The 72,089-nt window shown below is 45.8% G+C and overlaps 1 protein-coding gene across 1 annotated transcript; it reads left to right on the top strand.

The window, feature by feature from the left end:
- The first annotated feature begins 20,854 nt into the window (after positions 1-20,854).
- On the top strand, positions 20,855-57,762 carry LOC143974188 (extracellular calcium-sensing receptor-like). Its single transcript, XM_077475333.1, has 6 exons — positions 20,855-21,066; positions 25,780-26,068; positions 42,936-43,766; positions 44,086-44,310; positions 48,716-48,839; positions 56,729-57,762. The coding sequence occupies exons 1-6, from the start codon at positions 20,858-20,860 to the stop codon at positions 57,628-57,630; spliced, it is 2,580 nt and encodes an 859-aa protein (XP_077331459.1). The 5' UTR covers positions 20,855-20,857; the 3' UTR covers positions 57,631-57,762.
- The last annotated feature ends 14,327 nt before the right edge of the window (positions 57,763-72,089 follow it).

Raw genomic sequence — 72,089 nt, 5'->3', positions numbered from 1 at the left:
CTAATCAAGGGTTAACTTTTACAACTTCTGGCAGGAGCAATCCTTACATGAGGGGAGGGGGAGGGGGAGGGGGAGAGAGTTCAGTGCCTTGGCTTCTTATCTTCTTCTTAGAAATACGCAGCACAAAAACATGTAAACGAACAAAGCAATACAAGAGAAAAAACATCAGCACTCCCCACACTATCGAGAGAATCAAAAAGGGTTAAACATGAACAAAGATAAAGTAAACACACACAGAAGAAAGTTAGCCTTGCGATCTTTTTAGATCACTTAACTAAACAGCGCTTAAATAGTCAGGCATTCAACCTCTGACATTCGGTATACCTCAAATCTTTTTGTTATCTGTCCGGACAGCGGCGACGTAATTTTTTACCTTAGACAACGTCCCCAAGTGTCTCTGTCTACGAGCACTGGACCACCTAGAATATTATAGGATCAATACCAATGTCGGCAATTACAACACATTAAACCAGAAGCAAAGAGAAAGAGAAGAAAAGACTCTTAGAAAGAATTAAGAATAATTTAAATTATCTTACCTCTCAAACACCTGGACTGGATCACACAAGGTTCGGAAACAGACAGTGGAATCCAGATCTTTTGCCCCCTCCCCTTTTTCACCAATAACATTGAATGGGGGGACTTTAATCGTTCGGTGAGCTTCAAAGTCCAATACTCACCGAAGTTTTGTCGGGGCAGTCTGATCTGAAAACCAGCGTGTTGCTTCCGGCTCAGAGGACCAAAAATGTTAGGAACTTCCCTTGTGATCAGTGAAAACTCCAGATGTATTTGAGAAGCAAACAATTTATTTCTGATGTGGCCCACAACAGGGAGACATGCTTACAGGACAAGCTGCAGAAAAAAGTCCCAACAAAAGAATATCTCTCTCTCTCCTCATACCCTACAAGAATAACACCTCTATGCTTCTATTGGCTGAGGGAACATAAATAACGTTGTCATGGCACAGGATGGCACTTTATTTGCTATTCATGTTCCCGTACATTCTTAGGCTAACATATTAAGTTAAATCTAATCATCCTACCTACTATGGAGTTAATTAAGACAAAACAATACAACGAGTTAATACAATAATGTGCTCAGAAGTAAGCTTTTTAACAAATCAGTCTCAGGACTATTGTTTTTCTAATAGTCACACAATAAACATTTAAAACTTTTCTAACAGCACCACCATCTATCCCTTCTTCCTGGTCATGGACCTGGCCCGGTGGTGGTGAGACCATCACAGGTGCTGATGGCAGGACGTCCCATTGCTCTTGAGGGGCCGAGGCAGTAGGGAACAGATGTCTTGTAACTAAAACATCTGAGTCAGTTCCATCCAAACTAGGACAGATCTGACTATTTACATTAGGATATACCCGTGCTGTAGTACAAAAGGGGTTAGTACGAGCAAACAGTGTTCTCTTAGCCCTTTTACACACGGTCGGACATTCCGACAACAAAATCCATCGGATTTTGTCCGAAACTGGTGTTGCATACACACGGTCGGACAAAGTTGTCGGAAAATCCAATAGTTTGTAACGTGATGACATTATTTCGTTACGACGGGACTACGTTCAGGCTAGTAGCCAATAGCTTTGGTCTAGGAATTTGATCTGAGCAAGCGTGGCACTTTGTTCGATTGGAATTATTATTATTCAGGATTTATATAGCGTCAACAGTTTGCGCAGCGCTTTACAATATGAGGGCAGACAGTACACTTACAATGCAAATCAATACAGGAGGGATAAGAGGGCCCTGCTTGTTAGAGCTTACAATCTAGAAGGGAGGGTCAAGTTGAAACAAAAGGTAATAACTGTGGGGGATGAGCTGATGGAGAAAATGAAAATACAGTTAGGTGTGGGTGGGGTAGGCTTCTCTGAAGAGAAGTGTTTTCAGGGATCGTCTAAAAGCTAATAAAGTAGGAGATAGGCGGACAGATTGGGTAGAGCATTCCATAGGATTGGAGAGGCTTTGGAAAAGTCCTGGAGGCGAGTATGGGAGGAGGTGATGAGGGAGCTAGAGAGCAGGAGGTCTTGAGAGGAACGAAGAGAACGAGTAGGTTGGTATTTAGAGACTAAGCTAGTGATGTAGCTGGGGGCAGAGTTGTGGATGGCTTTGTACGTAGTTGTTAGTATTTTGAATTAAATTCTTTGGCTGAGCGGAAGCCAGTGGAGGGATTGACAGAGAGGAGTGGCAGACACAGAGCGATTGGTAAGGTGGATGAGTCTGGCAGCGGCATTCATGATGGATTGAAGAGGTGATAGACTATGTAGAGGTAAGCCAATGAGAAGGGAGTTGCAGTAGTCGAGGCGGGAGATGACCAACGAGTGAATTAAGAGCTTTGTTGTGTCATTGGTTAGAAAGGGGCGTATTTTTGAGATGTTGTGGAGGTTGAGGCGGCAGGATTTGGACAGTGATTGGATGTGTTGCTTGAAGGAGAGTTCAGAGTCCAGGACTACACCTAGAACCTTGGCGTGAGGGGATGGGCTTATGGTTGTGCCATAGATTTTGACAGTGAGATCAGGGGAAGGGGCATATGGGGGAGGAAAAATTATAAGTTCAGTTTTGGATAGATTGAGTTTGAGGAAGTGGTGTGACATCCAGACTGATATATCCGATAGTAAATTAGTGATACGTGAGGAGACAGAGGGAGTGAGCTGAGGGGTAGAGAAATAGATTTGGGTGTCGTCAGCATAGAGGTGGTATTGGAAGCCATGGGAGGCTATCAGTTGACCCAGGGAGGAGGTATAGATTGAAAATAGGAGTGGTCCAAGAACAGAACCTTGGGGGACCCCAACAGAGAAAGGAAGAGGAGAGGAGGAAGTGGAATTCTCTACAAACGATCGAACGAGGTCCAATCTGATCATGTTGTCGGAAAATTTTATAGCCCAGCTCTAAAACTTTGTTGGTCGGATATTCTGACGGAAACAGTCCGATGGAGCCCACACACGGTCGGATTATCCGACAACAAGATCCGATCGGACATTTTCCATCAAAATGTCCGACCGTGTGTACAAGGGCTTAGACTCTGGGCTGGGCTGCGTCTTCTTTCTCTTTCCCTTGTTATTATCCTCTGGTGGAGGCATTGTCTTCCATCAAGGAGCAACATTCAACCAATTTAAACCTCCTTCTCTCATATATCTCATATCCCACTGTCAGAACGAGACAGAAGTACAGTTAAATCACACTTGTTTAATAATTAAAGTAAATAAAACAAAAGTAGTCAAAACATAGTCAGAGTTCAGGAACCGGAACAGATAGTAAGACAAGACAACTGTCAGGGAGCCGGAGATGAGGGTAGTAAATCAGCAAGCAGGATCTGGAGCCATAAGGGATGTCAGCCAAGCAAGTCATTTAACAGGAATGTTAGGAGCGTCTCTGTAATGTTGATTAAGGAGAAGGCAGAGATCCTCTGAGTTGGACGGCTTACATAGGCAGGACTGACGAGCAGGATATCATCAACAGCTGAGTAACTGTGAAAAAGTAGGAACTGGCAATTAGCCCACAGCTAAGCGGCCAGCTCAGAGAAGGAAAGGCTGAGCCCAGACCTGACATTACCCCCTCCTCAATGACTCCTCCCCCTCAGAGGACAATCACGGAGGAGGACAGGGGCATGTACGTTAGAGGATGAGACCCAAGAGCGTTCCTCCGTATCATACCCTTTCCAATGCACCAGGTACTGTATGCACCCACAGAACCTACAGGAGTCAACAATGGACTGCACTTCATACTCCTCATGGTTCTCAACCTGTACAGGATGAGGACGTGGCACAGAGGTGGTAAAGCGGTTGAAGACCAAAGATTTTAATAAGGAGACATGAAATACATTTGAAATACGCATATTAGAAGGCAGGTCTAATGCGTAAGCCACTAGGTTAATCCTGCCAAGAATATGGAAAGGCCCAATAAAACGAGATGCGAACCTCAGTGAGGGAACACAAAATCAGAGGTTGCAAGATGACAGCCAGACCCTGTCCCCAACCTGGTAGGAAGGAGCTGGCAGGCGCCTGTGGTCAGCATGGAGTCTGTACCCATCATTAGCATGTTGCAAAGCCTCCTGGACTTGTGCCTAAGTGAAATGAAGATCACGGAGATGCTCCTCTAATGCAGAAATACTCTGCAGAACAAACCAGTCAGGCAACATGGAAGGTTGGAAACCATAATTCGCCATAAACGGGGACAATCGGGAAGCAGAATTCAAGGCACTGTTGTGAGAAAACAGTTGTTATGATGGTCAGAAATATAGCAACATAAGAATTGCTCCAAAGACTGATTAGTTCATTCTGCTGCCCCATTAGGCTGCGGGTAATATGCAGAGGAGAAAGCAAGCTGAACTCCCAAGTGCACAAAAGGCTCGCCAGAACCGGGACACAAACTGACTAAACCTGTCCGGGACAATCACCTTGGGTAGCTCATGTAAGCGAAAGATCTCCCGAGCAAAAATGGAAGCCAGTTCCTTAGAAGTGGGCAACTTCTTTAGTGGAATACAATGACACATCTTTGAGAACTGGTCAACCACCATAAGGATAACTGTGTTGCCCTGGGAGTTGGGTAACTACGCAATGAAATCCATAGACAGGTGGGTGCAGGGCCTCTCTCCATTGGGTATGGGTTTTAGGAGGCCCACTGGAAGGTGCTGTGGAATCTTACTCTGAGCACACCTGGAACAGGCAGCTATGAAGGCGGTTATATCAGCACCTAGACTAAGCCACCAGAATAGTTGGGAAATGGCCCAAAAGAGTTGCTTTTTACCAGGGTGGCCAGCAGCCTTGGGAAAATGGTAAGTCTGGAACACAGCAGTACGGAGACTCTCTGGGACAAAGCAGCGGTCACAAGGTTTCTTAAGAGAAGCATGGGCCTGAGCAGCAAGAATTTTGTCACCCAAAGGAGAAGTGAGACTGGTGTGAACCGTAGCCAGAATACGATCAGGAGGAATCACAGGAACCGGAACCGACTCCAACTTAGAAGTGGAGGAAAATTGTTGTGACAAGGCATCAGCCCTTAAATTCTTAGTACCGGGTAAGAATGAGACAATGTAATTGAAACTTTGACAAAACTGGGAGAGAGGCGTTTAGCCTCAGACAAGAATGTGAGATTCTTATAGTCAGTAAGAATGAGAACCGGCACAGTGGTACCTTTGAGGAGATATCTCCATTCTTTCAGGGTTAAAATGATCGCCAACAGCTCTCTGTTACCAATCTAGTAATTGTACTCCACAGGTGACAATTTTTTTGGAAAAGTAGCCACAAGGATGCAAGGCGCTCTCAGAGATAGAACGTTAAGACAGAAGCGAAGCAAGTATTTTAAAAGGAATGCAGGAGAGCGTCTCTGTGATGTTGACTAAGGCGAAGGCAGAGATCCTCTGAGCTGGACAGCTTAAGTAGGCAGAACTGACAAGCAGGATATTATCAACAGCTGAGTAACTGTGGAGAGATAGGAGCTGGCAATTAACTGACAGCTGAGCGGCCAGCTCAGAGAAGGAAGGGCTGAGCCCAGCCCTGATACCCACCCAGGATCGTTTCCGAAAGATGAAAAAGCAGCCTCGTCACCAAGACACAGACCCTTATGATGATATTCATATGAAACTCACTATTTGACCCTTCCAGGGGAAAAGGATCAAGACTCCCCATAGCCCGCGTCCAGCCTGCCAACTTTGAAACCCATGGGTCCACATAATAACCTGTAGATGACACTCTGCTCACACAATCCCTACAATTTTCTCCATAAACTGGAGGAGCATTTTTACCACTTTGAAAAGTCCATTTCCATTCAAGCTTTAATCACTCTATAAGTATGCAGAGAAGCCACCATTCCAAATGATTTCTTTTCTTGCTACCCCCATGTGCGTGTGTGCTATTTTAGACCCGCTTCTCTCTGGGATTGGCTGTCAAGCCTCCTGTTACAGAGAGATCTGACAATCTGGTCAACCACAAGAGTGCAGTGTCAGAGCACACATTCACTTACAGATATCATACATATATACAAATCTTAAAATGGCTTTAAGCATACAGCATATAATACAAGAAACATACAGCAGTGGGTGCTATCCAGCCATCAGCCGAATGCGGCTTGGTGCCTCTGCCAAGTAAATCTGACTTAATTCAACAAATCTAAATGCAGAGTACCACCTGGGTGTTTTTAAACAAATCTCTGATCTGTGCTAATACAGCCAAACAGATCCAGATCTGTATGAAACGAATCCTGCCCCTAGAACCAACCAATTTCTTCCCTTTTCTTGCAAACTGATCAGAGCTAAGGTGATAGAATGAGCCAAAAAATCATGTACAATTCACTTACATAACCTTGCATTCCAACACTGCCACCAGGCCGGTTGAGGACTTGAACCCAACCACTGGATTGCCCCAATCGGGATCCCAGGAGACACAAATTGACACCCATGCCAGATGAGATCAAAAACATGCTCAGTTTTATGCAATATGAAAGTGGGATGGATTACAATACATTTTAGTTTTTGATTACAGAGAAATAGAATAACAATTCTAGGAAATATGTTTACCTTCAATATGACGTGCAATCTCACAATAGTTTCGATTAGAAAGGTACAAGTCAAAGTGTTCCCATAACAATTCAACCTTACTGATCTATTTGGCCTAAACATTTCTTAGCAAGGAAACACATTCCAAGTCAAACTCAGATAATAGGAACATAATGGAAATTTACAAAATAGAGACAGCCTAGAAACATCATTAACACTTCAGCAATCTCGACTGGGTATCAGGTAGGTCCCCAAAAATCCAAATTAGAGAGTACTCATGCCCCCTGAATCTGGCTAAACAGTTTGGAAATAAGTGGTAGTGAGTATTTGTTCAGTGTGGTGATCTTATTGAGGCCACACTAATCACAGTAATCTATGCATGTCATATATTTTTTTTTTCTACAAAAAGAAACCTACCCTTGCAGGTGAAGCAAACGGACAAATGTAACCCCTTTTGAGGTAGGATTTCATGGCCAGAGTCTCTGGTTCTGACAAAATGAAGACCTGTACTCTGGGAGGAGAGGTTTCTGGTAAGCGGTTAAGAGAACAGTCATCATGGCGAAGGAAAGGAAGTTCCAAGGCAATCCTTTCACAAAAACATAATTGAAATTCACATAACAAGACAGGAGTGGAGAAGTGGAAAGAAGTGGCCATGATCCTAGGATGACAATTTTTCAAGCATGAATGGGACCAAGAGGAGATATCACTTGAGGAGCAGTTGGTATGTGGGTTTTGCAGTTTTAATCAGGGGTAGCCTAAAATGAGTGGAGATGTAGGGGATGCTGATGGTTTCCTAATGTAGTGCCTTGATGGTCAAAGTCAGAGGGGAAGAACTATGAGTGACTAGGCTTGAGGTAGAAAAGATGTAACTGGATAGCCGCACTCCGAATTATTCAACTTTATTTCAAAAATGTAATTAAAATCATAGCATCTAGGCTGGTAAACAGACTAACTGCACAGCCGCTGACATGTTTCACACCGAACACGGTACTTAGTCATAGCTAATGAGCAGAATATACATACAGAGCTATATACACACACACACAAGCAATTAAACAAATGAATAAAATACGTGTATAACAAGATAGCAATTAAGGAAACACCTGTGAACATCCAAAGTCTGAAGATTAACATTTAAATGGATGAAAGGAAAAAGCCTTTTTCACCTAAAACCCCAAAATCAAGCTGACATGTTGAAAGCATACATAATTGTAATAAATGAATGACATGATAAATCTTATCCTTAGGTGGAGAGGTATAGGTGTAACCAGAAAAAAAAAAAAATGACATAAGTAAAAACATTTTTCATTTTGTATGTAAAAAAATTATATATTTTCACACGCATCGGCAGACACACAAAAAAAAAAGAGAAAGAAACAAACTCTCAATGTGTGTGCATGCCGATGCATGGGGCTCATTGAATGTCAAAACCACCAGAGAAAAACACAAAAAATATTCCCTAAAAATATTCCCTAAAAATGACACATCCCAAAAAAGGTTTCATAATAGAAAGATTACAAATATCTCATTATTGGATGTGTCTATTTAGGTCTTCTCCTATGATACAATGCATAGATATAAAAAATAAAAGTAAATATAGGAATAGACCAAATAAGCGATCAATATCGAATGTTCTAAGACCAAAGGCAAATTCAATGCGAATATTATTATACCGACAGATCTGAGGAGCTGATGCAAAAACCCAGTTGGTTGATCACACACCCAACATAATATATCAGCTGTGTGATCATCGAACAAATGACAAACATGTCTAATAGGATATTAATTAACATAAAAAATACTGATATTCATAATCACTGCAGAGACAAATGCTGCAATATGTGCATACAGCCCTATTCAAAAAACAGTCTCAATCGAATAATTGGCCTGTCCTCAATATAAAGCAATTATAATAAATGGAAAATAGTGAATAAACTCTGGCAGAAACATAATAAAATGAGCCCAGACCGACAACCAGTGAAATGGGAGCCATACACATTAGCTTAGTAAATACTGGGCAGTCAATATGTGGAAAATTCACTCATAAAAGAATGAAATGTCCCACTCAAAGTTAAGGCCCATAGGCTGCCTCGTATGGAGATGGAATATCCAATAAACCTCCCTCTTGCCAACAGACTAAACCTATCAACCCCTCTTTTAGATAAAGTGACCCCCTGAATGCGTAAGCCGCTGACATCCTTTTCATGGCAAAGATTCCAATGCTTCGCCACATTAGTGGGGTGGTTTTTGGAAATGTCATAGAGGTGGTCATATAATCTGTCTCTCAGTCTTCGTGTTGTGCGTCCAACGTACTGTATGCAACATTGTTCACACATAACTACGTAAATAACAAATTTAGTGTTACAGTTAATGAAGGCCATGGCTTTAAAATCCTTATTCAGAGACCTAGAAAGGATGGTATTGCCTCGTAAAATGTGGGGGCAGGCTTGAGGACAGAGGGGAATCATCAACAGAATCATCAACAGTAATAAAAGAAAAAGGGACTCTGCAGGGTGGCAAGAGGAATCTGAAGGCGCTCTGCAAGACTTATTTTCATAAAGCTACTGACGGAACCTGTCTATGAAGTCCAGCAAATGATGAGTCAGGGAATCCAGGGTAAGCTGAGCAGGAACAAATAGTTTATTCTGGTTTGGGCCTGATACTGGGTTGTCTAAGGGAGCAGGTCTGTGGCTCCCTAGACTTTTGGTGTTTCTGGCTTGTTGGGGTGTCTAATGGTGAAGTGGCTCAGCCCTTCATAATAGAGACAGAGTTCTTGTGCCTTTCTCCTAGCTTTCTTTGGTATGTACAACTATGTACCTGCTATATCTGCATCAGAGAAAGGGTTCTGACAGGGCCAATGAAAGGGTGCTGTGAGAACACAGGAAATTGGGACACTACTTTCTTAGGGTGCACCTCCTGCAAAGGTCTGTCTACTCTAATAGCAACTCTGACTCTTGAGAGCCATGTCATTCCACCTGGAGTCAGGGGTCCAGTAAGTCCAAGCAATACTAGTCTGCTGCACATCTACCTTGCTGAGTTTAATAGAGGATTCAGCTCTGTGGGTGCAGTAAGGGTTATCATAGAGAACACCCAAGGCTTTAAAAAACTCGTTAGCGCAGGGCTATCCATGGACAAGCTGAAGGCCCAGGACTGGGGTCTCCCTGTAACAGAGAGATGATTATCCATACCAGTTAAGATATAGCAGAGCATGACCTGAGCTGGAAGTACAACTTACAGCTGTGAACAAAGTTAGAAAACACATGGTGCAAAGAAGTGGTCTGGGAGGTTTAATTTAGGCTCTGGGTCAGGTGGAACATATGGGGGAACTGCAACCTGCTCTGTGGTAAATGCAGATATAACCTTGGACTTTTGGTATCTTTCTTCTGTATTGAAAAGGCAGTTAAAGCGGAGGTCCACCCTAAAGTGGACCTTCCGCTCATTGGATTCCTCCCCCCCTCCGGCGCCACAATTGGCACCTTTCAGGGGGGAGGGGGGTGCAGGTACCTGTACAATACAGGTATCTGCACCCACTTCCGGGATAGCTCTCTGCGGAAAGGGGCGTAGATTACGCCCCTTTCCGAAAGTCCCCCGCTGCCTGCTGGGAAACACACAGATCCCAGAGGCAGCGGGTCCATCCTTATTGCGCAGCGCGACTCGCGCATGCGCAGTAGGGATTCCCATACCCAAGATGGCGGCGGCAGCACCCGAGAGACGATCGAGAGATCGGCTTCGGGTGACGACATCGCGGGCGCGCTGGACAGGTAAGTGTCACTATTTTAAAAGTCAGCAGCTGCAGTATTTGTAGCTGCTGGCTTTTTAAAAAAAAATAAAAACGCGGACTCCCGGCGGACTCCCGCTTTAAAAGCTTTTGTTAATAAAATTACACTTTAACTTTGTGAACTGAGGCTTTAATCTCCCTTAGAGCAGAGAGCCGGATTAATATTATTTGAACTTTTCTTTTCTGACTTAGAAAAGAAGTAAATGAAATGAGCACAGTGAATGGCTAAGATATGTAGTTCGAAGTAAGATTTGAGTCTACAATCTTGTGAGATCAGGAGCTTCAATACGCATTAATGAAAAATAAAGTATTACAGAAGAAGCTTTACCCCTGCAGAAGCCGCTTGGGATATTCTTTGGCCCTGACACAGAGAACAACCTCAGCCCTGTTGACACACCAGGTTAAGCAAATGGATACTGCACTGCTACTGGGAGCACACATCTAGATACCCTGCACACAACTAAGCTGCAGTATCAAAAAAGCAAACATCAAACTGGTTAGTGTTAAATGAACCCAATATATTGTCACAAGTTGCAGTAAATAGCAGTATGCACATAAACGAGTAAGTAAAGGATTAGGTCAATCACAGTTCACTAGGCTGTAGCAGCACAGAACTGAGTTCTATGCAGCTAAATTAGAGTAAACCTGGTAATCCACAAAATTAGCAATAAATAATGGCATTAGAAAACAGTAACAGCAATGATCAGTAATACAATAACTCCATTTTAAAGAGTAGGCTATAAGCACTTTAGAATGTACTCTAAATGAATGGCAGCTATGAAATGTTTCTATAAAAAAATAGGCAAGGCTTTTGTGAAGCAGCTATGTGAGTGAGCAGTCTTTAGGCCTAGTTCTCCAGCTAGCGTTGGGGCCCAGCCTTTACAGTGGTGCAAATGAGAACAGTCCCAGTAAAGTCTACTGCTAGTTAGATGGCCAGTCCTTATGTGTTCAGTCTCGACTACTATCAACAGGTTAATGGCAGCAGTGTTCTCTAACCAGTCCCAAAGATACAGCGAGAGGGGTCTCACTGTTCAGGTGTCAGTTCACTTCTGGATCTGCTTGGAGTGACTCAAGTCCTCAGCACACAGCCGATGTACATGCAGGAGTAGCAATGTACACACCTCGGTCTCCTCACAGCAAATACACATTTCCTTGGTGTTCAGCCTGAGAAAGTACAACCCTCTCCCCTTATACTCTGCTTGCATTGGAAATTAAAGTCCAATGGTCCATAGACTACCATAGTAAAGTTTCTTTCTGAACTTCACCTTCACCTATGATTCAGTGCTGCCAACCAGCAAGTCTCCTGAGCTCCCTCTGCTTCTTAGCTTCCCTGGTGGATGGAGATGAAGTAGTATTAACCCATTCAATTTAAGGCCATTGGGAGCACAGAGAGTACTGCAGCCCAGTGTCCTAAATCAGTCTCTGTCTCTAGCCAAGTACCTAGCTACACACGACACATGATTTATGGGCGGCACAGTGGTGTAGTGGGTAGCTCTCTAGCCTAGCAGTAAAAAGGTTTGTATGTCGTGTGGGTTTCCTCCGGGTACTCCGGTTTCCTCACACACTCCAAAGATATGCTGATAGGTTAATTGGCTTCTGTCCAAAAAAAATAATAAAAATTGGCCCTAGTGTATGAATGTGAGTTGGGGACCTTGGGTTGTGGGCTCAATGTGAGTGAGCTATGTATGTGTAGAGCGCTGCGTAAATTGACAGCGCTATATGGGTACCTTAAATAAATAATAATAGATGAGCATCTTAATGAGATGCAATGTATAGCGATAGGGACAATTGTAGACATGCACCCACACTCGCTCAGGTTGAACTGGATGGACTGGTGTCTTTATTCAACCTTACTATGTAACTGTAACATGACAAAATAAGTTAGAAAAAAATATTTACGCTTATAGACGACCTGTTTGAGAGGGGCATTGAAAAAGTCTCAAACATGTAGCGTCCCCATCCTCGGGAAGAGTATCAGAATGTATTTTGGGGTATAACTCTAAGTATACCTATGCTGTGCGTGAAAAATGTCTTATTAAATTGACAACTTTGTGTAAAAAAAACAAATAAATACATTTTCTTTCAACATTTTTGAAACTAGTGTAAATGTCACCCACATGCTCCACACAGAGGAATGTCTTGCTGCTTGAAATAGGTGGTTGGACTTTACCTTCCAGTTCCTCTTCTGTGTTCATTCCTTGGGGATGGGACAAGGCAACTCTGGGTGCTAGTCACACATGTGCTAATCTAGCCTTAAACATATATACAAGCGGACTTGAGACACCCGGGCAGCTATTATGTTTCCCGTTTAAGGACCAAATAAAAAAACTCCCCTCCCCGTTGGGTAATTAGTAAAACGCATTTGGAAGGAATATGCAGGATACTATGCATCTGCATGACACTTTTACTTCTATTTAAACCAGCCTGCAGACATATCCATATTCTAAAGTGATATGTACCCTGATCTTCGAGCATACATCACATTAGATTATTGTATCAATATATCATCAAGTATTTTCACCCCTGATGAAAGTTCTGAGATACCAGCAACTGGAAACGCGTCGGGTGTGGGTGATATAGGAAACGTATCTTAATTATTAATTAATTAAATTTCTGTTTATGTGATTGTTCATTTGTTAATACACCATGGGGACATGTTTTAGTTTAGATGCCCCTCTGGTGGTACTATGTAATTTATGTAATTATTAATAACATTTTGTATATTTCTGTAAATCTTTGTTTGGTGTCGATGGTCATTTAAAATCCCACCCACTTAAGGGGGAATTTTTCTTTGCAAAGTGTAAAAAATGGAGTCTTCAAAATACGCACAATGCCTCTTAAAAATACCCTGTTTACTCCCCAAAATGTGGCTGTGGGTGTTTCTATTGTCCTAGTGCTACAGAACCCCCAAAAATGTGATATAGAGGAAATTAAATACATCATTTATGTCCCTATAAAGCCTAAAGGTGCTGCTTGGATTTTGGGCCTCTCTATGTTGCTAGGCTGTGGAAAAATCTCTCACTCATGTTATCACGTCCCAGGTGCTGGAGGCCAATGGAAATAGGGGTTACTTTGCATCTAAGTTCCAGACTCCCCTGTAGGTGAGAGAGGAGGAGTCGGGCACAAAGTAGCACAGGTCACCTGTGGATTTGCTTGCAGAAAACTTTTGTTGTGAGGAACAGAGTCTGCAGGCAGGTGGCACCTGTGAGGTGTGACAGGATTGTAAAGTCACTGAGATAATAGAGTAGTCAACACAAGCCAAGATTTAAATCAAAATAGCTAGAAGCTTGGTGTCAGAAACCATGAAATCAGGCCAAGACAGAAGTACAGTTAAATCACACTTGTTTAATAATAAAAGTAAAAAGAACATGCATAGTCAAAACATAGACAAAGTTCAGTAACCGGAATGGATAGTCAGCCAAGCCAGAAGTAGAGTATCAATGTAGTGGAACAGCAAGCGGGATCTAGAGCCAGAAAGGATCTCAGCAAAGCAAGTCTTGAACAGGATCGCAGGAGTTTCTATGATGTTGACCAAGGTGAAGACAGAGATCCACTGGGCTGAACGGCTTAAGTAGGCAGGAATGCCGAGCAGGATATCATCAACAGCTGAGTAACTGTGGAGAGATAGTAGCTGGCAATTAGCCGACAGATGAGCTGCCAGCTCTGAGAAGGAAGGGCTGAGCCCATCCCTGACACTTGGCTGGTGACAGAAAGCAATTTAGGACTCTGTGCTTCAGTGCTTTCGATGTCTTCCTATGGACTTCAGCTTAACAATACCTCGCCTGCAACACCCAGGGGAAGTTGACAAACAGAAGGATCTCAAAAGATTTGATGATTGGCAGCATTGAATCATGGGAAATTAAGTTTGGGAAAGAAATTTTACTATGTCAGTCTATGGACCATTGGGCCACACTTCCCAGTGCGAGACGGGTAGAAGAAGATAGAGAGCAGTATTTGCACACTAGAGAGCACTAGAGGCAGAAGTGGGAAGACATATGGGTATGTCCTCCTGGAACCTGAGAGCACCCTCCTGCCCATATTTGTACATTGGCTGGGCGGGGAAGTGGTTACGCTAAACCCCTGATTAATTTAAATTACAACATTTCTTGTCATTAGATATCAAAAAGACAAAGAATATGCTGGCAGAACAAAAGAGGAGATAAATTATCTCATCCATTTTGCCGCTGCCCTTGTCATTGTCTAATCAAAGGCACGTTGTGAGGATATGGCCAAATTTGACTGCTTAATTGCAGAAGAGAAAAGTCAGATCACCAACCTTGCTGTGTCATTGGGTAGGACTTTATAAATTTCAAGAATGGCTAAATGTAGCCTTAACTCAATTCTATCCCTTAATGTAACCATTAACCTAAATCTAAGTTAATTCCTTTTACAATGACAAACACTCCCTAAAAAACGATACCTGTCTACAGTGTGAAAAATAAAATATTGAATCCCTACAATCCTAGCACCAAGCTCTTCTTACTAGATTATTTGTTTGGCAAGCCCAGTTATTCCTAAAATAGGCATTGTCCAATAGGCTGCACCTAGATTTAGGCTATATTCACAACTTTGCTTTAATCAGGCAGTACGTTTTTTTTTATCCATATTTTACATGCATTACCATCATGTATTCCTCTAGAAAAGATGTGTGTTAAAAGCCCCTATGAAAGATAACATATGTGTGATTTTGTAAGATACCACATTAAAATACAGAAGTGTTAATGCAGCCAAAAATGCAACCTTACACATAACTGTGATGACACTATGTTTTTAAAAGAAAATAACTCTATTTAATGTTTACTGATTTGTTCTTGATCAAGGTAATATAATATGCAATTCTGACTTGATAAAGTGATGAATTGCTCTTTTCTGTAAATACATTTCCTATGGAACATATTATTAATATCAGTATTTTGTTGTTCTGCACCTGATGTCGGCCACTGGGATAAGTTATTGCATTCGTGCCATCCGGCCCTTGTGTATTTATAATAATTACAATTTTACCTTGTAGCCAGGGGCTCTGGGAATAATAGCCATGTATGAAATAATTATAGGTCAGTAATTATAACGATTACCTTTAAATGCATGTTTGAAGAACATAGCTGTTAATAATGGAAGTGTTGAAGTATCCCAAGAGGTATTGCAGAAAACCTTAATGGAGCTGAGCCATAAATGTCTTTGTGACCATCCAAAATATAAATATCACTCTGAACAGGGCCCTGGATAACTCACACTTACTATATTGGGGGGTTGTGCTTCCTGTGGGCATGTGTTCCACAAGGCAAGTACTTTGTGTTCATTGTTATTTTAATTTTGTTTCTAATGTCCAGCAATTGTATAATAGATAACAGCAGCAAATGGCATTTATTATAAGGAAATTTTACAACCTGTTATGTTTTCCTCTCCTTATTAATGTCTCTTTTAATAGGCTCTGTCCAGTCTGCAAGTATGTTCTAAGTTTCACTCCTAACTTTTTTTTTTTTTTTTCAAAAACTGAAAATATAACTCTTTGCCAGAACATTGACTATTAACATTCTTGTAAGAACTGAAAACTATTTATGGCCACACTTGGCCATTGGCCTCTACTGAAACATTTACAACTATATGTTCATTGGTGTGCATACTTTACAGGAATCCTGTGTGGAGAGGTATCTATTTAGGCTGTCATTATTCCTCTGACAAGTCCTAATTGTTTGTCTGTCATGCTGATCCAGTGGCTTCCGCACTTTCTAAAAACTCTTGAACACATATGCAGATCCAGATAATGACTACATTGAGATTTTACTTGTTTAAGCCAGGAACAGTCAGAAAACTAGAATGTTCAGAAGGGGGTCAGCAAGGTCAGTACCCCATATTTCTCAGGAAAACAACTTTGGGACAATGGGAATTCTTTACCTTAAAATTCAAGATTTTTATTTTTTTGTTGCAATATCTATTGGGGAGATCTACTTAAGGTAGTTGTAAACACTAACTGAAAGACTTTTTTTGTGAAAGCCCTATATAGTTTTAAAAATGTATTTTTGCTGTTAATACAATACTTGTTTTTAGAGCACAGTAGGTAGAAAGGAGTAGTGGGGTTGCAAATAGAATTTGCCTGAACAAGGACCTTCATGGCAGGATCAGCAAGTATAATTTTAATGGAAGCTGTAGAATTCAAAATATTAATATAATTAATTAACTATAAGTTTTTGTTTTGTTTTGTTTTTTGTGATTGAGTTTACAAGTATCTTAATTTTGGTTATTTCACCAGGACAGGAAACAATGACAGTGAGGGCAATCTCACCAGTACTCGGAAAAAAAAGCACTCTATCCAGAGCTATACAAATTATTAGTTGGGAGTTCAACTGCAACTGTGGAGCTGTCTAGAGTAGAGCACACACAACTAAAAACCAAAGCTTCTGATAAATAATGCAGCCATAGTTTGGGGGGGGGTTAAACTTTAGTAAAGGTTAGACATGTGTACACTGAAATATTTCATTTTGGAATTTTGTTTTCGTCCGAAAAATACATTTATTTAGTTACTCCCGAAATTAGTTTTTATTTATTTTGTTTCATTAAAAAATGCATTCATCCAAAAATCCAAAATAATTAAGGTCGAATCTGTCATTCAAGGCTTATGGTGTCTGTCGAATGTTCTAAGAAGGTTTGACGGAGCAGCTAAACTGTACAACGCTCAAATCATAAATTTCCGGTCGAATGTTCCGCCTACAAGCTATAGTAGAATTCTAATGTTGTATGACACTAGTAATAATTATATTTATTAATTATTATTACTAGTCAACCAACATTAGAATTCTTCTATAGCCTATGGGCGGAGCATTTGACCATAAATGTCCACTCGCTTCATTGAATCTTCCTGTCAAATCTTTTCTCTCTATGTCGAATAATCTTGGACATAGAGTTAGGTTAGTCACTTTTGACTTTTTTTGCTATTGTCTCTATAATGTTGAATCTTTTCTCTCTATGTTGAATCTTTTCAATCTATGTCGAATCTTATCTCTCTATGTAGAATAATCTTGGACTAATAGAGCTAAGGTTAGGCACATTCGACCACAGGTTCGATGGACACAGAACACTATTGTCAACGTCATGTCGAATCTCCTATCTATATCAAACTGTTGTCGCAACGAAAACAAATTCTGCATGTTCGTTATTGTTTTTTAAAACAATAACAAAAATATTCAAAATTCAGACGAAAATGCATTTGGAAGAAAACGAATGCACATGTCTAGTAAAGGTACAGTAATTCTGAAGCACATATTTAACAGAGCAATAGTATATAAATAACAATCAGTAAATTGTACATACTCAATGTACATATCCAGGTTTAGTGATGACTTTGTGTGTAGTTTTATGTTGATTAGGTTGACAAATTGATAAATGCTAATGTGTGAAAGATACAGAATTGTAGCACTACTAATTATAGGCACAGACTAGTGTACTTGCTGACAGTGCATGCCGTAATTACATGATTAGTCTCTGTGCTATTATAACTTGAAGTATATAATGCCAGCACAAAGATGGATCATCAAAATGAAAACATTTATTTGAAAAGATCACATGCATGGCAAAAGGGTTCTGTGTGGCACCGAAACATTGCACCCTTCCGCTGTGACATGATCTTTCCAAAAAAAAAAAAGTTAGGACGTTAAATTTGATGATCTGCAGTGTGCTGGAGATATGTACTTGGTGTCACCAGTTTCGAGCTGGTATCTGCTTCAGCAATTGCTTACTTTACAGCCTTTTCCAGGAATGTGTGCCATTGGAATATTGCACGTTGACTGTACTGTTATAGAAAACTTTTGTTACCATGGCCCTCCAGCCCCTACATCCATTTAGCCCTGCAGCATCCTATGCTAAAAAAAACTAGCCAAAGATGAGTGCAGTAAATCTATGGTTGTTGCTTGGGGTTTCTTTAAATTATAGCTGAAGCTCTGGGCAGACTCCTGTGGAAGTAATGAGCCAATCTCATGAGCATGGGGAAGGGAAATCTGGGAAGTTCTTTTTATGAACAGAGCAACCTTGACATGTCTATAAGTAAGATTCTACTGTTTATTTTTACAGCTATAGAAAGTCACTTGGTGTTTCTAGCCCATTTTTTTCAGTCAGGCACCCTTTAAAAATGATGGACAATCTCGATGCACCCTTTTTAAAATATGGACCATCATGAGGGGTACCCTTTACAAATCATGGCCAATCTTGATGTACTCCATTCTGAAATGTAAAAACGATTTTAATAGTTTTACATGATGTAGCAACATCCACACAAATAGGACACCCATCATTACAGGTGATTTATTCTTCCAAAGCAAATACACTTTTGCAAACTGGTACTGACTAGTATTCCAATATTCCAGTATTCTACCTCAGTTTTTCTCCATCACTCAGCTAATATGACACCAACAGTGATGGAGAGGGGCAGGGGTGGGTTAAACAAGGATGCTATGCAGGCGACTGACATCCTCCATATCAACTGATGCTGCCATTGGCTGTTAGTATACGAGCAGCTAGAATGTTGTAATGGTGTACAATGAAAACGTGTGGCTTTGTGTAACTAAAAGGCAGCCTTCATCCACATGCCAGCTTGTATACAGTTTTTAGGCAATTTTTAGGCATTTTGCCAAGGCACCCCTGAAGAAACCTCAAGGCACCCTGGTTGAAAAGGCTGCTCTAACACACTCTGCTTCGAAACACTCAACCTTTAAACGAATGCTTAACCTCTTATTCTTCCTTGGCACCCAACACTTGAACTCCTAACTTAAACCTTAGCCTTAAAATTAAAGTTAAATCTTAAAATCTTAACCCCCAACATTTAACGTTCACAATAACCCTAACAATAAAATGGTAACCTATCATGAGATAAATATGAAGGTTGACCATTCCTGGCCTCCTGGTCTGGCTGTCATGCTGTCCCATAGGATTTAGTTGAGAATTTTATTTCCCCATGTCAGAAGACAGTTGGAGGGAACACTGATGTACACCATTGAATATGTTTTTCAACCTATTATTTTATCTTACAATGTGAGGGGAAGACATTGCCACCTTTTTTTTCTACAAAATTGACAAGCACAGAAAAATTATTTTGCCATTGTAAACCGAAAGATAGAACACATTGAAGGGTAACTAGTCATTTTAATACTTTTAATATATTTATTTAAAGGAAATCTGCTTAATGTAATGTGTATCCATGTATCCATGAGTGTTAATATTTTAAAATCCCTGTTTCTATGTAAAAATTTTAATTATATAAGGAAATCCATGTGCAATTTTATATAAACCTCAGCTATTTAATATAGCAATGGGGCAGAATAAAACCTGCCCCTGACCATTTCATAATTATGCATCGGCTAAGAGACCCATCTTCAGTGATAAACCTACTGCATGTTTGGGAATATGTCCCAGTTGACTGTCCAGCAGTGGCAGTGCGTCCATAAGGGTGCACGGCCACCGCTCCCTCTCTCCAGCCACCTCTCTATCACCAAGAGATAGATTCATGCATTACATGAATCTATCTATGGCCGCCAATGCCACCCCCCCCCCCCCATTCAGGCACTCATCTCCTTTTCGAGCGCCGGGAGCCAGAATTACAGCGGCAGGGGATTTTTTTGGAAGCACTTGATTAGAGCCATAGGCTCTAATAGGCATCAAAAAAGGTAAACACTCAGCTGTGTTAGAAAAGTGATTGGCTTGTTATCTGATTGTCACTTCATTGACACCTGATTGGCTGAAACAACAGGTGCTGTGATTGGACGCCTATCAGTTGTCCATTCATAGGAGAGGACAGGAGGAGCAGATGGGGAAAGACATCAAGGACATGGAGGAAACCACTCGCCACCATCACCCGCTGCCCCACAGAGACAGGGTAAGAGCTGGTCAGACGGCGGGCGGGGGGGCACAGTGGCAGCATTCGATGGGTACATTGGGAGCATTTGATGGCACAGTGGCAGCATTTGATGGCAAAGTGGGTGCATTTGATGGCACAGTGGGAGAATTTGATGGCACAGTAGGAGCATTTGATGGCACAGTTGCAGCATTTGATGGCACAGTGGGAGCATTTGATGCCACAGTGACTTCATTTGATGGCACAGTGGCAGCGTTTGATAGCACAGCGGGAGCGTTTGATGGCACAGTGGCAAAAGACAAAAGATGTATGCTTCTGAGCACAGACACAAAGGGGGTTATTTACGAAAGGCAAATCCACTTTGCACTACATGTGCACTTGGAAGTGCAGTCGCTGTAGATCTGAGGGGAAGATCTGAAATGAGTGGAAGCTCTGCTGATTTTATAATCCAATCATGTGCAAGCTTAAATACTGTTTGTTGTTTTCCTTGCATGCCCCCCTCGGATCTACAGCGACTGCACTTCCAAGTGCACTTGTAGTGCAAAGTGGATTTGCCTTTCATAAATAACCCCTAAAGTGTCACTCACTTATCTGCAGAACAGCTTATCTCCATAATAAGGAAAGGGGGTGGCATTTTGTCTTTTATTTAATTTATCTAATTTAATTTAATTTAATTTATTTAATTCATATAATTTATTTAATTTTATTATTTAATTTTATCTTGTTTGTTTTTGACAGGTTTATAATGGGACTATGGCTTGGAATTATAGCAATCACTGCTCTTTTGTGTCGTGTGGGGGTCCGGTCTTCTAGCTGTCTCTTATCTTCCTCTTCCATGTTAAATTATACCGAAGAAGGTCACATCTTATTAGGAATGATTGGCCCTGTAAATTCAGTTTCCACTAAGTCTGTCATTACCTTCACTGCTGAGCCGCCTCCTTATACATGTGACTCGTGAGTACCAATAATTCTGCCCTTAGTTCCCCTTATGTGTGAGTGGACAAATGACTGGCTCCCTACCGAAGGCTAGCCATTAGGGATGGGCTGACATTTTGTTGCAAATGTACTGATATTGTACAATGAGCTTATTTGGCTGAAGATTCTTTATTTAGAGTTTGTATTTTTTCAGTAGTTTGTTTTACATTATTTGGTGCTCTTTGGATTTGTGTGTTTTTTTTTTTTTCGTTTTTTTTGTGTGTGAACATCTAAAGGCTCATGTATCACTGTCTAAACATGTTCCAAATGCTGTTACTATGTGCAAGCCTCAAAAAGTAAAACAACAACTTCTTTACCTTCCCTGACTGAGCCAAATCCTCCTTCATTTGTGTCTCACATGCTCCCCTCCCAGACACTGCAGATCACAGTGAGAGGGTTTCAACAACAGAGGCGATGATGTTGATCCAGAAAGCAGTGGGAAGGAAGAGGTGTGGCTAGGTGTTGACAAGCTACAATGTTGTGTTTCAGCATTGACAATGGTGATATTTTTTTAAATTATTTTTCATCTTCTGTTTTCAGATGGTCTGACCGCCTTAATTTTTCAAGTTCATTTTATCACTTTTCTTACTTTCTATCTCATTTTGTAATTTTTCACATTTCATTCATTTAGTTTTAATCACTACACTATTTTTCACACATACTTTTGAATAGAACACTTCACACATACCTGTCAGTACCTGTCAGTAATACCTGAATACCTCCCCCCATGCGCCTGGGATCTTCATCTCCATAACTAAGCTCTGAGGGCAGAGCAAATTGCATTGGGGCATGGCCTGGCTAAAGTTCAGGCTGAGGTTGACACTCTTACATCGATCCCAGGGACTACACAGATGTGGGGCTATGGGGATCCTTTCTTTTTGTACAAGCCCTAGCAGGAGCTGGGACAAGCGCCAGCACTCCCAGTGGCGGTTGCTTAAGAATCCACATACACTCTGCTTCAACAGAGCCCACGCGGCGCACCAAGTTGCATTGAGTCGCAGTGACAATGGTGATAGCCAGGCCATGTGCAACATCTACATCCCATTATAATGCAAGCTGGCACAGCCTGCGTAAGAGAGGCAACTCTGTATGAATTCTGGAGCAGTGCAGCATTGTTGTCGCACCATCACAAATTGCTGCATTAGGTGAACATTACTGTCAGTATCAACAGGTACAGTATTTGTGAAACTACATAGGGGGATTGGAGCGGAATGTCCATTTGCTCCCCATGTTCGGATGCAAGCATGGCCCTTTTAAGTCCTTATCCAACAACTCTGGGTTCCTAAACATGCCCAGGGGAGGTAAGTTTCTTTGCCTACCTTCCCCAGCAGCTCAAAGAAACCACACCTATTGAGGTAGAGGTAGCTGGCCAAGTGATCGGCAGCCATGTGTAAAGCCATCAACTGTCAGAACCTGTGTCAGCAGCTATACCAGAACCTAATATAACATAGCTACTGAGGGGAGCCCCTCCCCAATTGCTACCAGTGTACTGTAGTTCCAGTGGAGTGACAATTCTTCCTCGTGCCTTGGATCCTGCCAGTTGTTCATCTATGTTATCAGAGCTACCCTGGACTGTAATCTAATGCCCCGTACACACGATTGGACTTTCTGACAACAAAACTGTGGATTTTTGTTCGAAGGATGTTGGCTCCAACTTGTCTTGCATACACATGTTCACACAAATGTTGGCCAACAATTATGAGCGTAGTGACGTACAAGATATACGTGATATCTCTATTACAAATGCTAGTAATAGCTCCGGCTCGTACTTGATTCCGAGCATGCGTGGACTTTGCTCCAACGAACTTGTGTACACACGACTGGAAAGACAGACAACAAAAATTTGTTGAGGGAAAATTTGAGAACCTGCTAGCCAGCATTTGTTGGCAGAAAGACAGACAACAAATGTTCGATGGAGCATATACTCGGTCGGACTTTCCGCCAAAAAGCTCACATCCAACATTTGTTGTCGGAAAATACGATCGTGTGTATGGGGCATAAGGGATGCATTTTATGAGGATAAGCACAAGTAACTGTGTTCTAATCCATATAATTCAGGGGGTGGGAAATTCATTTTATCAAGGAACCACATGAGAAACTGGGACTGTTGTGAATGTCTAAACCTAATTCTGTTTAAATATAAATTTTGTGCATGGGAAGGTCCATAAGTACGTAAACATAAAGAAAACAAACACCTGGCACTAAGAATAATAAGTATAACTGCTCTTTTTTAGACAGGTGGTCAGGAGGTAGTAAATATAGGCGGCTGAGCTATGGTTTTACCTCCCCTGGCTGCCCACCCACACTGTAAAATAACAGCCAGATGGGGCTGTTTACATGTCACAGAAGCGATGTTTTGCAGCCATGGAATTTGGAACATGGAAATGCCTCAATCGCGTGTAATGCACACGATTGCAGCCCAGTAGTGTAGCATTATAGGGTCAACTCGGCCATTAAGAAAGTGATAGCATCTCCTCATTGCCTATCAAATGCTCTCTAAAAAGCACTGTAAATAGAAGGAAGGAGCTTGAGATTGGAACAGCAGGGTTTTTTTTACAGAGCCTGACTGGGAGTGCAGAACAGGTGCATGGCTCTTGGGGCTTGCAGAATGCTGGTGCTAACACAGGAAGATTTTGGCCGGGTAGCACTCCTGTCCAATGCTTTTCTGCTGAAACCGAGCCTCCCTGTACCAATCAGCTATTCAGGCTCTCTATTTCCAGTTCTTACATCTCTTCACATGGACATCCAGCATGTCTCCCTGAGCCTTTCCTTGTCCCCAGTGAGGAAGCTGGCAGCGCAGGTATGCTGACTGCGCAGGCATCACAGGTGGGACAGGGACAACCAAAGGACCAGATTTGGCCCTGGGGCCACAATTTGCCCAGGTCTGGTTTAATTGAATTCAAAATTCTCATCTAGACTCTCCATTGGTTATAGAGTCTTATAGAGCCTATGCTTTGCAGTGACATATTACCCTAACTGAGCCACAGAGACATTGATTTGAAGAGTCCATGTAACTCTGCAGTGTATGCATGCTATTTGCCACGTTGACCCTGTTTTGCATTATTTATTCTACTTTGCACCTGTTTAGTCAACTGCAAGTTAAGCCCCATACACACTATCAGATTTTCTGCTGATTTTTGTCTTCAGATCTACCAAAACCATGTAGTGCAAGGGCCTGCCTTATTGCATACACATTGAAACTCCTAAGGTTTGACCTCATATTACCATATTTATCGGCATATAACACACACTTTTTTCCCCTTAAAATCAAGGGAAAATTGTGGGAGCGTGTTATATGCCAATCCCCCGCCGTTGTGAGCCTCTGGGCGGCTTTTGGCCGCCTTCGGCCGTTCTCGCCATCTTTTGCCCGCCTTCGGCCATTCTCAGTGGCCGAGTGGGGCCCGAAAGCCACCGAGAATGGCCGAGAGAGGGTGAAAGCTGCTGAGAACGGCCGAAGGTGGCCGAAAGCTGCCGAGAATGGCCGAAGGCGACCAAAAGCTGCCGAGAACTACCTAACGCTGCCGAGATACACAGGACATCCGGCTCTGTATCTCGGCGGTGCCATTTTTAAAAGGCAAAGCTGCAAATAAAACTGACAAGGATGCAAATGATGGACAAGGCTGCAAATTACACTGACAAGGGTGCAACAATGGACAAGGCTGCATTAAAAAGTTGCATATGACACTGACAAGGCTGCAAATGATGGACAAGCCTGCATGACAAGGCTGCAAATGACACTGACAAGGGTGCAATGATAGACAAGGCTGCAGATGGACACTGATAAGGCTGCATTGATGGGCATTTAAATGTAAGGCCGTGTACACACGGGCGGACTGTATGGCCTACTTAGTCCGTTGAAACACATTTCAGCGGACAGTCCGCTCGTGTGTGGGCTTTAGCGGACTTTTTCAGCGTGCAGTCTGGCGTACTAAGTATTTCGGAATTTCCGTAATTCTGTCCGTCATACTTTGGTTTCAGCGGACAATCCGCTCGTGAGTAGGCTAGTTCGACGGACTAAGAATGGCGCATGCTCAGAAAGGATTTACATGGCGAAAGGTTGCATTGCTGTGTATTGGACTTCCTATTTCTAGTCCCGTCGTACGTCCTGTACACGTCATCGCGCAAGCTTTCGACGGACTGTTTGTGCATCCGTGTGTGGTCAAGTCCGTTCATTCGAAAGTAGGACGGACTGTCCGTCGGATTGTATGACGGACTAAGTAGGCCATACAATCCGCCCGTGTGTACGCGGCCTTAGTTTTTTTCTTAAAATTCCCTCCTAAAAGTTTTTTCCTTAAAATTCCCTCCTAAACTTGGGGTGCGTGTTATATGCCTGCTCGTGTTATACGCCGATAAATACGGTATATGGTTTTGGTAAAGCTGAAGGAAAAAATCTGCAGAAAATCTGATAGTGTGTGGGGCTTGACAGTTATTCCCTATCTGAGCATTTAGACCATTACGCATCAACATTCTTTGTTGGGGGACTAAGAGAAAACTTTACCAATTTACCGTTTTTGGACAGAAGCTAGTTGATAGAAGATTTTGATTGGATGAGGAAATCACATAGTATTTTGTGTGGGAACTGAGCCCAGGGCTCCATCGTTTCCAGACAACCATGCTATACATTGCATTGGGAATGAGTAGTTTTTTGCATTATACTTATTGTATTTCCCTGACACATTTTATTTTCTGCAGGTTCAAGAGAGACCAGTACAAGTCTATTCTTGCTTTGCTTTTTGCAACAAATGAGATTAATCAAAATCATTTTTTGCCGAATATTACCCTGGGATTCTACATGTATGATTCCTGTTTCTCGGAGGCAATTTCTCTTAAGTCAACACTGCAAGTTGTGACGGGAGGTGGGAATCCTGTACCTAACTACAAGTGTGGCCTCCTACGTAGGGTGCCTGCTATTATTGGGGATCCCTTATCTAGCTCTATTGTGTCCATGTCAAGGGTGCTTGGACTGTGGAGGATACCACAGGTGAGCTTTTTTTCTCTGGCTAATGCACTAGACAAGACAATACAAAAGGAAGTAATAAACATAACAAAACACTTATCTAAGATAAAATATTTCAAACAAATTGATTGCTATACCTTTAAGACACATGGATGAAACTGATATAACATGGTTGTAGATTCCTTTTCAGACTCTACTATCATTTTTCAGTATATACATTGTTCCAGAAAGACCTTTCTGCCTGTGCGTTCAATGTTGCTTTATGGTGGTGCTGGGAGGTTAATGGTACGGTCTGCCTTCATCAGGACCATCTGGGGAATCTTAAAGCGGAAGTTCAGCCTAAAACTAAAATCTCTAAATCTATTCGCAGCCACAATATAGGAATAACCTATCTAGCTCTGTAAAGCAAAAGTATACATACCTTTTCTGAAGCCAGCCCGTTCTCCAGCGGGGGAAGCTCTGTGTGGAAGATGGCCAACAACTGATGGGAAATGCCTGGGTAGTGATGTAACTCATTACTATGGGGCTTCCATTGTTGGCTGTTGCTTCTGCTTCTGTGTGGTTGGTCCTACACAGAGAAGCTGCCACTAATAGCTTAGTGTGGGACCAACCCCTGTGGCTTCAGAAAAGGTATATATAGTGATTTTTTTCTCTATAGGGCTAGATAGGTTAGTCTTAGATTGTGGCTGCAAGTAGATTTAGACAGTTTGGTTTTAGCGCTGAACTTCTAATTTAATGTTGAATTTAGAAAAGTTGAACTGTAATCATTGCTTGAGGTACTGTTTGTGAGATCTTTAAATTAGTCGCGTATCATCACAGAGTGGTGTTGTGGATACGATACGAGATAAAACGTGCCATGTCCCGATATTTCAAATCATTAGACAGAACAATTTTGTTGAAAATTGTGGACTTTGTAGGCATAACACACAAGTTTTTTTTTTTTTAAAAAGGCTTTTAACAAAATTTATAAGATACTAAATGCAAAAAACATACAGAGATTTGCATAAAACACAAATTGCCTCAGAGCATAAACATTACACTGTCAATGTAGTCTACTTAAATCATGTATTGGTCAAAGACTCGAATAATTACACTTAGATATAACCAATAATAATTTGAGATAAAAAAACAATAATATAGACAGTGTATCATAGATGACTCAGCTTGAAATTGCCCTACATGTTATGCGTTATACAAATGCTTCATCAGGAGATTTTGGTGTTTTATTCCCTAATACCTGTAGAGTAAGCGTATATATGAGCGGGGGATAGTGGTATAGACCTTGGTATACAACCAAGGACAGGAATAATTGAAGATACTTCTTGATCCTAATTAGGATAGTGATCCAATAATTAGTCAGTTTGTTGAGGTGGTCATTGCTTTTAAATTTACCCGGGGGTTCTCCAAGAGTATTAACCACTTCAATACAGGGCACTTAAACACCTTCCTGCCCAGACCCATTTTGAGCTTTCAGCACTGTCGCACTTTGAATGACAATTGCGCGGTCATGCTACACTGTACCCAAATGAAATTTTTATAATTTTTTTCCCACAACTAGAGCTTTCTTTTGGTGGTATTTGATCACCTCTACGGTTTTTATTTTTTGCGCTACAAATAAAAAAATACCAAAAATGTAGAAAAAAAAATGTTTTTTTTGTTTCAGTTTCAAAACTTTGTAAATAAGTACGTTTTCTCCTTCACCGATGGGCACTGATGGGGCTACACTGATGGGCACTGATAAGGCGGCACTGATGGGCACCAATGATGTGGCACCAATGAAGTGGCACTGATGAGGTGGCATTGATGGACACTGATAGGCGGCACTGATAGGCGGCACTGATGGGCGGCACGGATGGGCGACACGGATGGACACTGATAGGTGGCACAAATTGGCACTGATAGCTGGCACGGATTGGCATGGATGGGCGGCACAGATGGGCATGGATAGGCGGCACAGATGGGCATGGATATGCGGCACAGATGGGCATGGATAGGCGGCACAGATGGGCATGGGTGGGCACTGATAGGCGGCACAGGTGGGCACTGATAGGTGGCACAGGTGGGCACTGATAGGCGGCATAGGTGGGCACTGATAGGCGGCACAGGTGGACACTCATAGGCGGCATTGGTGTTATACTGTACTAATGGGTGCCAATCAGTGCCAAACAATAATGCATGCCAATCAGTGATGCCCATTGTGGGCACTGATTGGCATCCATTATGGGCACTGATTGGCATCCATTGTGCTGACTGGCATCCCTGGTGGTCTAGGGAGGATTACCTTTTGCTGGGTATCCCTGGTGGTCTGGTGGCGTCCCTGGTGGTCCAGTGTGGGCATCCTCGGGGGGGGCTGTGCTGATAATCGATCAGCACAGACCCCCCCTGTCAGAGGAGCAGCCGATCGGCTCTCCTCTACTCGCGTCTGACAGACGCAAGTGAGGAAAAGCCAATCACCGGCTCTTCCTATTTACACTGTGATCAGCCGTGATTGGACACGGCTGATCACGTGGTAAAGAGTCTCCGTCGGAGACTCTTTACCGAGATCGTAGTTGCCGGGTGTCAGACTGACACCCCGCAACAGCGATCGGCGCGATGCGCGCCCCCGGGGGCGCGCAGCGGCTCATAATCCTGATCACGTCATATGACGTCCGATCAGGATTATGAAACCACTTTGCCACCGTCAATTGCCTATAGGGCGGGCGGCAAGTGGTTAAACTACAAGTACAATCAGTCCCAGGATGTTCCCAAAAACGGAAAAAGTTCAATTCTTTTGCTGATAGAAGACCACCGTAGTCTCTAAAATACAGATTTAGCACATTCTCCCACTCGGAGACAGCACCACATCATAAAGGGGCTGCTGTGAGTAAGCGTATATACGCTTACTCTACCCGTATTATGGAATAAAACACCAAAAGCTCCTGAATAAAAAAAAACCTAGAATAAATAGGTAAATATTAATTAGATCAAAAAAAGACGGAGGATTGGCACTACCTGATTTTTCTAAATACTTGCAAGCAGCATCATTAATTAGAATAATAGATTGGCATCATAATGTGGAAAATAAACAATGGGTCAACCTTGAGGAAGATATTGTAGGAACAAAAATAAAATACTTACCATGGATAAAACCTACTTTAAGACCAAAAGAAAAGGAATTACCGATTTTTGTAAAGACCACCTTAAAAACTTGGGATACCATATTGAAAAAAGGAAACCTGTCTACTATGGTAGGACCTATGACCTCATTATTCTCCAATCCAGAATTTATGCCAGCATTAAAAGCCACAAAATATTTAAAATGGAATATATTGGAGCATGAATGGGTAGCACAGATCTTAGTGGATGGGAAAATGCCAACATTTCAAGATTTGGGACCTGAATATAAAAATAAATGGTTACAATATTTTCAATTAAGGACATTTATTGAACCAATTGAGATGGCAATAAGTAGACATACAACTAAATTTGAACAAATAGTTTTGGACAAGGATAAACTGATTAAAAAACTGTCTAAGATATATGATCTATTACTTCCCTCTGGAGATATTAAGGAAATAATAGGAATAAAAAAATGGGAGGAAGAAACAGGGAATTCATTAATGGAGGAAGACTGAGAAAAAACATTCAGGAGAATATATAAATCATCAACAGCAACTAAATATCAAGAAAATAATTATAAGATTGCATTAAGATGGTATAGGAGCCCAGTGGTAATGAATACGATAAATAAAGGGAACACAGAAAAATGCTGGAGATGTAAGGTAGAAAGAGGGACTTTAGAACATATATGGTACAGCTGTTGTAAGGTAAGAATATTTTGGAATAGAATAATGGAAATATATCAGAAAGTGGTTGGAATAGAATTAAACTTAAATATAAACATTGCATTATTCTCCCTCACACCAAACTCAATAAAGCAAAAGGAGATAGAGCTATTACACCATATGACTACAGCAGCAAGGGTTGTAATAGCACGTAAATGGAGAGAAACAAGCAGTCCAATGGTGACAGATTGGACATGTGAAATGAACGAAATATATCATATGGAAAAACAGATAAGAGAAGAAGTATATAGAAGTAATCAAATATCAAGGCTATGGCAAAATTGGGAGGAATTTTCGGTCCTCGAGGAGGATGAAGGATTATCTATAAACGGAGAGGAGAAGTGGAGCTAATGTAGGGGGATGGGGGGGGGGGAGGGGGGTTATGGTTATGTATAGGAATGAGCTTCTGAATGTTTTTGAATGTTGAATATTGGTTAAATGTTAATGCCCTAAAAATTTAATAAGAAGTAATTTTAAACAAGTTTTAAAGTGTAGATTATACAGGGGCAGGTTTACTGTAGGTGCAACATAAAGCTAAATATAATACATTCATTCCATCATGCTAGACACTAGGGATGAGCCGAACACCCCCCGGTTCGGTTCGCACCAGAACTTTCGAACGGACCCCAAATTCGAACGAACTTTAGAACCCCATTGACGTCTATGGGACTCGAACGTTCGAAATTAAAAGTGCTAATTTTAACGGCTAATATGCAAGATACTGTCCTAAAAAGGGTTTGGGGACCTGGCTCCTGCCCCAGGGGACATGGGTCAATGCCTAAAATGTTTTTAAAAATGGCCGCTTTGGCGGGAGCACTGATTTTAATGATGATTAAAGTGAAAAAAAAAGTGAAATATTCCTTTAAATATGGTGCCTGGGGGGTGTCTGTAGTATGCCTGTGAAGTGCAACGTGTTTCCCGTGTTTAGAACAGTCCCTGCACAAAATGACATTAAACAGAAATAACATCATTGAAAACTGCTTGCGGTTTTAATGTTATATCTGGTTCCTGCAATATGGTTGAAAACCATTGAGAAAAATGGCATGGGCCCTCCCTGCCCATTACCAGCCCCTTTGGGTCTTGTACGCATATCAAGGGGAACCAAGGAACCCATATTAAAAAAAGGAAATGCGTGTGGCCCCCAGGCCTTATATACTCAGAACAGCAGTATACAGGCAGTGCAAACAAGACAGGGACTGTGTAGGTTTGTTGTGTTAAGTTGAATCTGTTTGTAATTTTCAACTGGTACATTTTTAAAGTGTAGCTCCAGTCAAAAAAACTATTTTTAAGCTTTTTGGAAAACATAGGGAAGGGTTATCACCCCTGTATAATTTGTTTTGTCGTCCATCTTTTTTCATCTCACTTGCTGTTGTCTCCTTCCGTTTGCAAGTAGGAGATGTTTGTAAGTTGGATGTTTGAAAGTAGGGGCCTGCCCTATATGCTCTGCAGAAATGGCGGAACAAGGTGTTGGTTTTGCCACAACATTGTAAGCCCTCAAAGTGACTCTTGCTGGGCGCTGGAGCGCCCTGCTGTGAACGATTATATCAAGAATTGTAATTACATGCCATTGTTGAACAGTGGTAGAAAAATTGACCTTTGGTGGTTGTGGTGCTGGTGCCACAACACTATAAGTCCTCACAGTTACTCTGGGTGGGCACAGGAACGGGCCCTCCTGTGAAATATTATATCAAGAATTGTAATTACATGTGTCAAGAAGGTCAGCCCAGCCACCTGTCCGCTACGGAAGGTTCGGGCTGCAAAGCCCCTGTCATGAATGTCTGTCGGCGCACGCGGGTGCGCGTTAACGCAGGTGGGTGCACGCGGGTGCGCGCCAACGCAGGTGGGCGCACGCGGGTGCGCGCCAACATAGGTGGGCGCACGCGGGTGCGCAGATGTCCTGGTGGGCGCACGCGGGTGCGCAGATGTCCTGATGGGCGCACGCGGGTGCGCGTTAATGCTATTGGGCGCACGCGGGTGCGCGCTGGTGTTGCTGGGCGCTCGCGGGTCCGCGGATCCGCGGGAGCGCGCACGGGCGCGCGGGAGCGCGCGTGCACGCGGGAGCGCGCGGGAGCGCGCCGTGACGGCCCTTGGCGCCAAAGGGGTTACTTAAGGGGACCTGTTGCCTTGCCTCCTTGCTGTCCAGTCTACAGCGTTCCTGTCGTGACCCCTCTGCTCCTGCTTACTTCCTGCTCGTTCCTGTGACCCGGCTTATCCGGACGACCCCTTGTTTGCTGCCTGCCTCTGACCCCGGCTTGTCTGACGATTCTTCTGCCTGCTGATTCGGTACCTACCTGCCTGCCTGTTCCTGACCCGGCTTGTTCACCACGTTATCCAGTCTGCTGTCCCTCCACGGTGCCAGTCTTCCGGTATCCTGCCTTACCTGCTTACGGGTCTGACGTGAGGAGCCGTACTACAGAACACCTTCCCCGCTGCTCCAGCGTGTGCGTCTTCTGCTGATCTCATCGCTTGCTGGTCGCTGTTCCTGCTGCATCCGCTCCTCTCCTGCACCCGGAGCTTTACACCTGTATCCTGCTTGGCACTTGTGCCCCTTCCGTGCTCTAGAACCTCTGTATCCTCTACCAGGAGTTCCTGAGCCGGAGGAATACGAGTAGCCGCTCCCAGCATCCGTGGGCTCAACCACCAGGTACGTGACAGTACCGGACAGCCATGTTCGAGCCCACGTCGGGAGCTTCCCCGATGGATGAACTTTGCCGCCACCTTGCCGGTCTCACTCAGGCTGTGAAGAACTTACAAGAAGGGTACAACCGTCTGGAGGGTCAAGTTCAGGCTTTGTCGGCATCTTCACCACCTTCATCAGGCTCAGCTCCCCCTCCGTCCGTGGTAATGATGCCACCCGAACCAAGGGTCCCCACGCCTGAGAGGTTCTCAGGGGATCGAAGCAAATTCAGGGCATCCCAGAGACTTTAGAAGCTCTCATTAACCTCTCCATACAGATCGACAGGAGATTAAGAGAACGGAGATCAGAACGCTCTGCCGGTCCTTCCCGTCCAGTTTGGATGCTTCCACGAGTCCCCAGTTACCCTCAGCCAGCTTCCTCTGCTCCGGTGTCTCCTTCCTCCGATTCCTCCGAACCTATGCAACTTGGTCTCCTACGGCCCTCTCTCACGCCGGAAGAACGTCTGCGTAGGAGGACTAATAATCTATGCCTGTACTGCGGGGAACCAGGACACTATGTAAGGACCTGCCCAGCCAAGCTCCGTAAGTGCCAAGCCACTACCCCTGTACCTGTACCCACCTTACCTGATTATGCTTCTCATCTGGCTGTTTCCGCTCTCTTACAGCTTCCAGGAAGGAGTATTCGGGCCACCGCAATTATTGATTCTGGAGCCTGCAGTGGCTTCATGGACTTGACTTTTGCCATCAAGAACCACGTTCCCCTGCGTCCACGGGCGAAAGGACTTTCAGTACACTTGGCCGACGGATCTGTTCTTAAGTCCGGGCCAGTTACCCAGGAAACAAGACCCCTGTTGACTACCATCTTGGAGAACCATCAAGAACTTTTATGCCTGGACATTATTGATTCTCCCTTATTCCCAATCATCCTTGGCTTGCCCTGGTTGAAGGCCCATAACCCTCAAGTGGACTGGTGCACCGGGAAGATTAACTTCTCCTCTCCCTATTGCAACCAGCATTGCTTGATTAAGCCTACCGTTACTCCCCCTTCTTTGTTGTGCCTGGAAGCTGACAAAGAGATTCTCCAATCTGTCCCCGAGACCTACCACGAGTTTTTGGACGTTTTCAACAAGAAAGGTGCCGAAACTCTCCCGCCACATAGACCTTACGATTGTCCGATTGAGCTCCTTCCGGGGGCCGAAATCCCTTTCGGAAGGATTTTTCCTCTAACTGAGCTGGACTTGGGCACCTTGAAGACGTATATTGACGAGAACTTGGAAAGGGGATTCATCCGACCTTCTACCTCCCCCGCGGGAGCCGGAATCTTCTTTGTAGAGAAGAAAGACCACTCTCTGCGCCCCTGTGTCGATTATCGGGAACTGAATAAAATAACTATCAAGAATCGGTACCCTCTACCTCTGGTACCTGAACTATTCCAGAGACTAGGGTCGGCGGCGGTATTTACTAAGCTGGATCTCCGCGGGGCCTATAACTTGATTCGTATCCGAAGAGGCGATGAGTGGAAGACTGCCTTTCGCACCCGGTTCGGGCACTTTGAGTACCTGGTCATGCCCTTTGGGTTATGCAATGCACCTGCTACATTCCAGCACTTCGTGAATGACATTTTCAGGGACTATCTTGACTTGTTTGTTATAATTTACCTTGACGACATCTTGATCTTTTCCTCTTCTCTGTCCGAGCACCGTGAGCACGTCAAGAAGGTGTTAATCAGATTACGTTGTCATAGCCTGTACGCAAAACCAGAAAAATGTGTGTTTGAACAGCAGAGTATTCAGTTTCTGGGCTTGATTATCTCTGTGGAAGGCATTCAAATGGACCCACAAAAGGTTTCCGCCATTCTGGATTGGCCTGCTCCCTCTGATAAGAAGGGCGTTCAACGTTTCGTGGGCTTCGCCAACTTTTACCGGAAATTCATCAGGGGGTTCTCTACCATCATCTCCCCCATCACGAAGCTCACGAAGCAGGGCTATCGGTTCCACTGGACACCCGAAGCTCAGGAGGCTTTTGTGGCCCTCAAGAAGCTGTTCACCTCGGCATCAATCCTGAAGCACCCTGATCCAGCTCTACCCTACATCTTAGAGGTCGACGCTTCTGAAATTGCGGTTGGGGCTGTTCTTTCACAGAGGCAAGGTTCCAAGGCCCTCCTGCATCCGGTGGCATTTTTCTCCCGCAAGCTTTCGGAAGCCGAAAGGAATTATGATGTGGGAGATCGGGAGCTGTTGGCTATCAAATCGGCACTTGAGGAATGGAGGTACCTTCTGGAAGGAGCAGCACACCCCATCCTAATTTTTACAGATCACAAAAATCTCGAGTACCTGAAGGTCGCGAAGAGGCTAAAACCACGTCAGGCCAGGTGGGCACTCTTTTTTACTCGATTTTCTTTTCATATTACCTACAGACCTGGGTCGAAAAATACCAAGCCAGATGCCCTCTCGAGGATGTTTTGCGGACCTGAAGCCTCTTCTCCCCCGGATACTATCCTATCTTCCGGGAATTTCCTTTTACTTCAGGAAGGCCTGTTGGACCAGATTAAACGGGCCTCTCTCCATGCCTCTCCCCCTTCTGGTGTCACTCTGCAGGCAAGAGACAATCTTTTGTGGCATCTGGACAAGATCTTTGTACCCCAGGGGGTACGGGTAGCTGTTCTCAGCGCCTGCCATGACCATAAGTTAGCCGGTCATTTCGGGGTAGTCAAATCACTTGAACTCCTGCAGCGGACCTTTTGGTGGCCACAACTGGCAAAGGACTGCAAGAATTATGTGGAATCCTGCACGGTCTGCTCAAGAAACAAGGGCAGCAGATCCAAGGTCTGGGGTCTGCTGAAACCTCTGCCTGTCCCTGAAAGACCATGGAGGATGATCTCCATGGATTTTATTGTTGAACTGCCTCTTTCTGAAGACCATTCTACCATCTTCGTAGTTGTGGACAGGCTCTCAAAGATGGCGCACTTCCTTCCCATGAAAGGTACCCCCTCCGCTGCTGAGACTGCTAAGATTTTTGTTAGGGAAATTGTGAGGCTTCATGGGATCCCTGCGGACATTGTCTCTGATCGGGGGGTACAGTTTACTTCAAGATTCTGGAGGGCGTTATGTGGTTCCCTGGAGATCAACCTTTCCTTTTCCTCTGCTTATCATCCGCAGACTAATGGCCAGACAGAAAGAACAAATCAAACTTTGGAACAGTACTTACGTTGCTTCTCATCTTTTTCTCAGGATGATTGGGTCTCCCTCTTACCTCTCGCTGAGTTTGCCTACAATAATTCTGTCCACTCCACCACCAAGCAAACCCCTTTCTTTGCAAATTACGGATTTCACCCCCTGTTTCTAACAAATACCGTATATACTCGAGTATAGGCCGACCCGAATATAAGCCGAGGCCCCCAATTTACCCCCAAAAAAACTGGCAAACTTATTGACTCGTGTATAAGCCGAGGGTGAGACATGCCTGTCCATCCCTGTGTGTGTGTCCGTCCATCCCTGTGTGTCCGTCCATCCCTGTGTGTCCGTCCATCCATCCCTGTGTGTGTGTGTGTCCATCCATCCATCCATCCCTGTGTGTGTGTGTCTCCATCCATCCATCCATCCATCCCTGTGTGTGTGTGTCTCCATCCATCCATCCCTGTGTGTGTGTGTCTCCATCCATCCATCCATCCCTGTGTGTGTGTGTATCCATCCATCCCTGTGTGTGTGTGTGTCTCCATCCATGTGTGTGTGTGTGTGTGTGTGTGTGTGTGTGTGTGTGTGTGTGTGTGTGTGTGTGTGTCCAGCCTACCTGTGTCCCGAGCCTTTGTCCCGAGCCTCCGTCCTGTGCCTTGCCTCCTTGCCTCCGTCCCGTGTCGTGCCTTGCCTTGCCTTGCCTCCGTCCCGTCCCGTCCCGTGCCGTGCCTTGCCTTGCCTCCGTCCCGTGCCCTCTTCGTCGGCGCCTCGGCGGCCATTGTAAAATTCAAAAGCCGCGCCTCCGCCTTCGCCTGTGATAGGCGGAACACTGAATTTCCCAGCAGCCTGTGTTCCGCCTATCACGGACATCGTATCATCCTCGTCCGTAGTACGAGGATGATACGATGTCCGTGATAGGCGGAACACAGGCTGCTGGGAAATTCAGTGTTCCGCCTATCACAGGCGAAGGCGGAGCCGGAGGCGCGGCTTTTGAATTATAGAATGGCCGCTGTCTGTCTGCTCGACACGCTGATCGAGCGGGCAGACAGCGATGACTCGAGTATAAGCCGAGGGGGGCACTTTCAGCCTCAAAAAAGAGGCTGAAAATCTCGGCTTATACTCGAGTATATACGGTAATCTCCCGGAATGTTCGGTACCTGCCGTTCAGGAAACTTTGACCTTCTTCAGCAACAACAACAAGCTTCTTCGGGAAACAATGTCCAGAACTCAGGAATATTACAAACGGATCTTTGATAAAAAGAGGAGAGGGGAACTTAGCCTGGAGCCTGGGGATCAAGTTTGGCTGTCAACCCTGAACCTAAAGCTGGCATGTCCCTCCAGGAAACTGGGTCCAAAGTTCATCGGTCCTTTTCCGGTTAAAAGGAAGATCAACAGTGTAGCATACGAGTTGCAACTACCAGAGTCTTTCCGGGTCCATCCGGTTTTCCATGTGGCTCTTCTTAAACCCGCTGTCCCAGATCCCTTCGTTGGCAGAGACGTTGGTCCACCCGAACCTGTCCTGATCGACGGAGAAGTCGAATTCGAAGTAGAGTCGATTCTGGACTGCAGGAAGAGACGGGGACAGGTCCAGTACCTCGTGAAATGGAAAGGATACGGTCCTGAAGATAATTCTTGGGAGCCGGAAAGTAATATTCATGCTGAAAAGCTCATCCGGGCCTTCAAGAGAGCGCACCCAGCTAAGCTGGCCCAGTTGGGCATCCGGGGGCTGCCCCTTGGGGGGGGGGCAATGTCAAGAAGGTCAGCCCAGCCACCTGTCCGCTACGGAAGGTTCGGGCTGCAAAGCCCCTGTCATGAATGTCTGTCGGCGCACGCGGGTGCGCGTTAACGCAGGTGGGCGCACGCGGGTGCGCGCCAACGCAGGTGGGCGCACGCGGGTGCGCGCCAACATAGGTGGGCGCACGCGGGTGCGCAGATGTCCTGGTGGGCGCACGCGGGTGCGCAGATGTCCTGATGGGCGCACGCGGGTGCGCGTTAATGCTATTGGGCGCACGCGGGTGCGCGCTGGTGTTGCTGGGCGCTCGCGGGTCCGCGGAACCGCGGGAGCGCGCGCGGGAGCGCGCGTGCACGCGCGGGCGTGCGCGTGCACGCGGGAGCGCGCGGGAGCGCGCCGTGACGGCCCTTGGCGCCAAAGGGGTTACTTAAGGGGACCTGTTGCCTTGCCTCCTTGCTGTCCGGTCTACAGCGTTCCTGTCGTGACCCCTCTGCTCCTGCTTACTTCCTGCTCGTTCCTGTGACCCGGCTTATCCTGACGACCCCTTGTTTGCTGCCTGCCTCTGACCCCGGCTTGTCTGACGATTCTTCTGCCTGCTGATTCGGTACCTACCTGCCTGCCTGTTCCTGACCCGGCTTGTTCACCACGTTATCCAGTCTGCTGTCCCTCCACGGTGCCAGTCTTCCGGTATCCTGCCTTACCTGCTTACGGGTCTGACGTGAGGAGCCGTACTACAGAACACCTTCCCCGCTGCTCCAGCGTGTGCGTCTTCTGCTGATCTCATCGCTTGCTGGTCGCTGTTCCTGCTGCATCCGCTCCTCTCCTGCACCCGGAGCTTTACACCTGTATCCTGCTTGGCACTTGTGCCCCTTCCGTGCTCTAGAACCTCTGTATCCTCTACCAGGAGTTCCTGAGCCGGAGGAATATGAGTAGCCGCTCCCAGCATCCGTGGGCTCAACCACCAGGTACGTGACAACATGTCCCTGTTAAACAGGGGCAGAAAAATTGGGTCTTAGGCACTGGTGCTGGTGCCACGACACTGCAACCTCTCCCATATACTCTAGTTTTATTGCAGGAATTAGCCCTGCTGCAAAGCATTGCATCAAAAATTGTACTTAAACACCCCTGTTAAACAGGGGCAGAAAAATTGGGCCTTAGGCACTGGTGCTGGTGCCATGACACTGCAACCTCTCCCATATACTCTAGTTTTATTGCAGGAATTAGCCCTGCTGCAAAGCATTGCATCAAAAATTGTACTTAAACGCCCCTGTTAAACAGGGGCAGAAAAATTGGGCTGATGGCATCACCCAGAACCAGAAATGTTCTTCCAACATATCAGCGGAGGAGGAAGAGGATAGACAATCAACATAACAGGACAGTCACTCAGCATCAGCATAGGCAGTCTTGAAGGGATGTGATATTTCAAAAAAAATTATTCGGTTACATCAGCTTCAGGTGCTTGGTAGCTGTGGGTGATCCAAGACTGATTCATCTTGATGAAGGTCAGTCGATCAACTGATTCGGTGGACAGGCGCACCCTGTGATCGGTAACAAAGCCACCAGCAGCACTGAAGGTGCGTTCCGAAAGAACGCTGGATGCAGGACAGGCCAGTAGCTCAATTGCATACTGTGCAAGCTCTGGCCAGTGATCCATCCTCAAGACCCAGTAAGCCAGAGGATTTTCGGTGGGAAAGGTGTCCAAGTCTGACCTTGCCCCTAGGTATTCCTGCACCATGTAAATCAGACGCTGGCGATGGTTGCTGGAACCGATCATACCTTGGGGCTGCGGACTAAAAAATTGTCTGAAGCATCAGTCAGACGGCCACCTTCTCCACCGCTCCTTCTGACCGATGCCTCAGCAACACGTTGTCCAGGATCAGGAGTTTGTAACCTCCCAGTCTCTGGGAACGCATTGCACAGACCTTTCTGCAAGGCCTCCCGGAGATGTCTCATCCTCTGCTCCCTCTGCGATGGCAAGATAAGGTCGGCAACCTTACCCTTGTACCGTGGATCAAGGAGAGTGGCCAGCCAGTAATGGTCCCTCTCCTTGATCCGAAGAATACGAGGATCCTTCCGCAGGCTTTGCAGGATCAGGGAGGCCATGCAGCGTAGGCTAGCTGAGGCATTCGGTCCGGAGTCCTCTGGGTCACTAAGGGCAACATGATCCACAGCTACCTCCTCCCAGCCACGTACAAGTCCACGTGTTTCTTGGGACTGTAAATCATCCCTACAAGACTGCTGCTGCTGCTGCTGCTGCTGATGCTGAGTGCCAGCCTCCACCTCCATGCTGACACAATCATCCTCCTCCTCCTCTTCCTCCTCCTCATCCTCTTCCTGTGTGATGGGTGGCACAGCAGGAACACTGTCTGGATAAAGGGGGCCTTGAGAGGCAAGGAAGTCCTCCTCTTCCTGCCTCTGTTCTGCCTCAAGTGCCCTGTCCATTATTCCACGCAGCGTATGCTCCAAGAGGTGGACAAGAGGTACAGTGTCACTGATGCATGCACTGTCACTGCTCACCATCCTTGTGGCCTCCTCAAACGGTGACAGGACAGTGCATGCATCCCTGATCATGCCCCACTGGCGTGGTGAGAAAAAACCGAGCTCCCCTGACCCTGTCCTGGTGCCGTAGTCGCACAGGTACTCATTGATGGCCCTCTGCTGCGTGTGCAGCCGCTGCAGCATGGCCAACGTTGAGTTCCACCTGGTGGGCATGTCACATATAAGGCAGTTCTTGGGCAGGTTCAACTCCTTTTGGAGCTCAGCCAGCCGAGCACAGGCATTAAATGATCGGCGGAAATGCACACAGACTTTCCTGGCCTGCTTCAGTACATCCTGTAAGCCGGGGTACCTGCCCAAGAACCGCTGCACCACCAGGTTAAGGACGTGAGCTACACAGGGCACATGGGTCAGTTGTCCCTGTCGGAGGGCGGAGAGGAGGTTGGTGCCATTGTCACAAACCACCATTCCTGGCTTAAGCTGGCGTGGCGTCAACCACCTCTCGGCCTGCCCCTGCAGAGCTGACAAAACATCGGCCCCAGTGTGGCTCCTGTCCCCCAAACAAACCCGCTGTCCCAGATCCCTTCGTTGGCAGAGACGTTGGTCCACCCGAACCTGTCCTGATCGACGGAGAAGTCGAATTCGAAGTAGAGTCGATTCTGGACTGCAGGAAGAGACGGGGACAGGTCCAGTACCTCGTGAAATGGAAAGGATACGGTCCTGAAGATAATTCTTGGGAGCCGGAAAGTAATATTCATGCTGAAAAGCTCATCCGGGCCTTCAAGAGAGCGCACCCAGCTAAGCTGGCCCAGTTGGGCTAAACAAAATTTAGCCAAGCTAGCATTCAACCGCTGGGCATGTGGATGGCTGGGAGTGAACTTCTTTCGCCGGTCCAGCAGCTGTGGCAGGGACATTTGCCTGCTATAATCGGACGTGGGTGTACCGCTAGCAGAGTTCCCGGAAGCACTTGGCTGTGACACACCTAATTCTACACCTTTATTCCTCTCAGAGCAGGTTTCAGAGAGGACTGAAGGTCTAGTGGGGTTGGAGATGCCAGCTGATGAGGAGCAAGGAGAGGTCCGCTTTGTTCTTTGGTGTGGGTCTTTGAGGTACGCTTGCCAACGAGCTGCATGGCAGGTCAACATATGTCTGGTCAAGCATGTGGTGCCCAAGCGGCTGATGTTTTGGCCACGCGAGATACGCTTGAGACATATGTTGCAAATAGCAGCGGTGCGATCTGATGCACTCGTCTCAAAAAAGGCCCACACCAAAGAACTTTTAGAATAACACGCAGAGGCAGCGCCCTGCACAGGCGGAGCTCTGCGGTGTGATTCAGTCGGTGTGCTGCCCCTAAGCTGGCCCCCGGAGGGCATCCTGCCTCGTTGGACATGTGCCTCCTCCTCCTCCTCTCTCCTACCAGGCACCCACGTGGAGTCAGTGCCCTCATCATCCCCTCCCTCTTCATCGCTGTAGCAAACCTGGCAGTATGCTGCAGCTTGTGGAACATGACTGCCAGATTGCTGTTCTTCTTGAGCATCCCCTCTCTCTGCGCTCACGCTACTGCCTTCCTCTAGCTGAGTGTCATCATCAGAGCCCACAAAACACTGGGCATCCTCCTGGAGCATGTACCCAACACTGTGCTCAAAGAGTTCAGGAGACTCCTCAGGAGGACGTGGTGGGTCTAGGGAAGGAGTCACTGATGATGACATTGAGAGGAGGGAAGACGATGCGTTGGCAGCTGCTTTGCTAGTACCCTGAGACTGGGTGAGAGAGGATGAGGAGGATGAAGAGGGCTTGGTCATCCACTCTACCAAGTCGTTGGCATGTTGCGGTTCAACATGTCCAGCTGCCGAAAAGAAGGACAAGCGTGTCCCATGGCCACGTGCTGATGACAATGCACCGCGTCCACGACCAGCACTGTTGTCTCTAGACACAGAGCCTGCTTGCCCTCTTTTATCTGCCTGTATGCCTCTCCTTGCTGGCCTTCCAGACATGGTAATGGCCTGAAGGGAGTTGGGTAAAACAGCAGTGTAATGGAGTCACACAACACCCACTAAGCCCTGCAGATGGCTCTATTAGAGAACAGCAATAAACGGTAGATACAGGTGTATATTGTGCTGGAGTCACACAACACCCACTAACTCCTGCAGATGCCTTTATTATAGAACACCAGAGATAAAGGGGTATACTGTAATTGAGTCACACAACACCCACTAAGCCCTGCAGATGCCTCTATTAGAGAACAGCTAACACTAACTCCTGCAGATGCATTTATTATAGAACACCAGAGATAAAGGGGTATATACAGATGTATACTGTGCTGTGCTGGAGGCACACACAACTTCTAATAACTCCTGCAGATGGCAAGTGGGCTCAAATAGAGAAGAGCTATGTAGGTGGATATAGCGGTGTGTACTGGGTACAGAGCACGCAGACAGCACGCACAAGCTCCTAACACTACTGACTGCAAGCTCTATTATAAAAGATAGATCACTAGCTATATAGGTGAGGTGAATATAGCGGTGTATACTGCGGTCAGGGCACACAGACAACAACCACTACAGAAGAGCAAGATCGAAAATCGGCCGATAACGATCGGTGTGTACTGTGTTGAAGGTATACAGAACACCCACTAACTGCTTCAGACGCCAACACACTACACTAGGCCGCCGCGCTGGCGGCCTTATATAGTGTTGGGCGTGTACTACACAGCCTGAGCTATGATTGGCCACAGGCATCCTGCCTGTGGCCAATCATGGCTCTCCTCGCTGCTGGCGCTGTGATTGGCCAAGCATGCGGGGTCACAGTGCATGCTTGGCCAATCATGAGCCAGCAATGCACTGCGATGACGCAGTGCATTGTGGGCCATGAGCGAACGGTCCATAAGGTTCGGAATTCGCCGAACGGGCGAACAGCCGATGTTCGAGTCGAACGTATGTTCGACTCGAATACGAAGCTCATCCCTACTAGACACCATTCACCAAAGAAAATTTATGAGGAGTGCTTTCAACCTTGGTATTTTTCTGCAGGTGAGCTATGCTGCGACTCTCCCGAATCTGAGCAACAAACAAGAGTTTCCATCCTTCTTGAGGACAACAGTCAGTGTCGACAGTCAACCACGGGCCCTCATTGACTTGTGTCATACATTTGGGTGGACTTGGATAGGTATACTTATTTCTTCAACAGACTATGGTACGCAAGGTGGGATCTCCCTTAAAAAAGAGGCTGCCAAGAATGAGGTTTGCATAGCCTTTTATGAAACCATTGCCTTGGATTCCAGCACAAAAAGGATGCCAAAGATTATAGAGAATGTTCAAAAGTCAACAGCCTCTGCAGTATTTCTATTTGTCTCTCCTCCAGAGGCCAATGCTATATTTATCGAGGTTCTTCTTCAAAACGTTACTGGAAAAGTATGGGTTGGTATCGAAGCCTGGTTCACATCCCCAGTGTTTTTGCAGACAGATTTTTGGAACATACTGAACAACACTATCGGGATCGCAAAAAGCAGAAAGATCCTACCTAATTTTACAGACTTTCTCCAAAACCTTAATCCATCTATTTATCCTAGAATGTTGTCTATCCGGCAGTTCTGGGAGAGGGCATTTAACTGCAAATGGCCCATGAATAACAGCAGTTTATCTAATGCAGGCTCCAGCACAGGATCTTGTACTGGTTTTGAGAAGATAGTAACTGATGACATCACAGAACTCAATGACCCAACCTCCCAGGTTGTGTACATGGCCCACAGTGCCCTCTATGTGGTTGCACATGCTCTCCAAACATTGCTATCCTGCAAGCCTGGAGAAGGTCCTTTCAGTGGAAAATCTTGTGCTGAAAAACAAGCTATCCAGCCTTGGCAGGTAACAGAGACCAAACCTGAAGCCCAACTCAGACCTTAACTGTAAACGTAGTTAGACTGTGAATTGTTTATGGTAAGGGTGGAGAAGTGACTAGGGAGTCATTTATGTGAGTATAGTTAGAGTATTTTTTTCTATGGCTCTGCCCTGTAGAAATGTAGTCAGAGCAGAAATTCTGTACCAACTGAGTTGTCAAACTGCGGAATATTTGCGAAAAAAAAAAAACAGCCAGACTGTAAGTTCCTGGGAGAATCTGGACTAAGAATTCTTTACTGTAAAACATAATGAGAAATTAAAATAATACTTTTTTTTACCCTGCTAGCTCTTGTATTACATGAAGAAAGTTCATTTTGTTAACACTGCAGGAGAGGAGGTGTCATTTGATGCTAAAGGAGATATCCACGGGTACTTTGACATCTTGAACTGGAAACTGATTGGAAAAAAAGCTCAATATATACAAATTGGAACCTACAACGAGTATATTAGCAGCGGCCCAAAACTTTTAATTAACACCACTGCCATCCGGTGGCCAGGTGGACTAAGAAAGGTAAATATCTTTCATGTAATATTATGTTCTTGATTATAGGATGCTCTCACAATAAATTACAAAACACTACAGTCCAATTAAGAATATATGATCTTCAATGCAGAATTTCAATCTCTCAATCAACATTAACTATTTTGAAAGCAGATCTTCACTGCATCTGAGCCCCACAAACCAAAAACACTATTTAATTCATTTTTAATAATCAAAGCAAAGTCCCCCATCCATCCATTTATCTATGCTTTATTTTGATGTTATGGCTTGGTAGTCATTCACTATGAGATGACTTTACCCCTTGTCTTCAGTCCTTTGAACATTCAAATTGGGCTGCTGTTTTCTTTACCAGCTTTGACTTTCTTTACCTTTTGGAGACTGAAGTTCTGGAGTGGTATCTGATAAATGAAGGAGCTATAATCTGTCTGTGGTACAAATACTGTACACGAACATTTCTAGCCGTAAGTCTTCTAATCCTTACCTTCCCAATATTCGTTATGTTCTATGTTGTCGTCCCCGTGTGTTGCATATGTTTTTTTTATATATTTGTTGATTAATTCACATTTATGTATTTTTCTGATAGAGAAAGGAACTGTACAAACAAAATTCCAAAACATGTTGGGTATTCTGATCATTATGCTTGATTGTGTTCTCTTACTATAGAGTCCTTTCTACCATATTTTCAGAAGATTATCTGTATGAATTGTTCAACATATTGTTTTTAAATCATGTATTTTTTGTATATTGAATACAATTTATTATTTTTTTCATTACTTTCATACTCACTGTACACGTATTGACCCCCACCCATACAATCCCAGGGGCATTTTTTCCTATTTTCCTTAAAAATGAAATAAATGGCATTTTTGGCTTGTGGTATTCAGATGCAGTGTAGTTCCTCTTTAAATTTTACCTACGTCACATATGGATGTATTTTAAACTATGCACAATTTTAAGAGTCGTAATTATTATATTTTATTATATAAAGTTTTCCTATAATTCAGCAATTTGAAGTACTACACCCAGAAAAGGAACTGGGTAAGGGATGTAAAAATAGTTTATAACAGTATGTTAACGAGGATCTCCAGTTTCCCCCCAAAAATTTTAAAGTCAGCAGCTACAAATACTGTAGCTGTTGAAACCCTGTTGAAATCCGTGCATCCAGCATCCCAGCATCCTGCATGGAGATTAGCAGTCGGGCGTATGGATTAGGCGGCAGCGCCCCTAATGAGCGGGCCGCAACTGCTTGGAACCTTTCGGGAGGATGGGGAACGGGTACCTGTTTTTGACAGGTATCCGTCCCCACTTCCGGGAGACCTGGGTGTGGTGAGATGGGGCGAGGCCTCCTGGAAGTTTGGCCCCCCCTCCGTCCTCCACCGCTGGACCAGTTAGAAAGCACAGCATGCTTCACGCATGAGCAGTAGGGAACTGGCCGTGAAGCTGAAAGTCTTGACTGTTGGCATCCCTTACCACGAATGGTGGCGGCAGCACTTGAGAGCTGATCGGAAAATCAGCTTGGGTGCTGACATCGTATGATCCCTGGAGAGGTAAGTGTCCTAATATTAAAAGTCAGCAGCTGCAGTATTTGTAGCTGTTGGTTTTTAATTTTTGGAGGGGGGGCTGGAGCTCCTCTTTAAAGTGACGGGAGAGAGGTGGAGGGCATCAGAGGAGGAAGCTTACTATCGAACTAGAAGACAGAAGCACAAGGCACAAATCAAAATTAATGTAAGTAATGTCCCTTGTGCCTATTATGTATTTTTTTTGTTTGCATATGGTAAACTTAAAGCAGTATTCTCATTAGTAATTATGCAGGGCACTCTCTAAAGCTAAGTAAGATCACTGTGTGATATAAAACAATCAATAATTATTACCTCATGCGTTATATGAACATATATATGCAAACTACAAACTCACATTTTAAAGTGAACATTCCAAATGTAAACTGACAGTTCACATCCAAATTTAACCTCTTGTCACCCACCTACTGTCAAATGACGGAAGGGCGGTGTGGCTCTGTTTTTTTTGCTAGAAAATTACTTAGAACCCCAAACATTATACATTTTTTTTTCTAACAGCCTAGAGAATAAAATGGCGGTCGTTGCAATACTTTCTGTTAGACCGTATTTGCTCAGCAGTCTTACAAGAGCACTTTTTTTTTTAAATACACTTTTTTGAATAAAAAAAATAAGACAACAGTAAAGTTAGTCCAATTTTTTTATATTGTGAAAGATAATGTTACGCTGAGTAAATTGATACCCAACATGTTACGCTTCAAAATTGCGCCTGCTCGTGGAATGCTGACAAACTTTTACCCTTAAAAATCTCCATAGGCAACGTTTAAAAAAATTATACAGGTTGCTTTTGAGTTACAGAGGAGGTCTAAGGCTAGAATTATTGCTCTCACTCTACCGATCGCGGCGATACCTCACATGTGTGGTTTGAACACCATTTTCTTATGCAGGTGCTACTCACGTATAAAAGTGATCTTGCAGCGAATCTGCCGCAGAGACCACTATTATCAGAATCTGGACCGCCGGCTAAAGAAGAAGAGCATACCAGGGTTATGGCAGCTAGCTGCTGCAATAACAATGATATTCCTCTTAAAAGTTAGGACATATATCAGTGTGCAGCGGTCCGGAAGTAGTTAAAACTCAATGTGCAGGCGCATTCCAACACTCAGTGGCTTCTGCATCACCTGGCTCCTTCCACGCGTTACGCAGGGCCATCTTTAAGGCAGGGCAAAAGGAGCAGCTGCCCTGGGCCCTGTGATTGTTGTGGGGCCCAAAGAAGCTGCCTCATACTTGCCAACTATCCCAGTTTACATTCCCTTATCCATTGAGGTTTTAGTCCTGTGCTGTGTCCCAATATCTGGATGAAGCGCTGCTACTAATGCTGCCCAGCTCTGACCTATTGTTGTGTACATATGACTCACCCGCAAACCCTGTGTTTACATGTAAATATCCAGCATTCATATGTAAATATCAGTGACATGCATATGTGAATAGCTGAGGCCAACAGCATTGATATGTAAATATAAGGCAGCATTCATATGTCTATCATGCCCCCTTGCAGTGAGGAGATGATGTTCTGTAACCTATAGCAACCAGTGAGCAGTATTACTGTACAGTATTCTCTAGCAGCCCATCAACAAGCAGAAATCATGTGCTGTAACCTCTAGCAACTAATCAGTGAGCCTTAAGGAGTGCTGTAATCTCTAGCAACCAGTCAGTAAGCAGTAATGATATGCTGTAACCTCTGGCAACCAATCACTGCCTATTCTGATACAGTAAACTGATTTTAAGTCTAGCTGCTATTTATTGTATGTCTCAGAGAAGGTGGAGAGCGAAATTGCATGGGGGGAGGAGGGCCCTAAGAAATTTTTTGCCCAGGGTCCAATCAATATTAAAGACGGCCCTGGCCTTATGTCACTGCCCTTGTGACTTTCTCAGGGAAAAATTTATATTCAACTAACTATTTAGAATATCACAATATATGTTTGCAGTGGTTTAGAGGTAGTGTGGAAGTTCTCACGATTGTTGCAAAATTAAAGTGGTATTAAACTCAAAACCGAAAATGTTTTATTTTGCAGCTTACTAATCATGAAATGTGGTGGCTGCATCAGATTTCTTTTCTTTGGCTTTTTTTCCCCTCTGTATTCTCCCGGTGATCTGGCCAATAACACACCTCCAGCATTATTGAGACACAACTCAGGATGAATGAGAATAGGAGGCACAGCAGACAGCAGCATTGTCAGTCTTGAGGTGGGGGTAGTGTTAAATGTATGAGCAGATTCAGATACACTCACAAACAGAAGCCAAACTCCAGCTAACACTTTTTAATCTTTTTGAGATAAAGGTTTTGCATGAATACATAAAATCTGATCAATATAATCACCCCTGCTAGTGCTACTTGATTTATCTGATACATTTTGCTGGAGAGCTTGTGCTTTTAAAAAACAACAGAACTGCTGGCTGAATCGCCAGATGAAAATAGAAGAAAGAAACAAATGCAGCCATCACATCTAAGAATTGGTAAGCTGCAATATAATAAATGTTTGCTATTTTCATATAGTCCACCAGCAAATAAACGTTATGCTCACTGGATGTTCTTGTCTCGCATCAAAAGAGCAGTGAAATTCTAGTACTTTAGTAGCCCTGAAGATCAAAGTATTGTCACTGTCTCAAAACTAGAAATGAACAGATCACTATTGTAAAAGATGATTTGTTGCTGCAGATCTCGGCTGGGTCCATTTTTCTCCCTCCTGGATCTTATCCAGACCTCAGAAGGAAAAAGGTATCACATATATTGTATTGTACGATCACCTTTGGCCTTTGGTTAGATCTAACTCCAGTCATTGGGCTGCTACCCATTTCATTTTATTCTCTTGTGTTAAATCTTTTATGTAACCCTAAAGGTGCCACGTTCTGTGTGCAGTGATGACTGTCCTCCTGGCTACAGGAAGGCACCACAGAGAGGACAACCTGTCTGCTGCTTTGACTGTGTGCCATGTCCAGAAGGCATGATTGCCAATGAGTCAAGTAAGTTACAAAGATGAGAATTAATGTCATTTAAGTTGAGCTAAAGGGAAACAACTAATTACATATATGTAAACTGTCTTATCAGCCAAAAGATTTGTAGTTCTGTCCAGCTACTTTTGTGATTCTCAAATTCTTTGTTATGCCGCGTACACACGTAGCCGACTATCCGACGGACTTCCCGCCGGACTGTCCGCCGGACTTTCCGAACGGGCTACTTGCCCACACACGGCACTTTTTCAGCAGACTAATATGGCGTACTAAGTCCGCCGTACTATCCGCCGTACTTTTGAAATGAACGGACTCGCCCACACACGCGGAGGAAAGTCCGCTCATTTTGAGCGCGTCTCCCGCCACCTGGTATGGACTTAAAGGGGAACCCCAACGCTGAAAAAATCGTCGTGGGGGTCCCCCCAAGGTCCACATTAGACCCTTGTCCGAGCACGCTACCCGGCCGGCCAGGAAGGGGGGGGGGGCGAGCGAGCACCCCCCCTCCTGAGCCGTACCAGGCTGCGTGCCCTCAACATGGGGGTGCATTGGGAAAGGGGGTCGCGCGGCCCCCCCACCCCAAAGCACCTTGTCCCCATGTTGATGAGGACAAGGGCCTCTTCCCAACAACCCTGGCCGTTGGTTGTCAGGGTCTGCGGGCGGGGGGCTTATCGGAATCCGGGAGCCCCTGTAATAAGGGGGCCCCCGGATACCGGCCCCCCACCCTATGTGAATGAGTATGGGGTACAATGTACCCCTACCCATTCACCTGTAAAATAAAGTAAAAAAAAACACAACACACAAGGGTTAAAATAGTTTATTGCACAGCTCTGGGGGTCTTCCGTCTTCGGGGGTCTTCTCGCCGGACTCCTCTGCTATCTTCTTCTAGCTCTTTTACTAGCGGAGGAGCCCGGCTTTCTTCCTCGCCGCCGCCCTCTTCTTCCGACTTAGGGGGTCTTGTCCCCCTCTTCGGTTCTTCTGCCGGGCCACCGCGCCTTCTTCTAGCTCTTTTACAGGCGGTGGCCCGGTCTTCTGTCGCCGCTGTCGTCACTGTCGTCACCGCCTTCTGTTCTTCTCTTCTTCTCTTCAGATGTTGCCTCGTCGCATCCTCCGCTCACAATGGCTCTGACGCGACACGACGACTTATATAGGGACATCACCGGATGATGTCCCTGCCTATTATGGTGTCACAGTCCCAGAGGATGCTGGGACTGTGACATCATAATGGGCGGGGACATCATCCGGTGATTTTTACTTTATTTTACGTGGGGGGCCGGTATCCGGGCCCCTTATTAAAGGGGGCTCCCAGATTCCGATAAGCCCCCCGTCCCCAGACCCCGACAACCAACGGCCAGGGTTGTCGGGAAGAGGCCCTTGTCCTCATCAACATGGGGACAAGGTGCTTTGGGGTGGGGGGGCCGCGCGGCCCCCCTTCCCCAAGGCGACTCCCATGTTGAGGGCACGCGGCCCGGTACGGTTGAGGAGGGGGGGGCGCTCGCTCGTCCCCCAGTTTCCTGGCCGGCCGGGTAGCGTGCTCGGACAAGGGTCTGATGTGGACCTGGGGGGGACCCCCACGCCGATCTTTTCGGCGTTGGGGTTCCCCTTTAAGTCCATGCTAGGTAGTGGGGCCAGCGACGCATCCTTCGCGGGCCCCGCCTACCCGGAGACGTGTTTAAAATGAGCGGACTTTTCTCCGGGCGGGAAAAGTCTGTTCATTTCAAAAGTACGGCGGACTGGCATACGCACGGCCGGATTGTCCGCCGAAATGCAAGTCCGGTGGGAAGATTGGAGTGTATGTATGTACAGTGCCTGTATTCATACCCCTTGACCTTTTCCAAATTTTGTCATGCTACAACCAAAGATGTAAATATTTAATTGGGATTTTATGTAATAGACCAACACAAAGTGGCACATAATTGTGAAGTGGAGGGAAAATAATAAATGGTTTTCAATTTTTTTTACAAATAACTATGTGAAAGTGTGGCGTGCATTCGTATTCAGCCCCCTTTACTCTGATACCCCTAACTAAAATAGTGGAACCAATTTCCTTCAGAAGTCACCCAATTATTAAATAGAGTCCACCTGTGTGTCATTTAAGCTTAGTATAAGTACAGCTGTTCTGTAAAGCACTCAGAGGTTTGTTAAAGAATCTAAGTGAACAAACAGCATCATGAAGGCTAAGGAACACACCAGACGGCTCAGGAATAACGTTGTGGAGAAGTTTACAGCAGGGTTAGGTTATAAAAAAAATACCCCAAGCTTTGAACATCTCACAGAGCACTGTTCAGTCCATCATCCCAAAATGCCAAAATGGAAAGAGTTTGGCACAACTGAAAACCTACCAAGTTATGGACGTCCGCCTAAACCTACAGCCTGGGCAAGTAGAGCATTAATCAGAGAAGCAGCCAAGAGAAGTCCGTGGTAAAACTCTGGAGGAGCTGAAGAGATCCACAGCTCAGGTGGGAGAATCTGCCAACAGGACAACTATTAGTCGTGCTCTCCACAAATCTGGCCTTTATGGAAAAGTGGCAAGAAGAAAGCCATTGTTGAAAGAAAACCATAAAAAGGCCCATTTTCAGCTTGCGAGAAGCCATGTGGGGGACACAGCAAACATGTAAAAGAAGATGCTCTGGTCAGATGAGCTGAAAGCAAAAGGCTATGTGTGGCAGAAAACTAACACTGCACATCACCTTGAACACACCATCCCCACTGTGAAACATGGTGGTCGCATCAAGCTGCGGGGATACTTTTCTTTAGCATGGACAGGGAAGCTGGTCATAGTTGATCGGAAGATGGATGGAGCTACAATGGAATGGTTTAGATCAAAGCATATTCATGTGTTTGAATGGCCCAGTCAAAGTCCAGACCTAAATCCAATTGAGAATATGTGGTAAGATCTGAAAATTGCTGTTCACAAACAATCCCCATCCAATCTGACAGAGCTTGAGCCATTTTGCAAAGAAGAATGGGCAAAAATTACCCTCTCTAGATGTGCAAAGCTGGTAGAGACATCCCAAAAAGCATTGCAGCTGTAATTGCAGCGAAAGGTGGTTCTACAAAGTATTGACTCAGGTGGGTGGGGCCACACCTTTCACATATTTATTTGTAAAAAATTTTGAAAACCATTTTTCATTTTCCTTCAAACTCACAATTATTTGCCACTTTGTGTTGGTCTATCACATAAAATCCCATTAAAATACATTTACGTTTTTGGTGGCAATATGACAAAATGTGGAAAATTTCAAGGGATATGTATACTTTTTCAAGGCAGTGTATATACTGTATATATTGCAGCTTACAAGTACTGATTGGGCAATGAATGAGCAGCAACACACTGATTGGCTCTTCCTTCTCACAGTCTGAGCCCAGAGGATGAAGGGCTGCTAATATGAAGCTATAGGTCTTCATATTAGCCCACTGTCATCCCCTGTTCTGTAATTATTTTCATTTATGCCCAGTGTTCGGATTTCATTTCAAGAAAAATATGGCTTTTCAGAAAACCAAACATCAATACTCACCTAGGCGGATGCTGCATCTGCCCCCTGTTACCTCTAGACTGAGAATTGAGCGATCAAAGACGACTAATCGGTCAATTCATGGTCTTCAGTGAGCAGAGAACTGGTGACTGTCAATCAGAGGCTGTCGATCAGGAATCTGGGAGGATCCCAACAATAGTCATATCAGCAGCTGACAGTAGACTTTAGTCCACTGTCAGCTGAATAGAGGAGTACAGGAATACAGGAGTGTAGAACTAAGTGCACTCCTGTGACCCACAGGAGAAATAGGTCCAACTTCATTTCCTTTAAGGTCAGAATTAAGGTTTTTCTCTTACATGAAAGACTACTTGTAAAGGGATGGAGAACCTGATGAGGTAATTACTCTAAACATGAAAAAAATATTATAATTTATTATGTCTATTTTTGTGACTTGCAACAGCTTGTAAAATATACCGTATTTATCAGCATATAACACGCACCTTTTTCCCCTTAAAAGCAGGGGAAAATCGTGGGTGCGTGTTATACGCCGATCCCCCGAAAATTCTGAGCCTCTGGGTGGCTTTCAGCCGCCTTCGGCTCTTCAAGGCGACTTTCGGCCGCCTTCGGCTCTTCTTGGTAGCTTTTGGCTGCCTTCGGCCGTTCTCGGCAGCTTCCGGCCGCCTTCGGCTCTTCTCGGCGGCCGAAAGCTTCCGAGAACGGCCGAAAGCTGCCCGAGAAGAGCCGAAAGCGGCCGGAGGCCCGCCGAGAACTACCGCACACCACCGAGACACACATCCGGCTCTGTATCTCGGCAGCGGCATTTTTTAAAAATAAAATAGACACGGCTGCAATGGGAGACAAGACTGCAATGGGGGACAAGACTGCATAAGGCTGCAATGGGGGACAAGACTGCATAAGGCTGCAATAGGGGACAAGACTGCACTGGTGGACAAGGCTGCATAAGGCTGCAATGGTGGACAAGGCTGCATAAGGCTGCAATGGTGGACAAGGCTGCATAAGGCTGCAATGGTGGACAAGGCTGCATAAGGCTGCAATGGTGGACAAGGCTGCATAAGACTGTAATGGTGGACAAGGCTGCAGATGACACTGATGGGCATATAAATGTAAGTTTTTTTTCCCCTTAAACTTCCCTCCTAAAAGTTTTTTTCCTTAAAATTCACTCCTAAACTTGGGGTGCGTGTTATACGCCGATAAATACGGTAGATTTAATCTGTGAGTCAGGTGACCTGTAACACCACCCTGTGATTCCAGTATGCAAAGTATGCAAAGAAGTGGACACAGAGGAGAGAACCAGATAGAGTTGGAAAAATGAAAGGGAAGATAAGAGCATGGGGAGGAAAAAGGGGAAGGTGGGGCAAAAGAAGGAAGAAGAAAACACAGTTTCTCCGAAGCACCCTCTGTGATCCCCTTTCCCTCCACAGAGCTGCTAGGATCCAAAAAACAGTGGATTCCATTTACAAATTAGTGGCATATTGGTGTATCCAACCAGGGCCGGTGCGGTCGCTAGGCGAACTAGGCAGCCGTCTAGGGCGCAGCCATGGCCAGCTGCCTTCCCCATTAGCCTGGCCGGGGAACATGAGGGGCCTTAAACAGGGCTGGGGCACTGACTGACTGCAGAAAGCAGCAGCCGTGGACATCCATCATGGCTGCTGCATAAGAGGTCAGAAGCAGCTCAGCCTGTGAGGAGGGCACAGCGGAGGAGGCGGGTACAGCTGGGGAGGCGGAGGAGTGCGCACGAGGTCAGAGGAGGAGGTGGAGGAGGCAGGCACAGCAGGGGAATGCGGAGGAGGTGGGACTCCACTCTCTGATCCTGTCACCTGTGTGGCCCTAGGCAAGAGGAAAAACACCCCCTGGCCACACTACCCCCCCAGGAGGGGGGTGCCGGGAGTGTTAGTCTTGCCAAGGGCGTGAAAGAGGTAAACCCCAGCCCTGTATCCAACCCCCTCAAGACAAGTTTAAGTGAACTGGCACCATGTGTAGATTTAATGGAACTGTAACTTTGACAGATTAACTGTTTAAGCCTGGGGAAATACATTTAAGGGGCTTATAGTTCTATTTATATAAAACTAGTCTTGAGGAAAATGTAGGTGCTGTGTTGTCAGCTATGAGGGTACAAATATTGTATCCTTCTCTACCTCTGTCAGTGACACTAAATCGGAAAAAAAAATTAAAGACCAATTTCGCAAATTTCGCAATAATTTAGCTAATTATTTTGTTAAAAAAATTGGAAACAAACCACGCAAAAGTGTCACCATACAACACCATATATATGTGTCACAATCTAACAACATAATATATCTATCTATATATATATATATATATATATATATATATATATATATATATATATATATATATATATATATATATATCTGTGACAGCTGCACTCTTGGTATATCCACATACAGTATGTAATATATAAACCATAAAAATAAGTATTGTGTTGCGCTATCATTAGAAAGTGCATAAGAGGAGGGGCAGCATTAAAAATGTTTTATTAATAATAGTTAACCACTTAAGGACCATCTCACAAGGATATACGTCGGCAGAATGGCACGGCTGGGCACAGGCACGTACAGGTACGTTGTCCTTTAAGAGCCCAGCCGTGGGTCACGCGTGCGCACCTCCGGTGGCGCACTCGTGACCCTATCCTGAGCTCAGTGACCGTGGCCGCGGGATCCGCGGACGCGAACGCTGCCTATGTCCCACGATCGGGTCACAGAGCTGAAGTACGGGGAGAGGTAGGTGTAAACAAACCTCTCCCCGTGCTTCCTACTGAAGGCTGTCACTGATCGTCTGTTCCCTGTTATAGGGAAAGATGATCAGTGATGTCACATGCCAAGCCACGCCCTCCTACAGTAAAAAAAACACACACTCACACTTAACTCCTACACTGCCCCCTAGTGGTTAACCCCTTCACTGCCAGTGACATTTTTACAGTAATCAGTTCATTTATTATCTCACTGATCTCTGTATTAATGCCAATGGTCCCAAAAATGTATCAAAATTGTCCGATGTGTCCACCATAATGTTGCAGTCACAATACAAATCGCTGATCGCCGCCATTACTAGTAAAAAAAATATGAATAAAAATGCCATAAAACTATCCCCTATTTTGTAGACGCTATAACTTTTGCGCAAACCAATCAATAAACGCTTATTGCGATTTTTTTTACCAAAAATATGTAGAAGAATACGTATCGGCCTAAACTGAGGAAAAAAAAAATTTTTTATACATTTTTTGCGAATATTTATTATAGCAAAAAGTAAAAAATATTGCATTTTTTTCAAAATTGTCGCTCTATTTTTGTTTATATGGCAAAAAATAAAAACCGCAGAGATGATCAAATACCAGGAAAAGAAAGCTCTATTTGTGGGAAAAAAAGGACACCAATTTTGTTTGGGAGCCTTATCGCATGACCGCGCAATTGTCAGTTAAAGCGACGCAATGCAGAATCGCAAAAAGGGGCCTGGTCCTTTAGCTGGAAAATGGTCCAGGGCTTAAGTGGTTAAATCATATATCTATCTCTACATTTCATGATACATATATGTATATATTTATTTCTTTTTCCTGTGACGTTATAATTAATTAACCATCAGGGTTAGTGTATTTGATACCATTTTTATCTTAAACTGTAATTGTTAAATGTATTATTAGTATTTTTTTAAATATATATTTTTTGTTTTTTTGTTTTCATTATTTTCCATTGCCTTTAGATGGAGTGCAGTTTCTGACAACATATAGTATTAGACTATTTTTTTATTGATTAATGTAACCATGAAGTGTTGTCGGTATATTTTTATTGTTAATCTTCTATTTTATGAGTATTTACATACACTATTTGTTATTAAATAGTCATATTGCTGCTTTGGACATGAGACTTCAGTAATATGGCCATCCCTTCATCACTAGTGAGATTGGTGCTCTGGTGGATGGTCTTCGGCAACATGGCCGCAGTCCTTTTTCCCTATAGGAGTTACTGATTGGCCTCTAGTGCCTTTACCATGGCAACATGGCCTCTGTTTATTCCAGTCAATGCGTCAATGCACACCATTGGGCTGGATTTTTACATATAAATTATTTGGTTGCCAAAGAATTACAACTTTTATCAGTTTGAATGCCTAAAGTCTTTGACCATATTGGGGAAAGTTCCCGTCACTTGTGTTCCAGGGGTTTCAGCAGGACAGGAAGTGAGGAAAAATATCTTTAGTGGAAAATAAGACAAAAATAAAAGCACTTTGAAGGGAATTTAGAACAGAAAGGCTTGACAATATTTCACTTTTAACTATAAACAAACCATCCACAGAAATATTTTGAATAAGAATTTGTTAACAAATTAATTCTATGAATGAGGTGCTCAGTAGACAACTTGGTTGGAATGATCATTGATTTTAATTACTTTACAGATTCTGTTAACTGTCAAGCATGTCCAGAAGACCAGTGGCCAAACAGCAGAAGAGACAAATGTGTTGCTAAAATCATTGAGTTCCTCTCTTATGAGGAACCACTTGGTCTAGTGATGGCTTTATTCTCCATCTTGTTCTTTGTCATAACTGTGATGGTGCTGTGCATATTTCTTATATTGCGGAATACAGCCATGGTAAAAGCCAACAATAGGAACCTCAGCTACCTTCTCCTTTTGTCCCTAAAGTTTTGTTTTCTTTGTTCACTGATGTTCATTGGCTACCCCACCAGACTGAATTGTACTGTCAGACAATCTCTTTTTGGAATCACGTTCTCATTTTGTGTTTCTTGCGTCCTGGCAAAAACTATCATAGTTGTCATTGCCTTTAATGCCACCAAACCGGGGAGTAATCTGAGGGTGTGGGTTAGTTTCAAGACAGCTATCCTTGTTGTTACTATCTCCACCTCCTTCCAGATGGTCATTATCTTGATATGGATGGCAAAATTTCCACCTTTCCTGGAACATAATCATCAAGTCTTGGTTGGTACCATCCTTGTAGAATGTAATGTGGGTTCGGTAGTTATGTTTTACTGCACAATAGGGTATTTGGGTGTCTTGGCTGCCATAAGTTTTGTGGTTGCTTTCCTAGCCAGGAACTTACCAGACAGCTTTAATGAAGCGAAATACATTACTTTCAGCATGTTGACATTCCTGAGTGTTTGGTCAACTTTTATTCCAGCTTATCTTAGCACAAAGGGTAAATATATTGTTGCAGTTGAGATTTTTGCCATTTTGTTGTCAAGTCTTGGACTTTTGTGTTGTATATTTGCTCCAAAATGTTATATAATACTTTTAAAACCTATGATGAATACAAGAGGGTATTTAATGTCTAAAAACAATTAAAATGTGGACATGCTTTGACACTAGAACTGCTCATATTTTTGTTTCATATTTTGTAGCATGTCCGGTTTCTGTAGTTTCTTTAAATTGTTATACTCCTGTATGAAAAATAATAAACTATCAATGTTATTGTCATTCATTTCCTTACTTGTGTCAGGTAAATGACAATAGGGATATCTCCATCTTTTATATATATATCTAAATGCAAAATGTTGGGTTTTTATATCATTTACACTGGTTATCCTATTAAGAGTAAATTGGAGATGATTGTTTTGTGAGTTGACAATCTTCACACAAAAAATGACATTACATAGTCATACAGCGAATGCCGATATAGGGGTTGATTTACTAAAACTGGAAAATGCAAAACCTGCATGGTAGCCAGCTTCTAACTTCAGCTTGTTCAAGTAACCTTTGACGAAAAAAAAAATGGGAAGCTGATTGCATTCTGTACAGGGCTACACCATATTTTGTGCTCTCCAGTTTTAGTAACTCAACCACACGTGGCCCTTTGCTTGCCTTTATCTGGCCCTTGGGGCACTACTGACACCAGCAATAGGACACAATTACTGTGACTGACATCAACAATGGTGTACTATTCCTCCCACTGACACTAACGGTAGGGCCCCATCACTGGTGTCAAAGAAAGGAATTATGCCCCATAGTTGGTATCATTGAGAGCAATGACGCCAATGATTGGGTACAATTCCTTCCACCAACGATAGGGCACTATTTCTTGCAATGACACCAAACATGGTATCCTGTTTATTCCCACTGATGCCAGGACTTTTTCTATTCCCACTGTCCAGCCCTCCTCAAGTCTAAAGGAGAGTAAACTGGCTCTTTCTATAGAAAGTTTGGAGACCCCTGCCATAGTGTGTGGCAGGGCAGCCATCAGAAATTGTGGGGCCCCTTACACAGCTTTAGGCCTGGGCCCTCCCCCCGAGTCTGACCACCAACATTCCCCAGGGTCCCGCCCACTGGCCGTCGCACTGAATCTGCCCACTAGCCATCCCACCAAGTCCTTTAGTGCCTCAGCCCCTCTCACAACTGTATGCTCTGAGCCCCTCTCACACCTGTACGCTCTGAGCCCCCCTCACACCTGTACACTCTCACCCCCCTAACACCTGTACGCTCTGAGCCCCCCTCACACCTGTACACTCTCAGCCCCTCTCACACCTGTACGCTCTGAGCCCCTCTCACACCTGTATGCTCTGAGCCCCCCTCACACCTGTATGCTCTGAGCCCCCCTCACACCTGTATGCTCTCACCCCCCTAACACCTGTATGCTCTGAGTCCCCCTCACACCTGTACACTCTCAGCCCCCTAACACCTGTACGCTCTGAGCTCCCCACACACCTGTACGCTCTGAGCTCCCCTCACACCTCTACGCTCTGAGCTCCCCTCACACCTGTACGCTCTGAGCTCCCCTCACACCTGTACGCTCTGAGCCCCCATCACACCTGTACGCTCTGAGCCCCCATCACACCTGTGCGCTCTAAGCCCCCTCACATCTGTACGCTATGAGCCCCCCTCACACCTGTACGCTCTGAGCCCCCTCACACCTGTACGCTCTGAGCCCCCCTCACACCTGTACTCTCTGAGCCCCTCTCACACCTGTACGCTCTGAGCTCCCCTCACACCTGTACGCTCTGAGCTCCCCTCACACCTGTACGTTCTGAGCTCCCCTCACACCTGTACGCTCTGAGCCCCCCTCACACCTGTACGCTCTGAGCTCCCCTCACACCTGTACGCTCTGAGCTCCCATCACACCTGTACGCACTGAGCTCCCCTCACACCTGTACGCTCTGAGCTCCCCTCACACCTGTACGTTCTGAGCTCCCCTCACACCTGTACGCTCTGAGCCCCCCTCACACCTGTACGCTCTGAGCTCCCCTCACACCTGTACGCTCTGAGCTCCCCTCACACCTGTACGCTCTGAGCTCCCATCACACCTGTACGCACTGAGCCCCCTCACACCTGTACGCTCTGAGCCCCCCTCACACCTGTACTCTCTGAGCCCCTCTCACACCTGTACGCTCTGAGCCCCCCTCACACCTGTACGCTCTGAGCTCCCCACACACCAGAAATACTTAGACAGAATAAAGGTGGATAAAGCACCTGGACCTGATGGCATCCACCCACGGATCCTAAAAGAATTGAGCTCTGTAATTTCAGAGCCATTGTATCTAATTTTTAGGGACTCATTAATGACGGGAATAGTCCCACTGGATTGGCGCAGGGCGAACGTGGTGCCTATATTTAAAAAGGGATCAAAGTCTTTACCAAGTAACTATAGACCTGTTAGCTTAACTTCTATAGCTGGGAAGATACTGGAGCGTTTAATAAAAGACCACATCGACGAGTTCTTGCTGAACAATAACACTTTAAGCAACAGACAGCATGGATTCATGAAAGACAGAAGTTGTCAGACAAATCTGATTTCTTTTTATGAGGAGGTAAGTAAAACCTTGGACAGAGGGGTGGCGGTGGACGTGGTATACTTGGATTTTGCAAAAGCATTCGATACAGTTCCGCACACACGGCTCATGTGTAAGGTAAAGTCTACAGGTTTGGAAATATCAGTTTGTAAATGGATAGAAAATTGGCTAGAAGACAGAATTCAAAGAGTCGTGGTTAATGACTCTTACTCTGAATGGTCTAAGGTTATCAGTGGTGTACCCCAAGGTTCAGTGTTGGGACCCTTACTTTTTAACATCTTTATAAATGATATTGGGTCTGGCATCAAAAGTAATATTTCTGTCTTTGCAGATGACACCAAGATATGCAGTGGAATAACGTCTTTACAGGATGTCTCCAATTTACAAGCCGACCTCAATACACTGTCTAATTGGGCGACTATGTGGCAGATGAGGTTTAATGTTGATAAATGTAAAGTTATGCACTTGGGGCCTAAGAATATGCATGCATCATACATGCTAGGGGGAGTACAACTGGGGGAATCCATAGTGGAGAAGGATCTGGGGGTTTTGGTAGACCATAAGCTCAATAACAACATGCAATGCCAAGCTGCTGTTTGCAAAGCGAGCAAAGTCCTTTCTTGTATTAAGAGAGGTATGGACTCCAGAGAAAGAGATATAATTTTGCCCCTGTTCAAATCATTAGTAAGACCTCACCTGGAATATGCCGTTCAGTTTTGGGCACCAGTTCTCAAAAAGGATATCGGGGAACTGGAGAAAGTGCAGAGAAGGGCAACCAAACTGATAAGAGGCATGGAGGAACTCAGCTATGAGGAGAGATTAGAGGAACTAAATTTATTCACTCTTGAGAAGAGGAGATTAAGGGGGGATATGATTAACATGTTCAAATATATTAGGGGTCCATATAGTGAACTTGGTGTTGAGTTGTTCTCTGTACGGTCAACCCAGAGGACACGGGGGCACTCTTTACGTCTAGAGGAAAAGAGATTTCAGCTTCAAGTACGGAAAGGTTTCTTCACAGTTAGAGCAGTGAAAATGTGGAATAGACTCCCACCAGAGGTGGTTCTGGCCAGTTCAGTAGATTGCTTTAAGAAAGGCTTGGATACTTTCCTGATGGTACATAATATAACTAGGTACTAACATAGGTAAAGTTGATCCAGGGAAAATCCGATCGCCTATTGGGGGATCAGGAAGGAATTTTTTTCCCCTGCTGTAGTAAATTGGAGCATGCTCTGCTGGGGTTTTTTTTCGCCTTCCTCTGGATCAATTGTGGGCATAAAATTGGGTATCTGGATTGTACGATTATTTTTTATTTTATTTATTTGTTTTTAAGGTTGAACTGGATGGACTTGTGTCTTTTTTCAACCTGGCTAACTATGTAACTATGTAACTATGTAACACCTGTACGCTCTGAGCTCCCCTCACACCTCTACGCTCTGAGCTCCCCTCACACCTGTACGCTCTGAGCCCCCATCACACCTGTACGCTCTGAGCTCCCCTCACACCTGTACGCTATGAGCCCCCCTCACACCTGTACGCTCTGAGCCCCCTCACACCTGTACGCTCTGAGCCCCCCTCACACCTGTACTCTCTGAGCCCCTCTCACACCTGTACGCTCTGAGCCCCCCCTCACACCTGTACGCTCTGAGCTCCCCACACACCTGTACGCTCTGAGCTCCCCTCACACCTCTACGCTCTGAGCTCCCCTCACACCTGTATGCTCTGAGCCCCCATCACACCTGTACGCTCTGAGCCCCCTCACATCTGTACGCTATGAGCCCCCCTCACACCTGTACGCTCTGAGCCCCCTCACACCTGTACGCTCTGAGCCCCCCTCACACCTGTACGCTCTGAGCCCCCTCACACCTGTACTCTCTAAACCCCTCTCACACCTGTACGCTCTGAGCCCCCCTAACACCTGTACGCTCTGAGCTCCCCACATACCTGTACGCTCTGAGCTCCCCTCACACCTCTACGCTCTGAGCTCCCCTCACACCTGTACACTCTGAGCTCCCCTAACACCTGTACGCTCTGAGCCCCCTCACATCTGTACGCTATGAACCCCCCTCACACCTGTATGCTCTGAGCCCCTCTCACACCTGTACGCTCTGAGCCCCCCTCACACCTGTACACTCTCACCCCCCTAACACCTGTACGCTCTGAGCCCCCCTCACACCTGTACACTCTCAGCCCCTCTCACACCTGTACGCTCTGAGCCCCTCTCACACCTGTATGCTCTGAGCCCCCCTCACACCTGTATGCTCTGAGCCCCCCTCACACCTGTACGCTCTCACCCCCCTAACACCTGTATGCTCTGAGTCCCCCTCACACCTGTACACTCTCAGCCCCCTAACACCTGTACGCTCTGAGCTCCCCACACACCTGTACGCTCTGAGCTCCCCTCACACCTCTACGCTCTGAGCTCCCCTCACACCTGTACGCTCTGAGCTCCCCTCACACCTGTACGCTCTGAGCCCCCATCACACCTGTACGCTCTGAGCCCCCATCACACCTGTGCGCTCTAAGCCCCCTCACATCTGTACGCTATGAGCCCCCCTCACACCTGTACGCTCTGAGCCCCCTCACACCTGTACGCTCTGAGCCCCCCTCACACCTGTACTCTCTGAGACCCTCTCACACCTGTACGCTCTGAGCTCCCCTCACACCTGTACGCTCTGAGCTCCCCTCACACCTGTACGTTCTGAGCTCCCCTCACACCTGTACGCTCTGAGCCCCCCTCACACCTGTACGCTCTGAGCTCCCCTCACACCTGTACGCTCTGAGCTCCCCTCACACCTGTACGCTCTGAGCTCCCATCACACCTGTACGCACTGAGCCCCCTCACACCTGTACGCTCTGAGCCCCCCTCACACCTGTACTCTCTGAGCCCCTCTCACACCTGTACGCTCTGAGCCCCCCTCACACCTGTACGCTCTGAGCTCCCCACACACCTGTACGCTCTGAGCTCCCCTCACACCTCTACGCTCTGAGCTCCCCTCACACCTGTACGCTCTGAGCTCCCCTCACACCTGTACGCTCTGAGCCCCCATCACACCTGTACGCTCTGAGCTCCCCTCACACCTGTACGCTATGAGCCCCCCTCACACCTGTACGCTCTGAGCCCCCTCACACCTGTACGCTCTGAGCCCCCCTCACACCTGTACTCTCTGAGCCCCTCTCACACCTGTACGCTCTGAGCCCCCCCTCACACCTGTACGCTCTGAGCTCCCCACACACCTGTACGCTCTGAGCTCCCCTCACACCTCTACGCTCTGAGCTCCCCTCACACCTGTATGCTCTGAGCCCCCATCACACCTGTACGCTCTGAGCCCCCTCACATCTGTACGCTATGAGCCCCCCTCACACCTGTACGCTCTGAGCCCCCTCACACCTGTACGCTCTGAGCCCCCCTCACACCTGTACGCTCTGAGCCCCCTCACACCTGTACTCTCTAAACCCCTCTCACACCTGTACGCTCTGAGCCCCCCTAACACCTGTACGCTCTGAGCTCCCCACATACCTGTACGCTCTGAGCTCCCCTCACACCTCTACGCTCTGAGCTCCCCTCACACCTGTACACTCTGAGCTCCCCTCACACCTGTACGCTCTGAGCCCCCTCACATCTGTACGCTATGAACCCCCCTCACACCTGTATGCTCTGAGCCCCTCTCACACCTGTACGCTCTGAGCCCCCCTCACACCTGTACGCTCTGAGCCCCCTCACACCTGTACTCTCTAAACCCCTCTCACACCTGTACGCTCTGAGCCCCCCTAACACCTGTACGCTCTGAGCTCCCCACATACCTGTACGCTCTGAGCTCCCCTCACACCTCTACGCTCTGAGCTCCCCTCACACCTGTACACTCTGAGCTCCCCTCACACCTGTACGCTCTGAGCCCCCTCACATTTGTACGCTATGAACCCCCCTCACACCTGTATGCTCTGAGCCCCTCTCACACCTGTACGCTCTGAGCCCCCCTCACACCTGTACTCTCTGAGCCCCTCTCACACCTGTACGCTCTGAGCTCCCCTCACAGCTGTACGCTCTGAGCTCCCCTCACACCTGTACGCTCTGAGCCCCTCTCACACCTGTACGCTCTGAGCCCCCATCACACCTGTACGCACTGAGCCCCCTCACACCTGTACGCTCTGAGCCCCCCTCACACCTGTACGCTCTGAGCACCCATCACACCTGTACACTCTGAGCTCCCCTCACACCTGTACGCTATGAGCCCCCCTCACACCTGTACGCTCTGAGCCCCCTCACACCTGTACGCTCTGAGCCCCCCTCACACCTGTACTCTCTGAGCCCCTCTCACACCTGTACGCTCTGAGCCCCCTCACACCTGTACGCTCTGAGCTCCCCACACACCTGTACGCTCTGAGCTCCCCTCACACCTCTACGCTCTGAGCTCCCCTCACACCTGTATGCTCTGAGCCCCCATCACACCTGTACGCTCTGAGCCCCCTCACATCTGTACGCTATGAGCCCCCCTCACACCTGTACGCTCTGAGCCCCCTCACACCTGTACGCTCTGAGCCCCCCTCACACCTGTACGCTCTGAGCCCCCTCACACCTGTACTCTCTGAGCCCCTCTCACACCTGTACGCTCTGAGCCCCCCTAACACCTGTACGCTCTGAGCTCCCCACATACCTGTACGCTCTGAGCTCCCCTCACACCTCTACGCTCTGAGCTCCCCTCACACCTGTACACTCTGAGCTCCCCTCACACCTGTACGCTCTGAGCCCCCTCACATCTGTACGCTATGAACCCCCCTCACACCTGTATGCTCTGAGCCTCTCTTACACCTGTACGCTCTGAGCCCCCCTCACACCTGTACTCTCTGAGCCCCTCTCACACCTGTACGCTCTGAGCTCCCCTCACAGCTGTACGCTCTGAGCTCCCCTAACACCTGTACGCTCTGAGCCCCTCTCACACCTGTACGCTCTGAGCTCCCCTCACACCTGTACGCTCTGAGCTTCCCTCACACCTGTACGCTCTGAGCCCCCCTCACACCTGTACGCTCTGAGCCCCCCTCACACCTGTACGCTCTGAGCCCCCCTCACACCTGTACGCTCTGAGATCCCCTCACACGTGTGCGCTCTGAGCTCCCCTCACACGTGTGCGCTCTGAGCTCCCCTCACACCTGTACGCTCTGAGCCCCCCTCACACCTGTATGCTCTGAGCTCCCCTCACACCTGTACGCTCCTAACACCACTCACATGTGTGTATATGACAAGCACGTACACACACAGAAACATGTACACACAGAGACATGTACAGACACAGAGAGACATGTACACACAGAGACATGTACACACAGAGACATGTACACACAGAGACCTGTACACACAGAGACATGTACACACAGAGACCTGTACACACAGAGACATGTACACATACAGAAATGTAGACATACAGGCATGTAAACAGTCACACACACACAGCCCACCTCCCCACAACAGCCCTTACTTGTAAGGCGTTCCTAGTCTCAGCTCTTGTTTCCATATACAGAGGGGTGCACATGCAGGAAATGGCCAGAGGTGGCAGTGAAGAGCCCAATGTCAGCCCATGACAGAGTAGCAACCTTCCAACTCACACACATAGGGGCATCCCCGGAGCTCCTCTGTACCCGACCCTGCCTTCTCATATCCCTGCCAGTCGGGTGGGCCCTTCCAGACGCAGGAGTCCCTTACAAGTGTATGGGCTGTACCCCCCTGATGGCTGCCCTGATCAGAGAGGCAGCACAGAGACCTAAGGTAACCCTGGAGGAGCTGCAGAGTTCCACAGCAGAGACTGGAGTATCTGTACATAAGATGACAATAAGCCGTACACAACATAGAGTTGGACTTTATGGCAGACTGGCCAGAAGAAAGCCATTACTTTCAGCAAAAAACAAAGTGGCGTGTTTTAAGTTTGCAAAAAGGCATGTGGGAGACTCCCAAAATGTATGGAGCAAGGTGCTCTGGTCTGATGAGACTAAAATTGAACTTTTTGGCCACCAAAGAAAACACTGTCTGGCGCAAACCAAACACATCACATCCCCCAAAGAACACCATCCCCATGGTAAAACATGGTGGTGGCAGCATCATGCTGTGGAGATGTTTTTCAGCAGTCGGGACTGGGAAACTGGTCAGAGTTGGGGGAAAGATGGATGACGCTAAATACAGGGATATTCTTGAGCAAAACCTGTACCACTCTGTGTGATCTGAGGCTAGGACAGAGGTTCACCTTCCAGCAGGACAATGACCCCAAACACCCTGCTAATGGAACACTTGAGTGGTTTAAGGGGGGAAATGTAAACATGTTGGAATGGCCTAGTCAAAGCCCAGACATCAATCCAATAGAAAATCTGTGGTCAGACTTAAAGATTGCTGTTCACATCGCAAACCATCCAACTTGAAGGAGCTGGAGCAGTTTTGCAAGGAGGAATGGGCACAAATCCCAGTGGTAAGATGTGGCAAGCTCATAGAAACTTATCCAAAGCGTCTTGGAGCTGTGATAGCCGCAAAAGTTGGCTCTTCAAAGTATTGAATTTAGGGTGGTGAATAGTTATGTACATTGTTATTTTATCCTAATTTTTGTTTGGTTAACGATAAAAAAAATCTTTAAAGATGTGGGCACGTTCTGTAAATTAAATGATGCAAATCCTCAAACAATCCATGTTAATTCCAGGTTGTGAGGCAGCAAAACACGAAAAATGCCAAGGGGGTGAATACTTTTGCAAGGCACTGTATGTGCCCAGTAAGCAAGTGGTTAGGAGCTTTTTGGTGGGTTTGGACTCGTGTCTGAACATACCTGAGCTCATCCTTGCTGGGTAATACACATCTGTGATGTTAGGTTATCTTTAGTATATGAACCTACAGTGGGGGGTTATTTACGAAAGGCAAATACACTTTGCACTGCAAGTACACTTGGAAGTGCAGTCGCTCTAAATCTAAGGGGTAGATCTGAAATGAGGGGAAGCTCTGCTGATTTTATCATCCAATCATGTGCAAGCTAAAATGCTGTTTTTTATTTTCCTTGCATGTACCCCTCGGATCTACAGTGACTTTACTTCTGACTCTTTAAGGTATGCTTGCCAATGAGCTGCATGACAGGTCAACATATGTCTGGTCAAGCATGTGGTGCCCAAGCGACTAAATGTTTTGACCACGCGAGATACGCTTGAGACATATCTTGCAAATAGCAGCAGTCCGATCTGTTGCACTCGTCTCAAAAAAGGCCCACACCAAAGAACTTTTGGAATAATGTGCCCTGCACAGGCGGAGCTCTGCGGTGTGATTCAGTCGGTGTGCTGCCCCTAAGCTGGCCCCCGGAGGGCATCTTGCCTTGTTGGAGATGTGCCTCCTCCTCCTCTCTCCTACCAGGCACCCACGTGGAGTCAGTGACCTCATCATTACCTCCCTCTTCATCACTGGAGCAAACCTGGCAGTATGCTGCAGCTTGTGGAACATGACTGCCAGATTGATGTCCTTCTTGAGCATCCACTCTCTCTGCACTCACGCTACTGCCTTCCTCTAGCTGAGTATCATCATCCGAGACTTCAAAACACTGGGCATTCTCCTGGAGCATATACCCAACACTGTGCTCAAACAATTCGGGGGACTCCTCAGGAGGACGTGGTGGGTCTAGGGAAGGAGTGACTGATGATGACATTGAGACGAGGGAAGAGAATGCGTTGGCAGCTGCTTTGCTAGTACCCTGAGCCTGGGTATGAGGAGGATAAAGAGGGCTTGGTCATCCACTCTACCAAGTCTTCTGCCGAAAATAAGGACAAGCGTGTCCCATGGCCATGTGCTGATGACGATGCACCGCATCCACGACCAGCACTGTTGTCTCTAGACACAGAGCCTGCTTGCCTTCTTTTATTGGCTCGTGCCTGCCTGCCTCTCCTTGTTGGCCTTCCAGACATCGTAATGGCCTGCAGGGAGATGGGAAAACCAGCATTTGGGTAGTGTATATTGTACTGGGGGCACACAACACCCACTAACTCCTGCAGATGCCTGTATGATAGAACACCAGCAATAAAGGGTAGATACAGGTATATACTGTGCTGGAGACACACAACACCCACTAACTACTGCAGATGGCTGTATGAGAGAACACCAGCAGTAAAGGATAGATACAGGTGTATACTCTGCTGTGCTGGAGGCACACAACACCCACTAACTCCTGCAGATGGCTCTATTTGAGAAAAGCAATAAAGGATAGATACAGGTGTATACTGCGCTGGAGGCACACAACACCCACTAACTCCTGCAGATGGCTGTATTAGAGAACACCAGCAATAAAGGGTAGATACAGGTGTATATTGTGCTGTGCTGGAGGCACACAGCACCCACTAACTCATGCAGATGGCTGTATTAGAGAACAACAGCAATAAAGGGTAGATACAGGTGTATATTGTGCTGGAGGCACACAACACCCACTAACTCCTGCAGATGGCTGTATTAGAGAATAACAGCAATAAAGGGTAGATACAGGTGTATATTGTGCTGTGCTGGAGGCACACAACACCCACTAACTCCTGCAGATGGCTGTATTAGAGAACAACAGCAATAAAGGGTAGATACAGGTGTATATTGTGCTGGAGGCACACAATGCCCACTAACTCCTGCAGATGGCTGTATTAGAGAACACCAGCAATAAAGGGTAGATACAGGTGTATACTGCGCTGGAAGCACACAACACCCACTAACTCCTGCAGATGGCTGTATTAGAGAACAGTAATAAAGGGTAGATACAGGTGTATATTGTGCTGTGCTGGAGGCACACAACACCCACTAATTCCTGGAGATGGCTGTATTAGAGAACACCAGCAATAAAGGGTAGATAAAGGCAGTGGCGTAACTAGAACCTTCAGGGCTCCGATGCAAGAAACCATAAAGGGCCCCCCTGAACCCCAGCCAGGGCCCTTGCCTCCGAGTCCAGCGGTGGAACTCCAGGGCGTGGTCACAGGTATGATCTTTGTGAGCCTTGTAGTTCCACCACTGGAATCAGTAGTTTTTTTTTATTTTTTATTTTTAGGTGCCCCATTGGGGGACTGTCCCTAAGCAGGATGGGGTCCCCGTCCCCAGAAGAGATGAGGTCCTTTTCTCCAGGGCAGATGAAGTTACTGCCCCCAGGTGAGAAGGGGTCCCTGTCCCCAGGGGAGATGGGGGTCCCTGCCCCACATGAGAAGGGGCCCCTGTCCCCAGGGGGAGATGGAGGGGGTATGTAATGGTGTGTGGGGGATGGGGTCCTCTCACTTACCATGACCAAGCTGCAGGCCGCGCACTCATCCATGGTGGCCTGGGCTCCATCCAGTGTGCTGGACGGGTGATCAGCATATCTCCCAGAAAGACCTTTCATCATCTATGTATAACGGGGGAGGAGGGGGGCTGGCAGACAAGCCTGCAGTGTCCTTTGGGGAGCCATCTCTAATAGGGCTGCACTGCATCTGTGTGCTTAAAGTTTGTTTACCCGGGAGAAGTATGCAGTGCAGTGTGGGCCGGACTCAGGGGGGGGCGGGACTCTGGCTGGGGAGAACAGACATCGGACTGAGCGGCAATGCATGGAGCAGGAGAGGGGTACTCTGAGGAGCCGACCGAGGACACAAGTCATGCGGGGAATGCAAAACAAAAGAGCAGCCGGTCGAGTGTGGAGCTCTGCTAGTCACCCTTCACCTCCAGCCACCCGTGTGCATGGTGCACTGGTACCCCTAGCTGCCTATGCTGCTGCCGGCCATATGTAGAGGGGCTGCATGGGCCCCCTGCATCACAGGGCCCAGTTGTGGTCGCGACTGCTGCACCCCCTATACACCCACTAACTCCTGCAGATGGCTGTATTAGAGAACTCCAGCAATAAAGGGCAGATACAGGTGTATATTGTGCTGTGCTGGAGGCACACAACACCCACTAACTCCTGCAGATGGCTGTATTAGAGAATAACAGCAATAAAGGGTAGATACAGGTGTATATTGTGCTGGAGGCACACAACACCCACTAACTCCTGCAGATGGCTGTATTAGAGAACAACAGCAATAAAGGGTAGATACAGGTGTATATTGTGCTGGAGGCACGCAACGCCCACTGACTCCTGCAGATGGCTGTATTAGAGAACTCCAGCAATAAAGGGTAGATACAGGTGTATACTGCGCTGGAAGCACACAACACCCACTAACTCCTGCAGATGGCTCTATTAGAGAACAGCAATAAAGGTAGATACAGGTGTATACTGCACTGGGGGCACACAACACCCACTAACTCCTGCAGATGTCTCAATTAGAGAACAGCAATAAAGGGTAGATACAGGTGTATACTGCGCTGGAGGCACACAACACCCACTAACTCCTGCAGACGCCGGAACACTACACAAGGTCGCCGCGCTGGCAGCCTTATATGGTGTGGGGTGTGTACTAAACAGCCTGAGCTATAATTGCCTGTGGTCAATTATGGCTCTCCTTGCTGCCGGCGCTGTGATTGGCCAAGCATGTGGGGTCACAGTGCATGCTTTGCCAATCATGAGCCAGCAATGCACTGCGATGGCGCAGTGCATTGTGGGCAGTGAGTGCCGCACGAATTTGGCACAAACGGCCAACAGAGTTCTGGCTTCACCGAACGGGCGAACAGCTGGTGTTCGAGTCGAAAATGCTTTCAACTCGAACACCAAGCTTATCCCTAGACACAGCTCGGTTGCTGATTTTTATGAGAGGGGTGGACGATGAAATTAATGAGACTGAAGAGCTCCCTGACCTTCAGAGCCTTACGGATCAAACAAGAGGAAAAGATTTGTTTGTTTCTGTTAGTTCCGCCATAAATGACATGAAACTGCCTTGGAACAAAGTTACTGGGATTATTACTGATGGAGCACCTGCCATGGCTGGTGAGTGAACCCTAATCTGTAACAAGGTGATTGAAGAAGGAGGCAAAGCTATTAAACTCTATTGTATCATTCATCAACAAGTTCTCTGTGCTAAACATCTCAAATATGACCATGTTATGAAACTGGTGGTGAAGACTATTTATTTTATTTGCTCTAAAGCCCTGTGCCACCGCTAGTTTAAACAGTTTCTACTGGACATCCAGGCTGAATACGAAGATGTTTTATATCACAACGATGTAAGATGGCTCAGTTGGGGATCTGCACTGCAGCGTTTCTACTCTCTCAAAAAGGAAATCTGAGAATTCTTGGAAACAAAGGGACAACTGATGCGAGAACTATCTGATCCGATGTGGCTGGCCGATTTGGGGTTTCTAGTTGACATAATAACCAAGCATCTGAATGTACTGAACACGAGTCTTCAGGGGAAAGATGCAGCGGTGAACCAGCTTTATCCACACCTCAAAGCCTTTGGAACAAAGCTGCAACTTTTCATAAGGCAGTTGTCATAAACACAACCCAATCTTATACATTTTTCAGCGTTGCAGGAAATAATGACCAGTTTTCCACAGAACAATATCAGTGCACAAATGAGCAGATATGCAGCAGACATTACATCTCTGGCTGTGGAGTTTAAACTGCGCTTTCAGGATTTTGCAGCTATTGAAAAGGAGATCAGCCTTTTCTCCTCTCTATTCTCTGTTGACCCCGATGATGCTCCAGATCAGCTGCAGCTCGAGCTCATTGAGCTGCATTGTGACAGCGAGTTACGCAGTCGTCACCAACAACTCTCTCTTGTGAACTTTTACCGCCAACTGGATAAAAGCCGGTTTCAAGAGATTCGAACGTTGGCTAAGAAAATGCTGAGCTTGTTTGGCTCAACATATATGTGTGAGAAGTCATTCTCTGTTATGAACTTTATCAAGAACCGCGTGAGGACAAGACTAAGTGACTCTCACTTGCGGGACATTTTGCGCATCAAAACCACTGCCTTTGACCCAGACCTAGCGTATGTGCTGCAGTCCAGATCTCAGTTTCACCCTTCAGGTTAGTGCAGACAAGTTTTCTTTTTCAATTCAATTAAAATCTCAGTTAATGTCAGTTGGTCAAAATCAGTTATGATTATATTTCACAAGATGTACACTTGGTTTTATGT

Source organism: Lithobates pipiens, unplaced genomic scaffold (genome assembly GCF_037356315.1).
Source record: "Lithobates pipiens isolate NorthernLeopardFrog02 unplaced genomic scaffold, aLitPip1_a1.2 Scaffold_1, whole genome shotgun sequence".
In the NCBI taxonomy this organism is placed as follows: domain Eukaryota; kingdom Metazoa; phylum Chordata; class Amphibia; order Anura; family Ranidae; genus Lithobates; species Lithobates pipiens.
The sequence above is the reverse complement of the archived record's forward strand: the minus strand, read 5'-3'. Positions and strand labels throughout refer to the sequence as shown.

Excerpts from the sequence above, each read along its gene's own strand:
- LOC143974188 (XM_077475333.1), top strand. The coding sequence starts at position 20,858 with ATGGGACTATGGCTTGGAATTATAGCAATCACTGCTCTTTTGTGTCGT. Across the intron at positions 43,767-44,085 it reads AAGCTATCCAGCCTTGGCAG|CTCTTGTATTACATGAAGAA; the intron begins GTAACAGAGACC and ends TTACCCTGCTAG. Across the intron at positions 48,840-56,728 it reads CATGATTGCCAATGAGTCAA|ATTCTGTTAACTGTCAAGCA; the intron begins GTAAGTTACAAA and ends ATTACTTTACAG.